This window comes from Haemaphysalis longicornis, unplaced genomic scaffold (genome assembly GCF_048455015.1).
Source record: "Haemaphysalis longicornis isolate Haplotype H1 unplaced genomic scaffold, Haemaphysalis longicornis Haplotype H1 scaffold_10, whole genome shotgun sequence".
NCBI lineage: Eukaryota > Metazoa > Arthropoda > Arachnida > Ixodida > Ixodidae > Haemaphysalis > Haemaphysalis longicornis.
In genome coordinates this window covers 53,445,000-53,506,009 of record NW_027526204.1, presented here as the reverse complement: position 1 = coordinate 53,506,009, position 61,010 = coordinate 53,445,000, and the positions used below count along the sequence as shown (strand labels likewise).

General features: G+C 46.1%; 2 protein-coding genes across 2 annotated transcripts in view; one reads left to right on the top strand and one right to left on the bottom strand.

Moving 5' to 3' along the window:
* Nucleotides 1–9,302: 9,302 nt before the first annotated feature.
* LOC144159835 (BEN domain-containing protein 5-like) lies at nucleotides 9,303–16,037 on the top strand. Its single transcript, XM_077691505.1, has 4 exons — nucleotides 9,303–9,378; nucleotides 11,326–11,399; nucleotides 14,421–14,646; nucleotides 15,826–16,037. Exons 1-4 carry the CDS (start codon nucleotides 9,303–9,305, stop codon nucleotides 16,035–16,037), a joined length of 588 nt encoding a protein of 195 aa, XP_077547631.1.
* A 28,816-nt stretch (nucleotides 16,038–44,853) lies between these two features.
* Nucleotides 44,854–61,010, bottom strand: part of LOC144159834 (protein Skeletor, isoforms B/C-like) — a 72,785-nt gene continuing 56,628 nt past the window's right edge. Inside the window, exon 7 of the mRNA XM_077691504.1 lies at nucleotides 44,854–44,948. Coding sequence (XP_077547630.1) covers nucleotides 44,854–44,948 — 95 coding nt within the window. The remainder of the gene's footprint in view (nucleotides 44,949–61,010) is intronic.

Here is a 61,010-nt window from a genome sequence, read left to right as displayed (position 1 = left end):
TCGGCCTCGTCCGTTACTGCTGCCGCGTCTGTGGTTTGTCGATGTTCGTTTACCGCATAAAGCATTCCCTATCGAAAAATACACCAGACCGGGTCTGATGTGTTCTGGCGTATCCTGGTGTAAACATCAGGTTGCTTTGGTGTGTCGTGGCGTACACGCCAGACTGGTCTAATGGGTTCTGATGTGTACGCCAGGATTGCCTGGCGTACACATCAGGCCGGTCTGGTGGGTTCTTGGTGCACGTCAGGACGGTCTAACGGGTTCTGATGTGTACACCAGGATGGCCTGGCGTTCACATCAGGCCGGTCTGGTGGGTTCTTAGTGCACGTCAGGGCGGTCTGGTGGGTTGTGGTGGTCACACCAGACCGGTCTAGTGGGTTCGGGCGGGCACATCAGGAAAGCACGGTGTGTTTTGGTGTGTACATCAGGCCAGTCTGGTGGGTTCATTGTGCACGTCGGGCCAGCTAGGTGTGTTCTGGTGGGAACATCAGGCATGGTTATGTGGTCTGAACTTGCACCAATCAGGTCAGCATTGTTTGCCTTGACGAGGTAATGACGGGATTTATAGCCTCTTTGCCATGCACAACAGTGTATACTTTGCATTTCTTCGAATGGATATTTATACCCACTTTCAAGACAAATTTTAAGCTTTCTCATTTTTGGTATTCTATTTAGCGAAGGTGCATCTACAGTTGTGTGGCTTTCAATTCAATAAAACCTACCGAAACACCAGCATTACATTTGAATCTAAGCATTTATTTAGAACCATATCATAAACATGCTTATTCACATCATAAGGCAGATGCGTGCAGAAAGATACATTTATATACATATGATAGATCATAACGTGCACTTTCGGGAACACTACTAAGCTTAAATTGAACTAAATACACTGTTCACTGAGGTGTTAAGGAAAGAACCTGGTTTTAAGTACGTATACCCAAACAAGACAAAGGCAGGAACAAAGAAACCATCAGAGTGCAAGTATGTATCAGACTTAATGCATAATGTAGCAGCAATATGTGCAATCAGAATGACTATGGTAAACACAGTAAGATACACAATAGAATTCATAAAATGTGGATGATCAGTGAAAATTGATAACAGAATGACCTCACCATCACTAGTCACACAGGTTTTGTACTTCTGAAGGAGATGCAATACAAAGATCCCCATCAATAATAGAAGATCTTAAAAAGCCACATGTGGTGTTAACTAATTTGTGACCCGTTACTACAGTAGTTCTCATGCCTCAATATTATTTTAGAACAAGCGACTTCAACTGAAACATAAAAAAATGGCTATATCTCACTCACAACCACTTCCATTCAAGCAACTTCCACGTAAGGCTCTTATTCCAATAACGACATATTGTATATACACCGTATTTATTCGAATCTAAACCGATAGTTTTTTGAAATACTCATATATCAAACTCCAGGGTGGGCTTGGATTCGAGGATTTTGAAACACGCCCCAATTTCCAAGTGAAATTAAGGGAAGTGGCGCGCAGCTAGCGCCACCCAGAAAAGAATGTAGCCATTACTAGACGAGCCAGTAGCCACTTAAGGGGCCATAGCGATGCCGCCATTTTGAACTGTGCGGATAGTGGCCTGCGTGCGGTGTGGCATTTGGTTTTGACCAACGTTACTCTAGTAACGTTCTTTTTGACAGCGCAATGGCACCAAACAAGCGGTGCCATTATATTGCCGCTTTTACAAGAAAAGTTGTTTTGGCCGCGGAGTTGTCGTCGAACGTTCAAGCCGGGCGGGACTTCGGCATGGATGAAAAAAAAAATGACCGCCATTGGAGGACGCAACGGGATAGGATAGCTGCGTGCACCGCAACAAGGATGGCCTTCACCGGACCACGAGAAGGCCGTCACCACGAAATGGAGATGGCATTGGCTGACTTCGTTCGGATGCGAGCAGCTGCCCTTCCAGTAACGACAGAAGTGCTCCAGGCAAAAGCAAGGGAGCTTTCAAGAGAACGAGGCTTATCGCGGGCACACTTCAAAGCCAGTCGGGGCTGGCTCAAGAAATTCACGAAGCACTTCGGCTTTAGCCTCAGTCGTCGAACCTCAATCGCCGAGAAGTTGCCCGGTGATTTTAAAGAGAAACTGATTGAGTTCCAGCACCGCATCTTCATGTTCAATAAATGTGTTTTCTTTTTGTGAACGCTTACCTCGCTTTTTTGTTCAGCCTACATTCGAGGTAAGTTTTTTTTTCGTGGCTTCGGACTTTTGGGGGTCGGCTTAGAATCGGGGTCGGCCTAGATTCGAATAAATACGGTAGGTTTACACTGCATAAATTGCTTCCTCAACCTGACATGAAAGGAACTGACAAAATTGTGAGCCATTCATGTGAATGTGAATCACCAGTGAAGCTGAGAAGGAATAAAGGTTTCAACTCTTGACAGAAGTTGCGCTCCAACTTGCCGTTCCTCAGGATTATTCAATCTCAGTAGATGGCCTAGTATCGGGGAATACACTTATCCATTAATGGTGGAAGATTGGGGCACGGCACCTTTAGGCAGAGTCTTCGCAAGTCCCATGCACTTTTTTGCAACAAAAGCGGTTAAATTAAGTGCAGAGCCAAATAAAAACACGCAAGCATGTAAACCAACAAACAGACAAGCAAACAAAACAGATAAACAAATGTACATCCACTACAAAGTGCTAAGGATCACCTCATACTTTCGCACAAAATTTCAGTGCAAGAATTTGTGCCACCACAGATTTACTGACAGACATGGAAAATTCATGAAACACTAGATGTAAACAGCTTCACTGCAAAGCATCCAGCATAAAAGCCCACATAATGTTATCTTATATCGGCACCGTGCCTGTCAACAACACTCCCATCTGCTCAAGTCAGTCACCCGATCTAATAGAACTTTTGTAAAAAGGCAAAATTCCCACGCTTCACAAAAACAGCCCTTCAAGAGACCTAGAACCTTTCAATTATTTTAACTGTTTTTGCCACGCAAGCTTGCTTCGCAGCGGATGTGCTAGTGAGCAGTACAGACTTTATGCTAGCCTCATGAACAAAGTTCAGCACTGTATGGTTTATCTTGAGGTCACATCGCGCGCTATCTGCAAAATTATTTCTTCTGATGGTGGCACGACAACTTAAAACATCTAGTTCCATGAGTATCAAACATTTCTTTAGACACACCAAATGGGAGCTTGGCTGTTGTTTATGGCACACTCTTATTGCTTCTCTTTTTAATGTTGTGGTGGACTCCCGAACTCCAGCACTCCTTTCGAAGCATTGACACAGCACAAAACACCAAAGAATACCATAAATTGCAGTTAAACAAGGAACGAAAAATGGAGGTGAAGATAATCCAGTCAGCATACAGGTGTGGCCAGTAACAAGAGCAATAGTAACACGCTAGCCCTCTCATGATTGAGCGGCAAACTGACATTCTGACAGTGACCTACTGGGGTGGCTCAGTGGCTAAGGCGTTGTGCTGCTGAGCACGAGGTCGCGGGTTCAATTCCCGGCCGCGGCGGACGCTTTTCTGATGGAGGCGGAAAGCAAAAACGCCCGTGTGTATACGAGATTTCAGCGCACATTAAAAATCCCCAGGTGGTCGAAATTTATCCGGAGCCCTCCACTACAGCGCGCCGCATCGCCTGCGTTGCGTTGGCACGTTAAACCTTACCATCAAACAAATATTCCGACCATGACTGCTATATAAGAAAAAAAGAAACTGTTTTTCGCATTTTTAGAGCTAAAAATTTACCTAGTTTAGGCTTACACAGCGATTACTCAGCCGCGGCTAATCCCGCTCATAAAGATTTGGTATTCTGGCCAGAAATGCTTTGCTCTTTACATCTATGTACACACACGGTGAGAGAAAGTTTTCTTGCAAGAGCACACAAAGACCTACATTCCTAGGTGGGTGTTCTACTTGAAAAATAAAAGGTGTGAAGCTCCGTTCTGAAATAAGCTCTTGGCAAAGAAGCAACACTTCACCATTGACTCTGAAAATTCCTAAAACTCTACACAGTTTCCCATCAGTTGACTCAAAATACTCTGAACAAGTGCGCTCCGGCCTTTCATATTTGGCACTGTGCATGACGACTCCATTTATGCGGACCCTCAAGAACTCGCAAACTGCTGTGACAAGACCAACCACTGCAGTTATAAGCTGCTCAACACGGTCTTCTAAAGGAAATGGTGGCAAGGGTGCACCCAGCACACCGGACTGCTCTTGCCCAGTTTTTTTCCCTGCAATCGCTCGTTGCCGGCCTCTTAAAAATGGTGAAAGGGGCACCAGTCGTTTTAGCGATTGCAGTGACTCTCTCATAACACAGCGTTCAGCTATCTGCTGAGGCACTCCCTTAGCTGCTGACACCAGCTTTCAGAGATCACCATTACCCCCTTCAAAAGGAAACGTGGATGTCACCCACATCGGTCCAGTCATCCTCACAGACTTGGCAAGGTGAACCAACTGGTGCACATTAAATGTGAGTGCAGCATCATTGTACAAAGTAGGCACACCTTCAACAAACTTCTTGAGCATTTCACCCGCAAGAAAAACTTCAGACTCTTCAATTTTACTCTTCAACAACATAAATACACTTTGCGAAAGAAGGGAGAAATGCTCAACGTATTTTGATGGTAAAATACTTTCAAGACAAGGCATACCATAATATAGAAGCCAAAATTTCCACTCAGTGGCTTTCCAGAATGTTTTCTCAGAAAGTGATCTAGGCAACCTTGTAAAAAATATTGGGGGGGCGAATGTTCACCAGACGGTCGTCAATTTCATCAACTTTGCGCTTATTTCATTGGTTAATTCCTCTAAAGACAGCCAAAGGTCCATAAGTTGTGACACAACTCCCTCAAGAACACAATGTAAATAGTCAGGGGGCAAGCCCCATACCAGGTCAAGTGCGGGTAGTCCAACAATTGCTGATGGGCCTTTGACACCATCCACGAAACAGCCTCGTTGAACAGCAAGCTTCATTGCAGTGACGACCATTTCATGGGACCGCTCCAACATCTCATCCCCTTCGAAAATGTACTTCACTGTTCCTGAAAAGAAAAAAACGGACAATCGTTAGAAATAATGCCTAATTTTTATTTTATCAAAGACCTTTCAACTATATTTGGTCAGGAAAAGACACAATTTAAACATGCCATCTGTGCAAGTAGTACTGCAAGTGTTCCACAGATTTTTAGTAGCAGCTTAATTTTTTGGTTATTAACCCGCTGACGTAGGCTGAAATGCAGTAATTCGTGCCTACAAAAAAGAACGATTTTTAGCTCTGGCCAAAAAATTGCTGACAAACTTTGAAAAAGTAGTCGGCCATTTCGCAATTTCATCATTCCACATCGTGTGAAACACTGCAGACCCAAGGTAAAATTTAGAAGCACCTAATGACATGGGGCCTGAAATCTTGTGAGAAAATGCTATCACTTCGATATTTGTTACTCCAAGTGGCTTGAATGATCGCAATGGCTCAATATTTTTAATCAAAATATAAATGCATTGCACAAATATCAAGATTAAGGAAAACAGAAAGCTGTGTCTTGGAAGCAAAATTTACCAAAGTGAGCATGGCAAGCCTACATACGTAAACTGTTGGTTCATGCACTTTGCAGGTATTTTGTCTCCTTTTCAGTAGCTGCAACTTCTACAATATGTTTTGTTCGTTCTGGGGCCATTCTACTCTCCATGCTTGGTTTGTTGAAATGAATGGAATTATGAGCCTTTAAAACGTAATAAAAACAAAAATTGCATGAGTGCTATAAGGTTTCAAAAGAGCCTCACTCTCAACAGGCTTTCCTTGCTGGTAGCACCAAGAGCACCCATAATATCCGTTGTACTGCTTCGCATTCAATAGAGCAGTTCGTGCCGGTGAGTCGACATAACAGCACACAACGTTGACTGCAGATCGCACTGTTTGTTCAGAAAAAGACCACGTAAGTGTGCCAATCTTCCGGAATCGGTCAACAAAGGTTTTCAAGAAGAGATGAGGAGGTGGATGTTCTTTTTGGAACCAGATTGCTCCAACAATGAGGTTTCTCCAGCAATGTGGTGGGGGAAGTTCATTCAGGGAAACTTGAATAGGCCAAAGTGAGTGTTTGCTTGACTTGAACACCGGTGACCCATCACTATTGATTGTGACAGTCAAATCACTCCACCTCATCTTCTGCTCAGTGCGAGCTTTTCTATAGACCAAACCATCTGTTACATCAGCATAAAAGCCACCCCAAGGTGAAGCAGCAAGCTCTTTTAAATTCTTGCCAACTAGCTCCTTAGTTCTGTTTAGCAAGCAAAGCAGCTTGTGCTTCACATCCATCGTTAAAAAAAAGCTTCCTTGTTTCAAAAGCCACGCAAGGGTTTTTGTTTTTCCACAAATGTCGCAACGTTGATTTTTACCACAGCTTGTAGTCAAGAAGTGGCAAGTTGAGCAGTAAGGGAGAACTTCCACAGTTTTCGAGCGTTGGAGGTCACATAATTTCCTGAAGCCATATTTTGACGGTGGAAAAACTTGCTTCCCCATCAGCGTATTAAGCAGCTTGAGCAAGGAATCGACCTGTGTCCAGTTAAGGCTAGCTGCTACAACAAATGTAAGAATTAGCAGCATGGCCTGTAGACGGGTGGTGGTTTGGTGCGGAAGTTTGATCTTAGAATTAATCCTGACGTACTCCAAGAAGTCATCGTCGGGATTGTCAGCTTCACTGTCAGCTTCATCAAACTCTTCGCATGTCTCGCTGCCCGCAGTCGTACAGCCGACAAAGTCAGCATCAGGGTTGTCGGCCTCCAAAGAATGGTCAGTCGCTTCCACTTCATTGCAGTCCATGTGCGTCCCGCTGCCAGCGGTGGTACTGTTAGCATGCTGACTTGCGTCGGCTTCAGAAGCACCACTGTCACCAAGAACGTCGTCCTCAGGCTCACCCACAGCACTCGGCTGAAAAGACAAAAAAAAGAGAGAAAGAGAGAGACTCGCTTAAACACAGGTTTGTGCTCAAGGCAATTGACTACCATGCATGCAGACAATGCTTATACAATATTTCAACCCTAAAATTACTCTTATTTTTAATGAAACAATCTGAAAAATACAATTACAGCGATATCTGCAAGTGGTTCAAATTGTTTCTACATCTGAGCAGACACGGTTAAGTGAGAAGGTGGAATGATTACCTTGTGTTTCCAGCACATGTGTTTACATCCGCTTCTTGGTTAAACCAATTACCCTGACATCAGATTAATTTTCTTCAATGAGCCTTAGTAAAATGGCATATTTTTAAATGTTTCACTGCATCAAGTGAAATGAAATAATTTTTGCTGTCCTACAGTTTGACTTCTCTGATGTAAAACAAAAAAACCTTACAGCCAGAAATAAATTCCACAGTTGGCTAGAACACCCTTTTATAGTACTGCATTCAGATACCGGCTTCTCCATGTAAGAATCAATAAAACACAGAAAAAGGGAAGGGACTGCTCTTTAAGTCCATTGCATGTTCCATTTTTACTTGAAATACGACAGTAAAAAATTTTTATTTAGACCAGAAAATGAAACAAGCTTCAAACAAAAATTCTGTGTGCATGCGTGCTCGTGTGACTCAACCAAATTAATTCTCGCGTGAGCTACTAGGCTGTTTCTTTTTACCGGCGTACCCCCTCCCCTTCCCCTGCCCGCCACCTTACCATTCAGTCCAGACCAAAAAAAAAATACTCGCATAGTGCCCGCGCCATTAAGCTGCCATTTAAGCAGTGTTATTTTGAACAGCACGTTTTATTTTTTTTTCGCAATGTTTTTAAAACACAAGCACTGGCAGCTAAAAGATATTTTCCCCCTTTCTGGGAGAACGCGGGCTTTCTCATTGTTATGCGGATTAGAGCACTGCGCATATTAAAATAAAATTTAAAATAATTTTTTTTTAAATAAAAATTAAGTCGCTGTAAAGACACTTTTTGCTCTGGATTACTGTGCGGATAAAGTGTGTGGGGAGGTTGTAGTGACGCAAAGGAACAGCCTAGCAGACGATATATGCTCCTGACAATGGCGCATCGCCGCGCCGTGGGCGCGCTTGCGTTTCTCTCAACCACAAATTCGCTAATTCATGTCGCGCCGGTGTACGTAAAAGCTGCCAGAGTAACATAAAAGCTGTCTCAGCCAGATTAATCGGTTCCATATTAAAAGCGAACACCACATATAATGGTGTTCGTTTTGGAATAGAAAAGTACTTACAGATTCATCAGTTGCAGCCGATTTCCTCTGTCGTCGACTCCATATGGTTTGTCGCGGCACTTTCGCTGAAGACGATCCAGGCTCAAAATAAGAGCGGTAGCGTCGTTTAGGTGGGATCCCCACTTCGCACAGAGAAGCAGAGAATGCTGTGAGCTCAGCCGTGACATATTGGAGAAGTCGTCACTCGCCGACTGACCGCAACGGGATCATCTTAATAATAAAAAAAAGCTAATAAATAATTCCCTATTACGTCCGCTGAGGTAAACGCGATCAAAAATCAATAATAGAATGCAAGAAAAGCTAGAAACAGAAACGCGGGAAACAGCGATGCACGGGCGCGAGCAAAACGAGCGGGAGCGGCGTAAAGGAATTTTCGGCACAACAATAGCCCCTGCGATGCGATACGATGAGGCTTTGAGGGGGGGGGGGGAGGTAGGAGGAAAAGGCCCGAAACTGTCTGGCGAAGGGTGCCGATGCCCTTGGGCCACTTGGGCTGCTTGGGCCTCGGGCGCGGCCTCTCATCCTCTCAGGCTCGTCAATGATTTCCACTTTTGGGATTTGGCAGCAGAATAATAGCAAGATAAAGTGTCCAATTAGTAATTACTAACAAGATATAAGCATTAAAAACACAAAAGATGTTTATTAGTAACATTTCAAACAAGTTTCGTTTGTTACTGATAGGGACTCCCGGGACGCTGGAGGGTCAGCCTCAGGCGTGTTAAATGAGTGTGTACTAATTAACACTGGCATAAGCCTCTTGCTCAATTGGGTGGGATAACTAAGAGTAATGCAAAGGGTCTAGAAAGCAAAGACACATGATTTCCAAGAAAAACACTTGCTCTAAAGGTATCTCAAGTAGCGCCAACTATTTACCCGTTATTTTAGGGGTTTTCGAGCTAGCCTCCTTGTTCTGTGGCTAGACTCGATCGGTATTTGTCAATCATCCATCGCTTGTCCTGCTTAATTTTTCTGATATGCCTTACTTTGTTTACGTTCGATTTTTGTTCGACAATGTTCGGAAGGTAACACTGTCAACAAACATCAAAGCGTTCCGCCCAGACAGTGTGCTGGACTTCACGGCGGGTGACATGCATAGTGTGTACTGGGAGGGGAATGCGACAACAAAGGGCGGCTACTACGAGGCCGAGCTGCTGCACATGACAGGTAAGAACGCCCAGGCCGAAGCTTTCAGCCTTTCATTGATGAAGTGCGCAGACGTGACAGAAAAAAAAGCGTCCTCTGCGAGGGATCGAACCTCGGTCGCTCGCGTTACGAAGCCGCTGCTGCCTGACGTTTATCCGATTGAGCCAGTTCAACACTTTTTTTTTAAATTTATTGCAATATTTCAGCACAAAAAAAGCACCATCAAAACAAAAAACTGCAACGATAAAACTGCTAGTCATCACCTTGCCAGCAGAAAAACGAATAAAATTGTTTGAGGTTCGTCAGTGTTTCCATCACAGGCAACCACTCTGGAGGCTCAGGCTGAGCCCTCAACACTTCAATAATCAAGCGCATTGAATCAACGAAATATTCCCTTTGAGCCAGTTCAACACCGTCGGTACGGGTGTGATTTGGAGAGCTAGAAATGAGTGGACGTTCAAAAATAACTAAAGGAATAAACAAACAAATAAATACTGCCGACCAAACTAACATTAGCCCGAACATTACGTGCTGTCAAAGAAGGAAAAAAATCATGCACACTTCCGTCTCGACGACGATGGTTGAAAGTTAAACCAGCGAATCCCTCGTGCGAAATATAGTGGCGAAGGGTGAAAGCAGCTGCGATCAGAAGTCTAAACTTGCGTGCGAGTTAAAGTCAATGCTAAACCAGTCAAAGTCTAACGTCCAAACTGTCCTCGAGTGAAAGCGCTGACTCGGGCGACAACTAAAGAATTTTTTGCGAGAAAGCTTCGCGTTCATTTACCGCTATCGCCGTCCTTGGACGGAGGAGTGGTTGATTTTTTTATTAATTGGTGTTGCAGAACCCTCGAATCAAAGTGTGTACGTGACGAGCGGGAGAGAGAGGTTCCTTGGTTATTTGCCATTGTGCACCGCTATGCCCAGAAAAAAAAAGTGGAAGCTCGACCGCACATGTTGTGTATTCGTTGCGAGAACGAAATCGGCAATAAAGAAAAAAAGTGAGAACGAAACTTGTTGGCTTCATGATGTCGCAGTACCGCCATCGCGTTGCTGCCCGTAGTTCTGTTCTGTGCGCTTTATCAAAGGAAGTGTCTAGCGTTCCGTCTAGACGGAACGCTAAAAACTGCTAAAGTTCTGTCCAGACTGAACGCCAAATCAAAACCAGCCGATTAGCCGTCGTTTCTCATCCTTGGATTTGGTGTAGCGGTTCCGCCGCTGTCTACGGACGCTGTAGTCCCTGGTTCGATTCTTGCAACTTCTTTTTTTTTCTGTCGTGTTTAACGTTTTGTAATAGATGTACTTCACGCCCGCTTTGCCATTCACGTGATGAGAGCAGTCGGTCTTGGTTTTTTACTCAAGCGGCCGAACCACTCCCGCTCACTGGAGCCAAGGCCGACGTCATCACCAGTTACGCCCGATCTCCTGTAATTATTACCAGTGATTAATAATTAGCAGTGACTCCGGCTAGTCAGTGAGCGGAAGCGGTGTGGCCGGTTGGGTAAAAATCAAGACCGACTGCTCTCGCTTAATTATTGTGAAGCGGGCGTCGGGTGGCGGCTTTGAGATCCGTCCGGATCTGTATCATCTGTACTTATTAATAATGATTAATAATTATCAGTGATTCTGGCTAGTCAGTGAGCGGAAGCGGTTTGGCCGGTTAGGTAAAAATCAAAAAAGACTCGCTTGATTGAAATTTTGATTGAAACTAATCGCTTGATTGAAACTAATTATGAAGGGTCCACTGCATTACCAACTTTTTAATGCCGGTGATAGATCACTGCCCCATAATAGTGGTATAAACAGTTACTGGCCACAAATGGGTAAGGGAGCTGAGGGATGATCTTCTGCGTTTGTCATAGTGATTAATTAACGATGCTTAGCAATTGATCAAGAAATCCGAACTTTCTCTCAAGCACATCCACATGTGAACATTCTGGCCATTCAAGTGCTTTTTGTCCTTTCTTACAGAGTCTAAGGTGGAAATGGACGAGTACACTTCTTTGAAGCGGGTCACAACAACAAAAAGGAAGCAGCCTGCCACAGTAAGTTGCAATATTTCCAATGCAGTGGTAATAAATGTAGCAGAAAATTTTACTCAATGGTGCCAGAGCTTTGACTCATACACTTTGGCAGATGATGCGCGATGCATAGCCAGCCAGTACTGTGTTCTGGCTGCAGAGCGAGCATTTGATGCAGGCTACTTACCAAAAATTCGGAATTTTGAAATGTAGTATCCATAAAAAAAAGGAATCTGTGGACACTACAGAAAATAATGTGTATATCCTTCTTATGCAACCTCCCTATGCAATGCTTTACTGCGCTTGGCCATTTTCGGCCACCTACTCAAACCCCAAACAACCCGCTGATTACAGCTGGCACTACAAATTCTGGTCTAAGAGATGTGTTAAACGCTTAAGAGATGTGTTAAACCAAGGTGAAGACGCCCGTTCCGTAATTGTAATTGTGGGTATAAACCTATTGATCAAATCATGGATTTTGCACTTGAACAAAGACCAGTTAGTTTCAAGGGGGCGTTGGAAGAAGTCGTTTAAATACCAGTCGCAAAATATAGATAGTTCATTGTTAAAGGCGGCATAGTTACCCTTATCGTAGAGCGTGAGGGTTTCCATGGAATGTTTTGGGCCTGGTAGTTGATTAGAAAACGAAGCGTGAAGTACAGCGTGATCACTTATCTCGGGGAGAGGAACTAACGATACAAGATTGCCGGGGTGTGACGTGAGAATGAGGTCAAGAATATTTGAAGAGTGCTCAGTAACTCGCGTTGGGAAGGAAACAAGTTGAGATAAACCAAATGTTAAGCACGTGTTAACAAAGTCGCTTTCCATAGTGTGTTTAGATACCGTGAGCGCGAGGATAGACCAGTTTATTCCTGGAAAGTTAAAGTCACCCATTAAAATAACCGGTGTGTTAGGATGAGAGGCATTCAGGAAGTTAAGAGCACTGTGGAAATTGGCGATAAATAAAGCATCTGAGTCTGGGGGGCGGTAACAGACTCCAATGATAACCGGAGGATATGAATTTCTGCAGCAGACAAACAATAATTCGAGGCTGGAAGGGATGACCACTGGGGAGCAATTTAATCGACTTTGAGCAGCTATAAGAATGCCACCACCCCGCTTACCATCACGATCTCGCCGAAAAATTGTAAAGCCAGGAAAGCATGGTGTCAATTCGGAATCGCTTATTGAAGGGTTTCGCCACGTTTCAGTTAAAAGAACAAAGTTGCATTCTGTCGTGCTGATAAGATTAAAAAGCGAGTCGCGTTTCGGCAAGAGGCTTCTAATATTAGTGTGTACAATTGACAAAAGTTCAGGGTTTAATTTAGGATTCGCTGGGGTGGGAGGTGGTAGCTACGGGCGGAGGGGGATTACTTTTTCAGAACAACGACCGAAAACGTAAGTAGTGTCGTCAATGGTTAGCTTGTTGTACCGAAGTTTATACGTCTTGCGAGATGCTTTACCAAATTCAATGAGGTGCTTACGGGCCTTGCGCGTGTTGGGGGAAAGATCTTCACTAATGCTGCAGTTGTGTCTTTTAGTTTTTTGGCGTTAGACAGCACTAGTTCTCGGTCCTTGAAATGGCAGAACCGGACAATGATGGGCCTATTTTTACTTGTTTGAAAACGCCCTATGCGGTGAGCGCGTGCACTGTCTCTAGATTGAACTGAGACTTCAAGATTGGCAAGACATAGATCGATGACGCGCTTCTCAGACTCGACGAAGAAGCCAGAGGTAATCATGTGTGCCTAAATTGATGCGAAATCCCGTGAGGGCCAGGTGGAACCATCCTGTGTGTTCCAGGTGGTGTTGAAGCCTGTTGTTTATGAGACGTTCTGTCAACTTGCAAATAACAGGAGTTAATGTGATGGGTCGGAGATTCTGGAGTTTTCGGGAATCTTTGCCAGGTTTTGGGATGGGGTGGATGGTTGTCATTTTCAAGTGGTCAGGAACTTGCCCAGTATCCCAGGATCGATTGATGAGAGTTAAGAGGGCCGCTTGACCCGATGTGGGAAGATTTCGAAGGTCTTGCCATTTTATTTCGTCGTGACCCGGTGTAGATTTGGGCTTTCCTTGGGAGATGGCTATATGCAGCTCGCTTTCTATGAGCGGAGAGTCGAGCTCAGCGAGCGATGCACGTATATCGATTTCAGGCAGAGGTGAGAGGGTCGAAATGTCAGCCGTGGCGCGCAGGAAGAGAGTCTTCACAAGAGTATCTTCCACTTGAGAGTAGTTAGTATGGAGGCACATTTCTTCTAGAATGGGCTGTTTTATTTTCGCCCGTCCACTCAGACCCCGAAAGAGGCTCCACATATGTGAGAGACCGTGCTCTTGCCCAAGTCGTTCTCAGATTGGAGGACTTTTTGATATTCGTTTATCGCTTTACTTTGTAATGGCATTTTAGTTTCATAAGGTCATGGTGACATTTACCGCGTTCTCTATACCTTTTGGTGAGGCGTTCAGCGGTACAAAGCAGTTTGTGCATGTGGGCGTCCGAATTATTGACCTCAGCTGTGCTTGTTACAGCTGAAGTGAATAATCCGGACGCCCACATAATAAAAGTAAAAACAATAAAAACATAACATAATAAAAATGATTATACAATGAAGTGTATTTTGTGAACATGTACCAACTCAACGAGTTGATGGAACTGCTTTTGCCACGGAAAATTTGGGATAACAATATCTGAGAACATTATATTGGGACTTTGCTGCACTAGTTGACAATGGCATCTATTGTAGACCTCCCACTGTTGCTCACTGAAAGATTTCTCTTAATTTAAAAATGGGAAAACTTGCATAATTGCCCTGAAAATGTTTATCACGAAACTGGCTGTAATTGCTTAAAAGAAACGAGGAGTTTGCTTGGTGAAGATGGGCTGGATGAGAAGGATGAGGGGTTATGTGTGGAATCAAGGGCAACCACAAGCCTCACCACAAGCTGAAGAACTTTTATGCAGCACACGAACGCCCTTTGTCAGCTTTTTGTGATTATGAACATTTTATGACCGTTCTTCTAAAAATGTGATATTTCTCCTGCATGCAGGTGCACCTGGCCAATGGTGTGCTGATAAAAGCAGATGTGTACGACCACCTGATGGCAGTGCCAAAAGATTCACACTTCGTGAAGAGGTCTGCATCAGCCATTTGGTCGACCGAAGTGCTGGCGCGACGGTCCGTCACCGGGACACTGTCCAACAGGACGTTGGCGGAAATGAAAAGGATGACACCCCAACGGCAGCTCACCCCTCATAAAGTTGAGGCTCTCAAGAGTGAGTGCAGTGCTTTTTTAAGCAGCATATATTAAAAGTCCTGTTTTTAAGATCAGTAAAATTGAAATCTATATGTGCTGTATACATGTCAGCACTATTTTGATTGTACAAATCGAAATTAAAATAAAAAAATGGTCCGAAGTATTTCCAACAGTTGACTACTTGCTGCGTCAATTATCCTCATGGCCCTAAGCAACGCCGCCTGTATAATTGTTGCCTAATGCGTGAGCGAAAACTGGCCAAACAGCCACTCTCCTGTTGCTCTCTCCACCCTTCCCACTCTGTAGCCTTCGTACGTGCTTTCATGTTTGCCAGCCAGCGCTGCTTCTCGGAAACTATGCAAAATAGTTGACAGTTTCTCTACCGTTCCCCAAGTGGCTCTCTGACGCCTTCGAGGCAAGCTGACAGACACGCGCTGTAGAAGTGGGGGGTGCAGTGTTCGCGACTCGCGAGCAGTGACATAAGGCGGGACGTCTGATGGCGTGCGCCACATACCGGATGAGTGCCTGAACTAAGCGTCCCTGTCGCTCCCATTGGAAAGCGGGCGATGCGTTAGGCAATGTTTATACAGGTGGCGGTGCCCTAAGGCTGTAGTCCAATCTGATACTTTGCCATATTGGGCTTCGATTTGAGGATGTAGATTTAAAAGCGATGAGTACTCTTCGAACCCAAAGAGTATCCTGAAACTGGCTGAAGTGGGAAAATAAAACAAATCAAACATGAAAACTAACATGCAGTTGCACTGTCTGGCGACTCTGGTATAGACTACCACTACCTTCTTAACAGGACGTCACTTCACAACCTCAGGAGGAAAGCCTTGGTGAAATTCCAACTGTATATCTGTACCCATTTCAAAATATTGTGCAACAAAACAGATATGCGTAGTTTGTAGAGCAATGTTGCGTATTTATAAATACCCACACAACACAGTTTTTTCAAAATCTCTTCACGACCTATTGAAGTTTTAAAATCGAAGCTGGAGTTGAAAGGCCATAAATTCAATGTTTCAGTTTGTGAGTAGTTTTATTTCCCTGCCAAAGGAACTCGGGGAATCTACAACTTAAGTTTTTTTTCAAGCAGTTGTTAGCAATGCAAGAGTAAGCAGCTCCATTATTCTGTGAAAACAATTGGTCAGTGGTTCAAATTTTTGTATATGGCTTATGAGTGCATTCTTCTCAGTATTTTTCAGGCACTATGCAGAGGCCCGAGGATCTGACGAGGAGGAGATTAAGAAGGCGACGAAAAACATCAGAATGTGGCTGTCTCAGAAGACATCGGAGTTGCGGCGCAGGAGGCCACAGCAGCAAGACAAAGAAGAAGCACCACCCAAGACAAGCACCGACCAAGAAGAAGAGGCAGTGGACGAAGCCCAGGAGGCAACAGAGAAATAAAAAGTAGGCGTAACTTGAAGGCTGCAGTTTTGAATGAAGGTATACATACATATTTCTTCAAACTTTTGGTGTTTAATGGTTTCAACTTACACCTGGGCTATACATTATACTTGGGCATGTCAGACCCGGACCCGTCAGACTCGGACATTTTAGACCCAGACACATTAGAACCCGACACACCAGACCCGGTCACACCAGACCCGTACACGCCAGACCCGGACACGCCAGACCCGGACAGGCCAGACCCGGGCACGCCAGACCCGGACACACCAGACCCGGGTCTGAATTTCCGCTCTGATGTTACCGTTTCGAACACATCAGACCCGGTCTGGTGTATTTTTCGATAGGGCTTGCTGGTGCATATCATCTGAGGGAAAATTAGCCGTGAAATTATTCTCCAATACGCTGCATTGAAACAATGAACCCTCTTTTAGATCGTACATTTACCTTTTTTGGAACAATTCCACCTACAACGGAAGGTACAATAGAGGGCGAGGTTTTGCAGCTCTGAACTATTTAAAAGCCCCGCCACCGGTGCGCCCACCTCTATTCGCAATGACGGCGGACCATAAACAAAGCGGCGCTTTTTTATTGGTTATCGGCCCGGGGATTTCGCATACATACTTTTGAAGCATACGACAGCCCTATCAGACCAACACACCATTGTCCCTGATTTCGGGGAACCTCTATATTCAGAAAAGCCAGTTGATTACACATTGTCATCTACTCAGAAAGAGAATATTTTGGCGTATAGAAAGGGAAAAAAGTACGTTGAAATTGCGCAGACGTACTTCAGGCGAAACATTATAAAGGGTGTTCTAGATATCATGCACCAGGAATTAGAAAAAAAGAGAAACGGCGTTACTCGGAGAAAACCTAGTGCATAACTTTTGCGGTACTCTGGAGAAGCGTACAGTAAGTTTTTCATCAGGAACACCTAACTAATTTATTGTAATTAATTATTCGATTCGAGAATTACTGTCCTAATCGCAGAAGTGTCAATGAGTAACTTGTAGGTACCCACGAGGCGCATCTAACTACGGTATTTTTCCGATGAACTAATTGTGTACTCATTTATTCTGACTGATAAAGAAACCCGCGAAATATGAAAATTACCCCGTGACGGTGCTTCCGCGCGCATTGTAAGGCAGCGTCCCCAAATAAGCTGATTGAAAGCAATTGCTTCACCTGTCACCCGCCCGAAGACACAGCGCATCACCTTGATAATGGCATGCATGTAAGGATCAGCAACAGCAAGATTCGCGGGGCGTGTGTGCAGATAAGGCAAAAACTCGGTCGCGATTTCTTCTATCTTTATTTTCTTTATTTCATTCTGGCTACCTCAGAGGCAGCCTCTTTGAGGGCATTGCTTTACGATGCGCTTTGTGGTGCGGTCACGTGGTATTTTTCGTCTTTCGCGGGTTTTCTTTATCTCTCAAGGTAAATGCGTACGCAAGTAGTTCGTCGCTGAAAATACCGCAGTTAGATGCCCCTCGTGGGTTCCTACAAGTGCATCATTGACACTTTACTGATTATGATGGTACTTCTCGAGTTAGATAATTAATTACCATTAATAATTGGGTCTCATTACAGAAAAAATGCTGCCCGCTTCTCCACAGTAGTGCAAACAATGTATACACTAGGTTTCCTTCGAGTAACGCCATTACTCTTTTTTTTTATCTTGGTGCATGATAGCTGGACACCCTGTATACACTCGGGCGTGTACCTTACAGCCGGTGTCAATTGATGAATGTGTTACATGACTGTGCCGGCCAGAACTACCGCTATAACGTATTTGGTTGTGTTTTTAAAGAACTAATGCTGCCTGTAAAGAGTTGTCGTGCTTTCGGTAGCTTGACCACCGGCAATTGGAATATTTTAGTGCGAGATCTTGACTAGTGTAGTCACTCCATTCCGGGAGAAGCATATCACTCGGTGAGGCCATATTCATAACTGGTCATTTATGATGAATTTTGACTTTTCCACGTTATGACTCCCTTCAAGAAAGGATAGCGCGTAGGTGACCCTGGTTTGCTACTGCCAGACGGTGGTTTTTACTTCAAGCTCTGCGGTCTAACACTCGTACCGGTACCGGCTGCTCGGCATAGAATAAATAAGTGTGCCTGGAGACGTCCTAAGGCTGGGATTTTGTGTTACTTATCTTTGCATGTACCCGGAAGGTATGGGCCTAACGTCACGCTTTGAAGACTAACGAGACCTACCCGTACCAAAGGAAGAAAATGACAGTTCATTTGGTAGCGGTAACCAAAATAGCACCTAAAGTTTGTATACTACTTCTATTTATTTATTTTATTACCTTCTGCACCAATCATATATTAGGGCGCAAGCCCCTAGCACCCCATCTACGAAAAAGCACCACCGCTGTTACTGCCGTAGTTGTAGTGGTTCGGTGACGGAAATTTGCGCCGAAGTATAGAGCATATATCTGAATGACACGTGTGTGATGAGACGTGAGTTGAACATTGACCTGCATTGAACCAGCCTAATGTGCGCATTTAGAATCCGTGATTGTGTTGCTCAGGACGGATGGCGTCATCTATTTACACTTTTGAGCACTACGCGCATGTTACTTATGCCCTGATTAAAAGAATATAAACACTAGGTTCGTATTCCAGAGAAGCCAGTTCCTTTCATTATATCTGTTTGCTTTAATCCCAGTTCTTATTCTCACCCGTATTACTACTTGTGCGTATTTTTGAATTGTGAACTAAATTGTGTGTGATTTTGTTCACTTGAGGTTATTTCCAGTCGTTTCTTTGTAGATTGCAATCGTTTTGCGGATTCGGCTGCTTTCCTATATTTGCAAATTAGTGTTATTTTATCCGTACTTAGATTGGATCTGGTTAAGAATATTTGATATTCTGGGTGGATTTGTCCTCTTTATTTCGGTCTTATCTCTCCCGTAGCTATTTTGAGCTAAGACAAGCTGCATTTATAAACGCAGGGTTTCTAAATTTGGCAGTAAGGGGCGCTCGCCTTTTATTTTACATAGGATTTTTTAAACTAAGAATGCCAAGAAAAGGGGTCTACTTTACTGTGCAAATTTTTCTATCACTTATTGACAACATGCTTTTGTTCCATGTTTGATTACCCCTTACTAAGCCCAGCCTGCTCCCTGGGTTCTTGGGAATTCGGCTAACTTTAACTTTGGGAAAGAGCTTGTAAACAGCTGATAGTTAGCCGATTTGTCTGTAATTTGTGACGTCACGGGGATCTCTGTCCTGATGAATTGGAATAATTCCGGCGTTTTTCCTATTCTTTCACACGCGACGCGCCCGAGCCTCGCGTGTGAAAGGATAGATGCCCGACGCTCGGTCAGCGGCACTACGCTGTGGCCGTCGTCAATTCACTGCGGCGCTATCGGGAGACGGCTTGTCTGGATGGAGGATTGCCGCAGGAACAACGACCTTAAGAATGCAGACTACTCTGCCTAGTTTCGATGATTGTGCGCCTAGCTGCCAACGAAGGGGTAATTGTCCTGGTCTGACCGCACGGCAGCGGCGCCTTTATTGCGAGTTTCTTTGTCGCGTGCCCCCGAAGGAACGGCTGCCTTTCGGTAGCAACCGCTTTTCGCCCCCACCCTTCGGAGTCGTGTGTACTTGCCACCGCGTGCTTGCTCGCCTGCGCACAGGCTTTTGAACCGAACGTGGTGGCGCCAAATCAAATATTCGGAAGATGGTTAAGTGCCAGCTGTGTACATGAATTTGGGCCCGATCTTTAGCGTGTACGAACGCTAGAGGGGCATTTCCGAGAGAGAGAACTACCGAGGTGTTATAAGGCTGAACTTTGCCTTTAAAGAGCGTTCTTGTCTGTGCTCTCAGCAAGGCAGTTCCGGACGTTACAAGGAGTCTTGACCACTAAAGATGGGTTAGGATTTGTGAGCCCCCTAAGTGACAGGTAGACTGAATCGAGTCTGGAGTTTCAAGGCAACAGTGTCGTTTGTCGGGCAACAGTGTCCCAGCGGTTATATTTACTCACTCTTTCATAATGAGCTAACCACTCATCCACGTCTTCTCCGGCCTTCCCTGAAATAACACTGCGAGCTAAAAAAACTTGTTGGACGTAAACATTTATGGTGTCGATGTGAGTGCATTCATTTGCACGGGAGCGGATGTATCGGTCATGAGTGGGAAGCTTCGGTATCATCTGGGGAAAGTTTTGACGCCCGCTACGTCGTGTCTTCCGGTGGCTGACAAAGAAATTCCAGCGGTTGCTTATTTGTGCACCGCGAGTGTAACCATCGCTAGTGATGATACAACCGTTGGGTTGGCTGTTTCAGACCACGGCGCCCATGACTTTACTCCGGGTCAATATTTTTGTCGGATAATTCTGCTCTCATCAATTGCTGTCTCGGCCTCGTTCATTACTGCTGCCGCGTCTGCGGTTTGTCGTTGTTCGTTTACCGCATAAAGTATTCAGTTACGTACCGCTGTGCATCTCTCCCTCCGTAGCGGAGTTATATTACATCGTCTCCCAAACCGCTACCGTTGTACTGGAGTGCGATGGGAAACTACCACACACAGTCCGCTCGATCTGGCCAAGCAGCCCATCTCACCAGTTTCTAATTTTCGCTTTTCTGCCCAATCTCTTCCCGAAGGCATCGCTCTTGGTGTGCTGGCACGTTTAGAAGAGTACGATCTTTCTCTTTTAACAGCCGTACCCCATTATTTTCGACCTTAACGATCGCCCTTTAGGTAAACCTACGTTAGTTACGTATCGAATTCCCACAGAAAGCAGAAGCCTCATTCACAAACGCGAAGGACGTTCATCCGCTGCCGTAGATAGACGACGCGCTGATAGCGCTTGCGAAGTCAAGTATTTTTCATCCATCGCCCTTTTGTCAGTGTTTTGGCAAATTGCCGTGGACGACATTTACCATGAGAAAAACACCTTCATAACACCCTTGATGGTCTTTCGAGCAATTGTCCGACGTGCGGGTTTCCAGCGGAATGCCTCCAGATATCATTTCGGCCGTACACAAATCACTATCCTAAGTCACCTCGTGGACACCAAGAGACATGAACCCGGCCAGAATAAAGGGTGCGCAGTCCAGAACATCCCGGAGCCCCGCTCACCAAAGAGGTTAGAAGCTATCTGGGACTGTGTTCCCACATTCACCACTTTATCAGATTTTCCGCCCATTGCCTGACCCCTTAGCGGCCGGCTGAATATAAAAGTTGTGTTTTCCTTACGCTCCAACTCAGTGCCGGTTTAACACCCTAATTTGTGTGGTAGCTAATGCCCAACGTTTCGCCCAGTTTGATCCTCATGCCCTCATAGAAGTGCGCACGAATGTCAGTGGTACAGTATCGGGGCTGTGTTTGCGCAACGACAAAGGAAACTGGAGCGTGCTATCGCCTATACCATCCGCCTTCTTTCCACCCCAGAGCGCAAATTCTCAATCAAGAAAAGAGATTATCTGACTTTTTTTGGTCGGCGACCAAGTTTCGTCCTCACCTGTATGGCCGTCCATTTACATCAGGCGCTGTCTACTCTTTCTTCTCAAAAGGACGTCGTATGACCGCTAGGTCAGTGGGCATTGCGCTTCCAGAAGTGTACGTTTCATGTCAAATACAAATCTCGGCGTTCGCATCAAGACGCCGACTGCTTGTACCACCAACCTATAGACTCACCCTACAAAAGTGACAATGACTTTGCAGATTTTCTATACACTATATCTCAACTTCTTAATATTAAGGTACAGCGGCGTCGTGACACGGTACCTAATTATATAATACAGAACCTTAGCTCGTCCTTGACACTTGAAAGGTGATGTTTCTGCTCCATGACAGAATCCTGTACAGTCACAATTTCAGTCCTGACGGTCCTTTGTGGTTGCTCGTTGTTCCCCAGCACCTGCGCACCTGGTGCTCCAGCAGCTTCATGGCATGCGAACTGCTGGGCATCTAGACATCTCCTGCACTTATGATGAAGCACGCTCCCAATCCTGTTCGCCTGGTCTAAACTGTTCCGGCCGCCAGTACATCAGGGCCGGCAAACCGTGCCAACACGGAAAGTCAGCAACCTCGCTTTCAGCGGGCCATGCTCCAGCATCTTGACATTATGGGAGAGCGTTGTTTTGTGTCGTTCTGGATCTGCTTAGCACCTTTCCCTTGTAGAATTCGGAAGCAAGTGGACTGCTGACGCGACTGATTGCGCCATGCACTAACAAATCAAGCGTCCTTTGCCGACCATCAATGCTATCGATATGGCAAATTTTCGGTTTCGACACATATTTCTCAAGTACAGGGCGCATCGGCAGTCGTTTACTGATCGCAGACGTTACATCCTGTCTAAATTCATTAAAGGTATTAGTAAAGATTACAGTATTCTTTCCCCAATGTCCAGCGTCGATTAGGAACCCAATCGCCCAGGCTCCGGTTGACTTGGCAGGAGCCTCGATGGGCGATGGCGTTGAAGTTCTCGGAGATGGTGACTGAAATGACAAAGTGGGGCGTTTGTATCTGATGAAAGGAAACGAAGAGTTTATATACAACTATTTTTATTGGGATAACTGAGCACACATGGATAAAAAGAAAAGTCTTCAAGCTGCAGTCAGACACTAGTAGCTCAAAGTGCGTGCGAGTCACTCGAGCTTCTCAACTCCGTTGAACTCTCCTATGATCGGAACGTACACAAACCGCTTGAGAAACAACGGCCGGCACTCTGTCCCCGCCTTATGAGCCATCTAGCTGGCGAGAAGCGCCATGATGAAGGCTGACGTCTTGGGGAAGAAAATCGGCAGCGTCAGAGGCACAGCTGTTGGGGAGAGCGCGTGTATTTGCGTGACGTGTGGCGTAACCAGTGGCGACTGCGATCCACTTGTTGCCTGAACCGGATACCGGGAAGGGACCGAGGAGATGGTTCGGTCCCTTCCCGGTTCGGTGGTTCGGTGGTTTGGTGGGTATGTTCACTGGCTGGAGAAGGCCTGCTGGGGATGTCGTAGCCTTTTTCGGCGTTGGCAGAGGTCGCAAGGTGCCACTTAACGCCATAAAGAGCGATAAAGGCCTGGCCAGACGTAGCGACGACGCATATGATCGTAGTTGTGGGAAACGCCGAAATGGCCTGCAGTGGGTACGTCATAGAGTTGCTGGAGAACGTCCGAGCGCAGATGTTCAGGAAAGTCCGGAAGCAACTTTTGATCATGGAGGCGGATGTTGAAGCGATAGAGGATCCTATTGCGAAACCAAAATAGGCGCAGTGAAGAGTCACGGGAGCCAGAGTTCAGACGGTTCATAATTGCGCTCGGAGATGGATCGCGGCGCTGCTCGTCCCCAAGCCATAACAAATCCGTTACTTCGAGCACACCACTTGAGTTTCTCGAAACAGCAAGGTCGGGTTGTAAACCGGGTAACGGGACAGGCAATCGGCGTCTTGATGCAAGCGGCCGGACTTATAAACTATAGTGTATCAATGATCCTGCAGACGCAGAGCCTAGCGACCTAGGCGTCCTAAAGGATCTTTCAAAGAAGAAAGCCAACAGAGCGCGTGGTTGTCGGTTATCACCGAAAAGTGGCGTCCATATAGATGCGGGCGAAATTCTTCTACAGCCCACACCAGTGCCAAGCACGCCCTCTCCGTGATTGAGTTGTTCTGTTCAGCGGACGTCAGCAGGAGGCTGGCGTATGCAATAACATGGTCTTGACCGTTTTATCGCTGACCGAGGATAGCGCCAATGTCATGTCCGCTAGCGTCAGTACGTACTTCGGTGGCGGCAGTGGGATCAAAGTGGGTCAAGATAGGTAAAGTGGTGAGACCGGATATTAATTTAGCAAACGCTACTGCTTGAGATGCACCCCAATTGAACTCAGCGTCCTTTTTAAGAATGTCTGTCAGAGGGCTCGCAATGTTAGCAAACCTGCATGGAAAACTCAGGAAATAAGAGCATAGGCCAATAAACTGCGGACGTGCTTGGATGAGTGAGGCTCAGGAAAATGCTTGACTGCGCGTACTTTGTCAGGGTAGGGTTGAAGAACGGCATTGCCAACAAGATGGCCAAGGTGGTTATCTGGCGGCGGCAAAAGCGACATTTTTTTAGTTCAGATGGAGGCCCGCACGTCGAAATGTTATGAGGATGTCTGAAAGGTGCTGAAGATGCGTTTCAAAAGAGGGTGAAAACACTATTATATCGTCCAGGTAGCATAGGCATGTTCACCATTTGAAACCGCGCAGAAGAGAGTCCATAATTCGCTCGAACGTTGCCGGAGCATTGCAAAGTCCGAACGACAATACTTTGAACTGGTAAATGCCGCCTGGTTTGACGAAAGCGGTCTTGTCTCGGTCCATCGCATCAACAGCTATCTGCCAGTAGCCAGATCGAAGGTCAATAGAAGAGAAATATTTAGCACCGTGTAAAGAGTTCAGAGCATCGTCAATCCTGGGTAGGAGGTAGACGTATTTGTTGTAGTATGATTAAGATGCCGGTAATCAACGCAGAATCGCGAAGTGCCGTCTCTCTTTTCGACCAGCACCACTGGTAAGGCCCAAGGCCTGCACGAATGCTCGATAATATTCATGGAGAGCATTTTGTGAACTTCGGCTTGGATGACGTCCTATTGAGCGCGAGATACTCGATGCGGGTGCCTCTGGATGGGGATGGCGGCACCTGGGTCGATTCGATGAGTCACGAGGCTAGTTCGACCCAACACTGGATTTTCCAAGTCGAAGATGTCACCGTACAAAGCCATGAGCTCGCGCAGAAGGTGTACCTGATCTGAGGAAAGGTCAGGGCTAATCCTAGCGTAGAATTTAGTGCTGGGCAGAGGTGTAGCGGGCGAAACAGGTGAATGGGATATGGGGCTACCTTAAAAGCAGAAATATGAAAATTAGAGACCAGACAAAGAGTAGCGACAGTCATTCCTTGAGGAAGAACGTGGGTGTAACTTGTGAAGTTCATGAAAGGTAAGGAGACGTATTTATGCTGTATGGAGACAATTTTATGGAGACAATAGTCTCCGTCGGCGACGGTAATGCTTGAAGATAGAGGGACATAAGTATCGACACGAGGCGAACGTGCTCATCAGAGCATAAGTGGAGAGAACGAGGGGCGTGGTCATCGGAGGAAAGCTGGGGCTGAAGGCGAAGCAGACCCGTCGAACAGTCGAATAATGCGGAATGGTCTGACCGAAAATCAATGCTGAGAATGACGCCATGAGGGCATTTGTCCAGAACAAAGAAAAAAACAGTGACGGGGTGGTCAGCGATGCTCACTCGGGCAGTTCACATACCCGCGACAGCCGAACTTTCCCCGTCAGCAACGCGAACGTGCGAAAGGGCAGGTGTGAGAACCTTGCGGAGACGAGACCGCAGCTGTGCACTCATGTCGGAGATGTGGGCACCAGTATCAATTAGGGCATTAACAGGTACGCCCTCAATTTCAACTGCTAGCAAATTGTCTTTAGTAGGCAACGTCAAGATAGGGTTTGCGTGGTCAGTCGTTGATGCAGCCTCACCTCCGGTAGCTGCTTCCTGCATCAGCTAGTTTCCCGGAGATGAACGGCGAGAGTGGTGCGGCGAAAGTGGACGAGGTTCCGGTGAGCGAGACGGGCGACGGTGTTGGGAGGTTGTACTTTCCGGTGGAGCATCTGCCGGTAATTGCGTCTCAGGTTAGGGCTGCGAGCGATAGTAGGTTGGGCGGTGTCCATGGTTGCGGCGGGAGTCGTCTCAAAAGGTACTCTGGGAAGACCAGCGGTTCCGACAGTAGCGAGCGACGTGCCCAACACGCCTGCACGGGAAACAAATCGGCCTGTCATCCGGCGTTCTCCATTCAGCGGGGTTTTGATAGCACGTAGGGCCCTACACAAAGCGTGATCCGGGTGGGGCGTAACTGCGGCGGAGAGCAGGAGTTACGGCGCATACTGGCTGGAAGCGCATGTTGGTAATTTTGTCACGAACGACAGCTTGAATGGTTGAAATGGTTGGAACGTGGCTGTGGACGGCATGGGGCATAGTTTCGGCAGGAGCAGTCGCTTCAAGTTCTCGGCGTACTCTCTTCTGGATGGTGGGCTCAAGGGTGGCGGGGTAAGGAAGCGAGGGCGAAAACGACTGAGGGGCTGGTGCGTCACAAGAAGAAGTAGCAGCGGTGTTGGAGAGCCGTTGGAACTGTTGCGTGATGTGCCGCCTCTTCGCTTGCTGGAAGCGCCGGAATTCTTTCAGGATAGCATCGACTGTCGTACAGTCCTTGCATACGAACAAGAGAATGCAGTCGTCTGCTATTTCTTTGAGCACATGCCCGACCTTGTCCTGCTCGTTCATGCTGGCATCGACCTTACGGCAGAGGGCCAGAACATCATGGATGTAGGCGACGTATGGCTCGGTCGACCTTTGGCCACGGGAGTCAAGTTCACTTTTTGCACGTGGCTGACGGGCGACAAGGTTGCCGAACTCTTTCAAAAACTTGGCTTTACAATCGTCCCAGCTGGTGAGCGTGGCTCCATTCATCTAATTCCAAGTGAGGGCCGTTCCCCTGAAGCAGTAAGGGAGGTTTGTGAGCATGGTAGTGGGGTCCCAACGGTTGTGGGTGCTGATCCGCTCGTAGTGCTTAATCCAATCTTCGACGTCGGAGTTGTCACTGCCGGTGAAGAAACCAGGCTCGTGGGACTGAGTAACGACGACCAGCGGAGTCGTCTACTCGCTGGGCGGAGCCGTGGTGGCAGGGTGAATATGACGCCCGCTGCGGAGTAACGTGAGAAAGACTCACGAAGCCTCGAGGATTTGAGAGCCAAGACCATAGGAAAGGGATTTCGGGCGGCGTCAAGCAAGATGTTACGGAGAGGAATACGTGAAAATGAAGGCGTATGTCACCCACGTATGCACAAGGAAGCGAGCGGCGCGTTGAACCTAGGACGAACCTCTTATTCTTCCCAGCTGAGTCCTAGCACATGTCCGCAATGCTTGGGGCTATGAACTAACATTTACCTCTTTGGCTGCTGAAACACTGTAACCTATCACAAAAAGGACGTCTATCCCCTAAAATCATATGTATTCCTCTTCATCATTATAATTATCATCGTCATCGCTTTCATCTGGCGTAGCAAGCCAGGCATCTTAGCCGGGCTGACATCGCCAGTTTTCATTAAAGACTGTTCTCTCTCTCTACCCAAGGTTGACGATGCTCTGGAATCTTTACACGGTGCTAATTACATCTATCTACTGACCTTCGTTCTGGCTACTGGCAGATAGCTGTTGATGAGATGGATCGAGCGACTAACGCTTTCGTCACACCAGACGGCATTTACCAGTTCAAAGTAAAGCCTTTCGTAATATGAAATGCTATGGCAACATTCGAATGAACGATGGACTCTCTTCTGTGCGGTTTCAAATGGTCATCATGCTTATGCTACTTTGACGATGTAATAGCAATTTCACCCTCCTTTGAAACGCATCTTCAGTACCTTTCAGGCATGCTCATAATATTTCCAGAATCCAAAGAAATGTCGCGTCTGCCGCCGTCAGATAACCATCCTTGGCCATCTTGTTGGCAATGATGGGGTTTAACCCGACACTGACTTAGTGTGCGCAGTCAAGCACTTCCCTGAGCCTCGCTCATTCAAGGACGTCCGAAGTTTTCTGGTCCTAGGGTCTTACTTCCGGCGTTTTATACTGACATTTCACGCCCTCTGACAGACCTTCTTAAAAAGGATGCAGAGTTCAATTGGGGCAGATCTCAAGCAGACGCATTTGCTTAATCGATATCCGCTCTCACCCCTTCACCTTTCTCGGCCCACTTTGATCCCACTGCCGAAGTACGGACTGACATTGGTGGAAATGACATTGGTGCTGTCCTCGCTCAGTGACAGGATGGTGGAGGCCGTGTTATTGCATACCCCAGCCGCCTCTTGACAGCCGTTGAACAGAACTACTCACTAACGAAGAGGGAGTGCCTGTCGCTGGTGCGGGAAGTAGCAACTTTTCGACCGTATCTGTAGGAACGTCCTTTTCCGGTGGTTAGCGACCACCACATGCTCTGTCGGCTTTCTTCTCTGAAAGATCCAACAGGACCACTAGGTCGCTGGGCTCTGCGTCTGTGGGATTATTCAAGAAGTATAGTTTTTATGTTCGGCCGCTTGCATCAAGACGCCGATTGCCTGTCTCGTTACCAGACTGATAACCCCGACCCTGGTGTTTCTAGAAACTCAAGTAGTGTGCCCGCAATAACGGATTTGTTGCGCCTTAGGGACGAGCAGCGCCCAATCTATTTATTGGCGCAATTATCAAGTCTGAATTATGCATCGGATGACCCTTGACTGCGCCTGTTCAAGTTATGTAAAGGGGTCCTCTATAGCTACAACATGCACCCCTAGGGTCCGGATTTGCTTCGGGTCCTCGCTAAGCACCTGCGCTTGTACTTCTCCACCTCGGAGGGCCCCGCGCCTACGACCGTGTGCGTCGTCGCTACTTCTGGCCAGGTCTAAATCGGTCTCTACGGTGTCAGGTGGCGTATTGCGACTTCTGCCAACGCCGTAAAAAGCCTACGACATCTTTATCAGGCATGCTCCGTCCATTCACCATACCCCCCGAACAATTTTTTTTATGTAGGCGTAGATCTTGCTCCTTTTTCAGTATCCGCTTCGGGTATCAAGGGGACCGCGGTCACCGCAGATTACGCCGCACGTTACGCCATCACAAGGGCTCTCTCCACCAGTGTTGCGGAATGGGCATCCCCATTCCATTCCGATTCCATTCTGAGGAATTTGAACTTGTCATGATTTCATTCCTTTCAATTCCTCGGAATGACAGAAGTTAGCCCATTCCCACTCGTGGAATGGATGGGACGTTTGATTCCATTCCTGTAATTCCTCAACGGAAAAACTGCCTCAGGCGTTTTGTCGAGTTACCGAGTAACGCAACATGAATCTGAAGTTATCATACGCGTTGAAAACTGCAAAAGTATGCAGAATGTGTCGCTTGTCACAGAAGTTGGGAGGTGGTAGTAGGTTGGTTACATATCTCGTGAGAACACCTACGTAATGCAAAAAATTACCGTGCCTTCTTAACGAAAGTACAGAGAAACGCGAAAACTAAAAGCGCATCCCACTTTCACTGATTGTGCGTCTTACCCGATCTTCAAACATTCCAATACCCAAACCACAAGCAAAGACCGTACCCATTAGACGATTTTTCCCACACTAAGTAAACGCCGACATCCGACAACGTGAGCACAACAGCTCTTTGAAGGGCAGACCCTACACTCATTTAGCAGTGAATTGTAAGAAGTGCGAAAAGGTAGGGTGCAATCATCTCTTTGATAAGACGACGGTCATGTACAAACACTAGGGAAGAACCCAGAGAGCTAATCGAAGCGTACCGCATCAGCCGGGAGGGCTTCGTGTGCGTTAGTCAGCCTTCACTGAGACTGCGAAATGCGGAATTGGAATTTGTGGGATCGCACGTGAAGTGACCATGTCGCTTACCGCGTTCTGTTTTTAATTCTTTGCAGTGTTTTACTGTTTTTCTTTGTATTTTGTTTCTGTGTACTCGTGCGAGAACATTGATGAGTTTGCGTTTTTCACATTATAAATGTCTGTCCTTTCCAAAAAAAGAACAGTTGCTCGTAGCGCGCTGTCCTGTGTACTTTACTACGTGTAGTCGTGTTTCGTGATTTTTCTCGAAATGTATCACCAATGCGCCCAACTTTCAATTGTGTTAAGTAAACGCAACTACGGATGACCAAATGTACGCCGTTGCGTGGTTTGTGAGATAACGGAATACTATTGCACTAGTTCATGATCGACGTATGTGTAATCTTATTTAGAACTGTTCGTTTTTTGCGACTTTCAAGTAAACGTTTTTGCGCAATGAAAGCCGAGTTTCAGAGAGAGAGAAAGACAGATTTATTTTGCGGTCCCCAGTTTAACGCATGGGCCTTGTGTGCAGAGACCTTATGGGAACTTTTCGGTCGAGCAACCGGTAGAACGGAGTATGTATTAGTTTTTTGACAGAACGCAATAAGTAACACTGAAAAAAATTTCGCTTCAAAAAGGGGCAGTGTCACAATGCATAAGAAGTAGCTGGATCCCACACTTATTAAAGCATTTGCATTTTAGCATTTTAATAGTTTCTTTCTTGCGCGACGCGAGATGAACCAGCTAATAGATTGATGTCTTCTTTTTCAGTTTTGTTGCTCAGTTTGTGGTGTGCTATCTTGCTATCTGCTTAGCGCACCATCATACCAGAGTAATTAGTATACCGTGGATAACTCACAGGCATGTCGCGTGGAGCTGGCTCTCTTGTACACGCATTCGAAATGCTTATTTGAATGTTTTCAAATGAATGGACAGCATCGAGCACTAATGCTACAATACCAACGTGACAGATTGGAGGGCAGCGTCAGGGAAAAGCTTCAACAGCTTTTGCATTCACCGTAGAGAAGTAAGCCGCCGCCACCACCACGTTGACCTCCCTTTCGCTTGTGTATTGTCCTGGCCATACCACAGCACAATCTGTTCAATACATGACAATATTTATGACCGCCTCATGCAAAGTGACAGAACCATGTTGTGACGGGAGCCATGTCAAAATTAGGAAGTATGGACAGGCAGTTTGTTTCCATGAACGGGCAACCAATATGCACGATGACCTGATCGAAATTGTGAAATGAGACCTTCCTACCTGTGTAGTGCGATGCTCCAACTTTAAAGTTCAGGACTAAAGCTTCAGTAATCAGGTACGTTTGTATCCAGGAGCAAAGGCCGCATGCCTAGAAGCAAAGCTACCAAACAACGAACTAGTTTGGCGCAACTGGAGATGAGAGCTCTAGAGGGCCGCACATTCTGATCGAAGCAAACCATGTTGTCGCACGGCTGAGAGCTGTCAAAGCACTCGCAAAAAAGGGCGCTATTAGAGACGAAACAGTTAGAAACAAACGCCTTTCGGCAGCTGTGTGTTCTGCATTGTCCTACATAATAACTACGGTAAGCGTATATCCCAGCTGCCCACTACCGTATAGCGTCTGTAGCAGAGCGTGCAAGTAGAAATCTAAGTAACATATACGAAGCTCGCTTCTTACGCTTATGGCGGGTGCCGTTCACACAGGGCCCTCACCCGGTATTTCCACTTTGTGCGCCTTGGATTTAATTTATTGGAGCCCCGGAGCCCTGCTGAAACACACGGACAGACGGTCGACAGGTTGGCGGTGTATTCCCGCGAGATGCCTACCAGGTCGGCTTACAAGCACGGCGGGTAAGGAGGGTGGTAGGAGAACGCCAAGCAGACTCGTTGGTTCATGTTTCATGGGCAAACGCTTTATATTGTTCGCTTCAAGATTTCGCAGCACCCGCTTGCGGTGAGAAACACCGTGGCTTCGGATGCGTGCCATTCGTATCCCGCCCTCCCTGCTTGTCGATGCTATTCACCGCCTGCTGGCCTGGTCACACAGCGCCTGCCACTGAGAGAGACGCCGGCCTGCCATCGGCGCCGCGGACAGTTGTACAGAGAAAGCATTGCCTGAAAAGCCTCCTGAAGGAAGGTGAGTCGACCTAACGGCACCACCGGCCAGTTGCAGTTTCGCCCCTCTAAGTCCACTGGGCGTATTGAGTTGCTCAATCTGTTGGGCACGCGTTCTCGTTTTTGTTCCCGGTGATTTCTCCGAGATATACCAAAGCAGTCGTTGCCACAGACTAATTGAGTAGGCGAAAGGCGCCAGCAGTGGTGACGCCGTAGTCTAAAAATCCCCAATTCATTCCCATTCCTTTCCGGGCAAAATGTACTTATTTCCATTACCATTCCATTCCTCCAAGCGCTGTCCTCATTCCATTCACATTCCATTCCGGCATCTCGAAAAGGTGGAATGAATCAGGAATCCTTCCAATTCCGGAGTGGTAACTCCGCAACACTGCTCCCCTCCAGCTGTGCCTTTGACGTTGCCGATTTCCTTCTCCAAGACGTCATCCATCCTGGCGCTCCTCACCAGCTCCTTACTGATAGGGCCCGCCATCTCTTGTGTTGCATTGTCGCCGGTATTCTTCTAGCTTCTTCAACGCAACACAAACCGCGGCTTCTTACCACCCTCATACGAATCGTCTCACTGAAAACGCAACACAAGATTGCGGTTTCTCACCACACTCAGACGAATGGTCTCACCGAGAGACTCAACAGAACACCTATCGACATGATATCAATGCATGTCTCTGGAGACCATCGTGACTGAAACGCGGCGGTACCGTACGTCACAGTTGCGTACCATTATTCCCGTTGGGACGCCGCGGGATATTCTCACTTTTACGAACTCTACGGTCGCGACCCTGCTTCCCCAATAGACGCACTCTGGTCAAACTTCCGAATATGCCTGAGCCACAGTTGGCCGTGCTGCCATGCTCCACAAGGTTGCCCGCTGTCCCCTCTGCTCATCGCAGTTCTCCCAAAAGGCGTTTTGATTTCCGCACCGAGATCTAGTAGTAGCAGTAGAAAACATTTATTGAGCTCAAAGAAAATGACGGCGTCTCCTCAGGCGTAAGGCGGGGTGGTCCCCTGGTTTTGGGACCCATATACGGCCAGCATCTCCTGGCTCCTGGCCACCAGCGCGAGCTGGATTGGCCGGGGGGCTGGACCGTAAAGTCTCCCATCGCTCATGGGGTAGGATAATAGAGGGGGACGGGTATAGAAGATTTGAGTGAAGTGCACTCCGTCAGGATGTGTGCGAGAGTGCCTGTGTTATTGGCACAAAATGGACAACTGTCTTCTTTGGTTTCGGGGTAGAATTTATTCATCAGGACAGGGTGTGTAACTGAACCCGCCAGAATGCGCCTAATGATTGTTTGTTTTTCTGTACTGAGGTTGCGGTGCGGCTCGCGGAAGGTTCGCCGACCCTCCTTATACTCGGAGGTAATCTGTCTGTACGTGAGCACCGGGTAGGTGGTGCGGGTGTTCTGCCCTGCACGGAGGGTTATCGCTCGGGAATAATAATAGGCTATGACGTTGTCTGCTACCTCTGTGTGGGGAGGCTCCAATACGAGCTCTACGGATCACTGCGGAGCCCTGTTCTTTGTTAATATCGCGGGAGCCTCTGAGGAGATCACCCCGTTCCTGTGCCGCCGTAAGCTCTTTGGGAGTCGGTGACCACCAGCCTGGCGCCCGGTTGGACGAGCGCCAGGGCTATGGTCACTTCCTCTGCTGTCGCTGACTCTCTGGTGTCGAATGCATTTCTGTTTATCAGCCGCTCCCCGTCGGTGACCACAGCTGCTGCTTTGCTGCTTCCATTGACGAGGAACGCATCCACGTAAAGGACTCCCTCCATCTGCTGCATTTTGGAATTAATCGCCTGACCTCTGGCTTCTCTCCTGCCATCAATTTTACCCGGCGTCATGTTCCGGGGTAAGGGCTTGGTGGTGATTGTCATCATCCATTCAGTTGGAACGGACCTCTTGATTGTTGCTCTGTACTTGCGCCACCCTATATTATCCAGCAACGTGCAGCCATTATTTGTCTGGCTCAGGCGGAGTCGCTGGTTAGACAGGTGGGCTTCTATGAGTTCGTCGACTGTGTTCTGTGCCCCACTGGCTTGAAGGCGCTGTGGAGACGAATAGATGAGTAGGCCGAGGGCTTGCTTGGTGGCCTTTATGACGATAGTATCGAGTGTAATATTTTGCGTCTTGTTTGGATTGAGATACGGAGCCGAATATGTTATCCTAGATGTAATGAATGTCTGCACAGGTCCTAGGGCATCGTCTTCCTCCATCCTTTGTTTCTAGTTGAAACCCTTCTCAGCATGGCTAGGATCTCCGCGCTGGTCTTGATCTTGTCGATGGCGGCGTGTGCTTTGACATTGTCTTGTATTAAGAGACCAAGGATTGTACATGTGTCCGTCGGCTTGACTTTGATGCCGTCAATTTGGATGCGGTGTTTGGTAGTGGCTGCTTGCCATAATGCCAGATTGAACAGGAGTGGTGATAACACTGCTGCCTGTGGAGTGCCCCCTCCCCCAATTCAATGGGCTCCGATCGCTCTTCACCCACGGAGATTTGTGCCTTGCGGAAGGACACAGTCTTTGACATATCCCAAATTGCGCTTCCTGCAACTCGTCTCATTGGGGTTAGTGAGTATATTGCATGAGTAACATTGTCGAATGCCCCTTTGAGGTCTAGGGCGATGATTGCCCCGGGGCTGTTTCGCGTAGCTCTTTTGGTTACCAGCTCTTGAAGGTGAGCCATGATGCCCTGTGTTGATAGATGCTTGCGGAACCCAAACATCGTCTTCGGAAGTTGGTCGGTGACCTCAAGTGGCTCCTGAAGGTGACTAACCATACGCTCCATCACCTTGCCAACACAGGAGATCAGCGATATTGGCGTCATGTTCTCGATCGCGGGAGCCTTGCCCGGTTTGGAAATAATTTACACCTGAGCATCTTTCCACTCTGGCAGTAGTTGTGAGGTTTCCCGAGCCTTATTTATAGGTTCCAACACGGACTGTGCCGTCCTACCGGTCATGTTGGCAAGCAACATTTAGGTGATGGCGTCTCTCCCCGGAGTGCTTTTCTTGTTGTTCTCGTCAATTGTTGTCCATAACTCAGACATCCTAAATTGCCTGTCCAGGTCTTCATGGCTGGGTCCTGTGTATACCCGTGGGGTCGGGTGTTTCCCTCGCCCCGTTCGAAGATTTTGCTCTTCTAGGGCCTTCATAAGCCGATTGCCGTCTCCGCTGTCTGTGTTAGGACCTTCGTCACCAACCGGATGTTTACTGTCTTGCTGCCTGTGGGGTCTATGAGGTGCCTGTTTCTGTGTCTTGCCCCCAGGCAACTGCCCCTAAAGGTCATCGCATACCTGCAGGCAGTTCTCTTTGCTGAGCTGGGCCAAGTATTCCGATATTTTGTTGTTAAGGTCGGCTATGCGACGCGTGAGCTTTCTGTTGCGCCTTTGCCTCTTCCAGCACTTCGTGAGCGAATTCCGAGCCACCCACAAGTGAGCGAGTCTGCTTTCGACGAAAGTTACCTTTGTTGTAATTGCAATTTATTTGCTGAATTTATCGAGTATCTTCGTCTGCTCCATAGAGTTTCTTAGTAAGTATACTAGAGAGGAAACTGCGCCTCGTAAGCCATGTCGTCATGGGGGTTCATGGGAAGACCCCCTTTTTGACTTGGGCTTGGCATGACAATTGGACTCTTAAGCGGTTTTGGGTATTTGCTTTCTTCACTATGCATTAACACGTTTACGAGCTACAAGGAAGCCCAAATCCTCCCGTTTCTATGGTAGCCGTGTTTGCCGAGTTCAGTGAAACAGCAGGCAATGCCTGATCGCACCTTACGTTGCTCATGCCGCAGTCGAAGGACCTAGGACTGGTATTACTGTGCGGGTAATATGCCGCCTCAAAATTTGTAACCGCCCAAAAGAAGAACCAAAACGTACTTCGACGAAGACAAGATACGGCAGATACGGGCGCTTGTAAGCGTCCTATCTCTTCATCGTCCACGACTGCTTTTTTTCTTGTTAAACTAGCTGGCGGTCGGTGCACCGGTTCAACACGAAGGCAACGTTTTCATAGGTACGCTTAAAAAACTTTCGAAACTCTTCAAACAACTTATTATTTGAAATAATGGTTAACCTAATAAAGTCACAGTCTCTAATGAGTTACCCCCCCAAATATTAACATTGTTCGTAACTACAACCTTGGCCTGCGGAATAGGAGGCACAACCGTTCCGGCAAAAATACGCTTTACTTCTTTTTTGCTTAGTTTTAAAACAGCCTGTTTTTATTTGCCACTTACATAATTGCACACCATTCGCATTTTTGTGGGACTTTGTTTAAATTTGCGGTCACTAAAACGTTTCAATCCAAGCCAATGATGAAACTAAGGCGAGCGCGATGTATAATAGCGGTCCATGACGACACAGACGACCTTGATGTGAGCCGCATGGACGCTAGCGCCAGATTCCTCTCTGGTGTATACTGTAGGAAACTCTATTTTCTGCTCCTCTGCCATTGTCTTGTACAAGATATCTTGCGGTTCCTCTTCCACCGCGGCTTCGCCATCTTGAATGTATGCAAGCATGTTATCGTAGTCTGTTATGCGAGCTGCTCCCAGCTTGGCCTGGAAGTCTGGGCCCCATATGGTGAGTGTGATGATGGTGTGGTGAGAACCCCATTCCTCGTCCTCACACTTTCACGAGATATACAGCATTCTGCTGAGCCAGGGCAGATCTGGTGTTGTATCTCTGGACACACGCTTGCCTGTTATTGTGGGTACTCCGGGTTCGTTGTTAGAGAAACGTCCTGGTCTTCCATGGTCTTGGCCGATGCCTTTCCCCTCTTGGATTGAAATTTGTATCCCCTTAGGGTGTGCAGCGCGTTAAAATCTCCCAAAAGCAGGAGTGGCCTGTTCCCGGCCAATTTATTCGCGTCTATCAGAACTCGATCGAAGTCATAGTGTCTTTGAAATGGTCTGCAGTTGATGCTCATTACGAAAATATTGCTTTTCCTACCAATTTCCTTTCCGTTTATTTCCACCAGCGCGTACTCACACCCTGCTTTTGGGGTAAGGTGTTGAGTAGCTTGTATCTGATTATCCACTACGATCGCCATACTCATTTTGGTTGGGTCGGTGAATGTAACGCATCTCGGAATTTTTGGGACTCTCCTTGTCTTTTGTCAAGCAAGAATGGCCGGCCTAGTTTCAACCGGATTCATGTGAAGTGCCGATTCCATGTCTTTGTATTTAAATCGTCTGCAGTTCTATTGAAAAATAGTCGTGAGCTGTTTGCGGCCCATTTTTGTTGTCCTTCTATTGTTACTTGGGGTCATTGTCCTCGTTGGCTGATGTCTCTAGCCGTCCCCCTTCTCTTTGAGATGGCCTCCTTGATCCTACTCATTCGTTCCTTCTTTGACGATGTGGATTTCATTGTGATCTCGGTGGCCGTCACTCGTGCTGCATTCTCCTCGTGTTAAGACTCGAGCGTGTAAGTCAGTCTCCCATGCGTTTAGCCTCCGCTAGAATGATTGTTTCGCCATACGTTAGTTGAGTCCGTTCCTCAACGGGTGGCTCCGTAGCTGTTTCGCTAGTCAGGTTATTTTCAGCCTCCATGACTTCATGCTTCTGCGGTGCCTGTGTTTTACTAGGAGTCGGAGGGGGTGACCTCCTATGCGGCAGTTTCAGCGTGGCCTCCGCCGCGGGGTTTGTTTCAGCCAGGTCGTTTACCGTCCCTTGGCCTGCTTTTGCAACTATTTGATCTATTTGCTTATGAGCCCTTTGTTTGGGCGTTCTGTTCTAATATGTGCGCGTTCTGCTTTGCAAGTACCTGCTTAAGATCTGTAAATTGTGCACTTTCCTGAGTTGCAGTCATTGTCCAACATTGTACACATTTCCCGCCTCAAGCCATGCCATCGCCCTCGCACATCATCGCCGTAGGAAGTACCAAGACAGCGCTTTTTGCCGCGCGTACAGTGTATCAGCAGCCGAAGAACGGAATTTCGTGCATAGCACCAAGCATTGAGGACATGTGCTAGGGCTCAGATGATTAGAAGAAGAGGTTCGTCCTAGGTTCGACACGGTGCTCACTTCCTTTACATCGGTGTGTGAAATCCGCTTCATATTCACGCATTCCTAGCAATATTCCTCATCTCTTGCAGCTCTCTCGTTCTCCAAGTTCTCACAAAAATGTGTAGCAATGGCATCGTCGAGTGGAAATCAGCCTTGTCTCTCAATCATTACCGATTCTCAGCAAGCCTGCAGCCTTTACTAGGCCGGTGTCGCCCCGCAGCAAGCCTTCCCAATTCTACGCTGCCTGACTACGGACTGGGAATTACCATTGTCTGGACTCTGGCCATGGCGGCCTGGTTAGGAACGAAGCGGCTCATTCCACAACCCGCGATCTGCAGGGCACTCCCAACCTAAAAGAGCGACTCCGGGTGCTACCCTCCCACCAGTGAAGACGCACTTCCTCCCCTTGATTGAACCATCTGTTCCGTATTGTCCCACTACAGACACACACGAAGAATGTCCCTGGCCCCACCCATCCCTCCCAACACACGCCGCCGGCCTTTACCGAGGCCTGCAAACTGAAATCTTTTACAATTACCCCATCCTACACCACATCCCGCCGTCCCTTTTTCCCTATGACTGCACGCACTATCACATACCACTCACCACTTACCAACTACTTTTATCTTGTCCTCAGGCCCGTAACCTAATCCCACCTCCCAATTCTGCGCAGTGGGAGGCCGAGCTGACCACCTCAGCACCAGAACGACAGAAAGCTCTGGTGCAACGAGATCTGAACACAGCTCGGACTCGTGGCCTCCGGGAAATAGGAGGCTAAATAATAATAGTGGGAATAAACAATAAAAGTTTATTCCCACTCTCCTCTTCGCCATTATGTGTGCCTATGTTCGGTCCTCTGTTCACGCGATCTTCTTTTATTCTTTGCCTACAACTACTATAACCCGTGCAGCTGAACCATAGGCTCTTGACTAGGGTCCTTCTGTCAAAGTGTTGAATATGCAATTTATTTTGGATGATCAACCTGTTGTAGCAAATAAATAAATTGCCTAGGGGTTCTTACCTTTCTCGAAATGTTCCTATGGAGTCTGATTAGAAATCTCGCCCTTAGTCTCACTTCTACCTTTTCATCACTTCATTCCGCCCAGTACCACAGCTATTAGCAGGGCCAGCAAATCATAGGAGTTGGTTTTCTTGTGTTCGTGAAAACATTTGTACGAATCACTGAGAAGCATTACTAGTAGGACGACTGAGCGGGATTTTATTTTCTGGCATTCAATTATTATTGTTGAACACTGACGGATGCCAGCTCTTAGATGCACCAAAAACAAATATTCAGTCATTTTAGTCTCATTGCATATGAACAACGACAGTTTTTATCTGATTATAGAGCGGTGACACCGAGGTTTGTGTAGGGTGTGGCAACATTTTGTGTATCTTGACCTTTTGGTTTTCGCCATCCTTGTAAAATGTCACGTACATTGACGTAAACACTTTTACTTAACTATGCTTATCTTAAGAATCATGTCTATATTGATAAATAATGCAGCTCTAATTCCTATACAAGAGAAAAAACCTGTAAGCTCAAATTTTGTCTTGTTTTGATGATGTAAATAGTTCCTATCACCTTTCTACTCATAATGCGTATAAGAGAACTCCCCTTCAGACGAACGCGATTATAAAATTTCTTGCTTATGCACAACAATGGGGGAATGTTTGTTGGGTTTTCTATAGACCCAATGCAAGCGAAATCAGCATAAGACTATCAGCCTTGTACGTACTCTTTGGTTAGGACAAACAACGTTTGCTGTGACCACCATACCTCGGCAAAGTTGGCGCGGGTCAATCAAACTCACTCACAATTTTTTTTTCCAATCACCACTCACTCAACTCAGACTCAATACTGAGCAGCACATCTGCGCTCTCTCAAACTCAAACTCACATTGAGTGCAAAACTCAGAACTCACTCGGACTCAGAACTCAAAATGTACTCAAACTCAAAATGTACTCAAACTTATTAAGGACTCAAAACTCAAAATGTACTCAAAACTCAAAATGTAGTCAAACTCAAAGTGTACTCAAACTCAAAATGGACTCAAAACTCAAAATGTACTCAAAATCAAAATGGACTCAAAACTCAAAATATACTCAAAACTCAAAGTGTACTCAAAACTCAAAATGTACTCAAACTCCAAGTGTACTCAAACTCAAAATGGACTCAAAACTCACAATGTACTAAAGCTCAAAATGGACTCAAAACTCAAAATGGACTCAAAACTCAAGATATACTCAAAACTCAAAGTATACTCAAACTCAAAATGGACTCAAAAATCAAAATGTATTTAAAACTCAAAATGAACTCAGAACTCAAAATTGGCTGAGAACTCAAAATGAATTCAGAACTCAAATGGCCTCACAGAGATTGAGGCAGTGAGAGAGTGAGAGTGAGAGTGTGAGAGTTAGAGTGTGAGAGTGAGAGTGTGACAGTGTGAGTGTGAGAGTGAGAGTGTGAGTGAGAGTGTTAGTGAGAGTGAGAGTGTGAGTGAGGGTGAGTGTGAGTGTGAGTGTGAGTGAGATTGAGAGTGTGAGTGAGTGAGAGTGAGTGTGAGAGTGTGAGTGGGAGTGGGAGTGTGAGTGAGAGTGTGACTGTGAGTGTGATTGTGAGTGAGAGTGTGAGTGTGAGTGAGGGGGAGAGTGTGAGTGTGAGTGTGGGTGAGTGAGTGAGTGTGAGTGACTGAGTGTGACTGAGTGAGTGAGCGTGTGAGTGTGAGTGTGTTCATTTTGCAATATACCTTTTGCTATATCCTCATAATTACAACCAGAAAGCATTTTTATATTTGTCCCACGTGATCCCCCTCGACGAGACCTTAATTTGATACCCCACACACCCTAGCAAGGTCATATGAAATTTATACCAGTCAAAATAACCATGACTCTCATGACTGTAACCAAGACGCATTATTTAGATGTCCGACGTGATTCCTCTAACTGGAACCTTCAATTTGACGCCCCACATGCGTCAGCGGCCTCACCTTGAATTTAACCCAATCTATGACTCATAATGAGTATCTCCTGATTCGAACTACGAAGCCTTTTTTAAATGCAGAGCCTTTCAGTAACTCATGATTTCACCCGCGTTGACGTCCGTTGTCCGCACCGCACGCCTCCCTACTATATAAAAAAATACTATCCGGCGCCCGGTTTCGATCCCTCGACCCTGCGGGCGGAACGCGATATACATGGGGCTCTACCCACTGCGTCACAAAGCCGACACAGAATGGGACGCTACGAACGCGCCTTATATCGTTGACTCATTCAAATTACTGCTGACGAGCGCTCTCTCGTCAGCAGTTGCCACAAGTGCAACAAGATTAACGTAACGCAAACTACTTAACGTCGTGCGCCCCCGGAAATGCTCTGCATTTTGATCGTGCCCCTCGCGGGGGGGATGTTTCACTGCGTTTTCTCTCGGTCGCTGGACCCGTGGCGCCATCTGGCGGAGGCGCGGCACAACTCGTAGCACTATCTTTGAAAAAGCGCCTCGAACACGCGGCAAATATGAAATAGGGGTGACGCGCTTTCGAGGCAATCCGCCGACGCGGCTGCTTTGTGTACAGACTCGGCGGCGAGCGTCCCGGGATTCTGGTGCCGACCGAACTCCATTTCTCTCTGCAATTTCGAGGTCTAAATCTGGAGTCTCACCCTTCTTTTTTTTGTACCACGTGATTCCCCTCGTCAAGACCGTAAATTTGATACCCTACACGCCCTATTGGGGTCACTTCGAATTTTACATCAATATAACACTCGCCATGACAATGTAATGGTTATAACCAGGAAGCATTTTCGTATTTCTCCCACGTGATTACGCTCATCAAGACCATTTATTTTATACCCATCACATCCTAGCGGAATCAATTTGAAATTAAACCAATCAATGAGTAACCATGAGGATCTCATGATATAGCCCTACCACATTTTTGTCCCACGTGATTTCCCTCATTGGAACCTTCAGTTTGATGCCCCGGACACCCAGTGGCATCATTGTGAATTTTAACCTATTTTATGACCCATTTTGACTATGTCATGATAATAATCAGGAAGCACGTGATTACCCTCATCGAGACCTTTAATTTGATATACCACACGCCCTAGGGTCATGAACTTGAATTTTAACCGAATCTATGACTTACTATAACTACGTCATAATATATCCATAACTCATTTTCGTTTCTAATGATTCCCCACATCGAGACCTTGAATTTGATTCCCCACATGCCCTCGAAGCGTCATTTTGAATTTTAACCCAATCTATGACTCATTATGACTGCCTGATGAGTACAATCAGAAAGCATTTTTTTGTTTACCCCGCTTGATTCCGTTGATCCGGAGCTTTGATTTGATACCTTACACGCCTTAGACCCATCAGTTTTACTTTCCACCCAATCTAATGTGGTGATTATTCTGTCTTAAGGGGCGCTGCCCAGTCAATTCAGCTAATTCATTTGAAACAGCAGAAAGGACAGCCCCCGCCCCCATTTCCCCGGCTCTCACCTCTTCCTTTGTGACCCCTAGTATATCAAGCCGTTAACAGTAGCAGGCGAACAACCAGCACGCCAGCGCCGCCGTGTGCTTTCCCACCACCCTTTCCCATGCTCTTAGTGGATCCGTCACGAGGAAAAGTTAACACAACCCTTTTTTATGACCTCACCAGTCAATTATCACTCACGCGCCCAGCCGCGAAAATTAGGTATACAGCAAGTGCTTATGGCCATAAAAAATCATCAAGAAAATAAAAAAAATCAGACACCCCCTCCCTCCCAACCGATCATGCAGATCGCGATTGGAGCCGTACCCGCAGGTAACCTGCATTCCGAGCCCACAGTGACGCATGAAACTTAACAGCCAACCATAGCTGCCTGCTAGGCTACTCATATGTACTCGAACTCAAAATGGACTCAAAACTCCTATGTACTCAGAACTCAAAATGCACTCAAAACTCAATATGTAATCAATCTCAAAATGTAATCAAACTCAAAACTTACTCGCAACTCAAAATGTACTCAAACTCAAAATGTACTCAGAACTCAAAATGTACTCAGAACTCAAAATGGACTCAAACTCAAAATGGACTCAAACTCAAAATGTACTCAAACTCAAATTGTACTCAGAACTCAAATTGTACTCAGAACTCAAAATGCACTAAAACTCAAAATGCACTCAGAACTCAAAATGGACTCAAACTCAAAATGCACTCAAACTCAAAATCCACTCAGAACTCAAAATGGACTCAAACTCAAAATGTACTCAGAACTCAAAATGGACACAAACTCAAAATGTACTCAGAACTCAAAATGGACTCAAACTCAAAATGCACTCAGAAGTCAAAATGGACTCAGAATTCACTAGGTCTCAGGCGTACTCAAACTCTATCGGACTCAAACTCAGTCGGGATCACTCGGCTCAAACTCACTGAAGCTCAACCTCACCATGCCACACTAGCCTCGTGCTCACTCAAACTCAAACTCCTGCGTGAGTTTGAGTCCAAATGAGTCTGAGTGAGTGGACTCATGAGTGAGTTCGCCGGCGTCTGGTGACCACAACTGAGACCTTGGGTAAGACAAATTGTTGCTTATGCCGAACAACGTGTGAACGTTTTCTTTGTTTTCCCTATACCCGATTAAAAAAATCCGAAATAAGATGAAGAGCCTTGCCCGTACTCTTTCGTTAACAGCACTTTGGATAAGACGAACAACTTTTGAGTTGACCACCACAGCTGGCGATTTCGGAAACGAACACGGCAGTCTTGGGGCGAAGAAAAGTAAAAAAACCCTGTCCTTACCGAATTTGCGCCACGGAGGAAGGCAGACAGCGAGTAGAAATACACGTCGATAAATCTACCAGTGCTCCACCCTACCACCCGCGGAACCAGCGGCAAAGCAAAGAAAAAAAAGCGAGGGCGAATTTCGTGGCCGCTCTGCTCTAGAGGAGACAAGTTCTAAATGAGCAGGATAATAAAAGTAAAAGAAGTGACAACGGAAACGCTATTCGCGATCGATGCAGCTCTCCTGACCGCTCAGCTCTTTTTATCTGTTCTAGTTTTTCCCGTACTACTAGCGTATTTTAAACCACCTGTATGAAGGAAACTTGCCCAACGTGCATTTTTTGATAAGATATTTTTTCATAACCAATAAATGAGGCAAGACCTCATTTCACAACCATCTTACCACCCATTACGAATTCATCATCAGCATAAGGTTGCCATTCCGTTTTGCCGCACGAAATTTTCAGCAGGCGTCTAACCGAAAACATGTGCCATTTCTAACCGCCTTCCCTCCTGCGGTTTAACAACAACAGACGCTTTGTTGTTAAAGTCGGCAATGGCTCGGCAATTTTTGTAACTATAGGCAGTTTCTGTTATCTATGCCTGTTTATATTTGCTTGTTTGCTCACTACATGTCCAGTCTTTTTTAAGTTGACCTTCGTTGCTTTCGTTCTTTGTGCTTCTGACACGTGTTTCTTTCCTTTATTTTTTCCTTGTATTTATTCCTTTCTGTTCTATGAAATATTGTACCCACCCCCTCTTCAACGCTCTACAGGCACTGAGGTTACTGTAATAAATAAATAAATAAATAAATAAATAAGTAAATAAATAAATAAATAAATAAATAAATAAATAAATAAATAAATAAATAAATAAAAAATAAATAAATAAATAAAATGTGGCACTTTGGCACTTTGAGAACCCAACAAAGCCCGTTGCTTGTTGGAATGATACTGCTTGACGTAGCGTGCGAGAGCTGTTCGACAGCAGAATTATCTTGCGGGATGGAAACGACAAACGACGGTTCCTTGTATTTTCGGACTATTTTCCGCATGTTTTACGGACCCCGTCCGCAGCATTGTGCAACGACTCTCGGAGAGCGACGCTTCGGCTGGCAGCCAATGGGGCCTCTATTAGGCGATTTGAGCGCGCCCTAGGTTTCCACATCTTAAGAGTTTGTGGGCTGCAAGTGCATGTAGGTAAGTAAAGTTTTGCGGCGGAGCTGAGAAAAGCGGATGTGAAGATGTCATGCACTCGCATTAGTTTGCCCTGAGATTGGATGTTACTATACGCTTGTGAGAAATAGCGTTCATGCAAATAATTTGGGGATTATTGAGAGCCAGGAAATCCTTCAGAAATAAGCATGGACGTATTCACTAACTTCTAGCACGGAGACACCCATGCCATTAGGTTCTCTTTGTTGCCTACAAAACACAGGTTTGTTTGTTGTGGGAAGAGCGTCTTTTTTGTGCGACACTTTATTCAGTTATTCCGTTGTCAGTTCCTTGAGTTTTAGCGCCACGACCGTACGTGATTGTGGCGGATTCTTCTCAGCCGGCAGTGCTCGTGGCCGTTCCAGTGGCCGCGGCAGTTGCTGCACCTTCCGGCGGTCCACCGACACCGGACGGTTCAACCTTTTCGGAAGCTGAAAGTTGAAGCAAAAATAGTTGCTCAATTTTTCGTAACTACATCACTTGTCGGAACTACGTCTTTAATGGGGCGCAAGCATTACAGAATTTTGAAATTATTTGTCATGGTCGCATTGCCGCCATTGTCTACAAAATTAGATTTCTGAAATTTGAGTGTACATCTAAAATTATAAATTTGGTACCTTCGATAATTACCAATAAATCCTGATAAAATATGCATCACGCTCTTCATTTAGTAATTGTTGTTCGCGAAACCCCCAAAGCGTAATTTAAATCGAATTTGAAAATAAACGTATGAGTAAAAAATATTCCAGGCAAACAAAAATTTGCCGAGAAAACTTGCCAGTCTTTAAGCAAAAACCTTGAAGGCAGTAGCAAAACAAACAAAAAATCCTGGTAGGCGCCCCTGACTTTTCATTCAAATACGTCCAGTAGTCTTGATAAAGTCAGCTTACTAAGGTGGCTAAAGTGCCCCCACGTAGTGTTTTGAAGGATCTATGAGCCCGGCAACCACAAAACCTTTCGGTGGCCATGCCGTGGTAACTTATGCCTTTAATTTCCGCGTTTTTGTTTTTCAGTGCTTCACACGCGTTTCCATGGTTTTTTTGCGTCTTACTTCCGTGGAACGTTTTCGCTATTAAATCACTATAACGCATTTTACGACATAAAAAGTTTTATTTCTGAAGATTCCTGAAGAACATGAATCGAAAACACGCTCTTGAGGCTTGAATTCTTTCTCCTTTCGCAAAAGTTCTATTCGTCGCGTTTCCTATACCTTGTGAATTCTGGTGATGCAGGGGCTCTTTTTTTATTAAGTCTTTGAGCGGAGCAGTTTCATCATTGCAACTTTTGTTAGAGAGGGAATTCATTAAAGTTATGGAATTTTTTCATCCATAACACAGTGTCCCGCCGTTGCAGCGCTGCCGAGACGAAGGCGAAGCGACGCCAATTGAGGAACACGTGGTCCATTCGTAGTCTAAAATATCACGTACAAATATTGTGCATTTGTCTCAACTCTCCTTAGATGGGGTGACACCCTCGCTATACTTTTTTTTGCTTGGCGTGTTCGAAAGTCGTAGGGAGTAAGCTAAAAATGGAACTCCAGTAAACTCGTGAGTAACAGCAGTGTGCATGTGTGCCCGCCTGAGTTTTCTCGGGAGTGGCCATGCAAGGGTTTAGTGCAGCGACAAAAACTTCAGCTGAAATCTCTGTAAAGGCCAACTTGTTGTGTTTTGATGCAAGGTGAGAGGGAGAAAGCATCGCCCTTCTTTTAGTGCGGTTAGAGATATGCACCTATACAACGCAGCTGAGGTGGTTCGAAAGACTACACCATTCTGAGGTGCTCATTTTTTATTGCTAGCTGTTCATCATTTTATACCCGACATTCGTTTTGTGAAGGCACCAGTTGGGCTATGGATTCCATTGGAAACAGACGAGGGTACCGCTTTCCAACCTCTCTAGAGAATATTCTCCGCGGCTGTGCAGTGTTTATTCTGAATACGCGCAGAATTTCTAAGTACGTAAAAATATTTTCTGCTAAAAGAATGTAACAAATACGCTACTGTGCTAGAAATACAGAAAACGAAAACCGCTGCCGTTATAGCTTTCATCCAGGCAGTTGGACAAAACATGAAAAAAAACTGCATTCAGCAGTTCGTTCTGCCGTGCACAAAATTTTGCCCAAGTCATTCACTAACTCCATTGTGTTCTAATGCTACGCGCCGCTTCTATTATATACTGCTACTTTGTAACAATAATCACCGTTGGTTGGGAAAAGTTGTGACGCAACTGTTGGCGAGCAGGTGTGAGCACCAAGTTCATCGCTGCCAAAATACGCACATGAAATGTTTGCGTAACCGGCGAAGAGATACAAATTAGTGCTTGAATGTTCCGAAACACGTTAGGCTGCAATCATACCAGTTATAGTCGCCTTTTATTATTGGCAGATGACCTTATAGTGCTGTGGGCGCAATGTTTCTCAGTTACTTGGTGAATATCTTTTACCTACAAAATTTAAAGATGCAAAACACCTGCTTGGATTCGTAAGAAACGCGCACCACTTCTCAACAGTCCAACAAATACTCAAATTTATAAACCGTTTTTTTTATTTTTATTTCTGCAGTGTTTTCAGGCGGGTATGTTTACAACAGTTTGCGCGGTTTTATCATGCACCCGACTCCCGTCTGTGCCTTGTCGCAACGACAATCTTTGTTCTGTTGACGCCAGGACTTTTTCCTCGGCTTACGAATTTTCCGCCAATTGGTGTAAAGATACAATCAACGATGATGATGATGATGATTACGATGATGGCTATGCGGATGAAGACCCCCAGGCATAATATGGGGAGAACCCGTTTTCGACCGTGGCCTATATGACTGCCCACAGACAATAGACCTACAAACTGAGTGTTCTGTAAATTGTGCCTTTTAAAGACGATTGTCTTTCTTGGGCTACTTAAACCCAGAAATTTGGGTCTGTCTGTCTGTCTGTCTTTTTGTCTGTCCGTCTCTCTGTCTCTGAATCGATTCAGCCGCTCCGCCAAAGTAAAATACATACTGCGCGATAGTCTCATATACTCACAGCCAAATGTGAGCGTTTAAGCCCGGTTTATATGTTCATACTTTTCAAAATTGCTGAACTTGAACAAGACATTACGCCAATATAGGACTGAAAATTAATACACAAGGGATATTTGCAGTGTTTCTTTATTTGAAAAAATTCATGGATGCATGGTTTTGCGATAGCAAATGATAATCTACAGCTCCTGCAGAAAACCGCCACCTGCTGTTGCCCGCGCCTCCTCCTGGCGGCAAATGAGAAATCACGCGGAAACAGCAACGAAAGGTTCCACTAGCTCGGTTACACATTCTGCTTGGAAAGCACGTGGAGCACGGCAACGCGGTTCTATAAACCTTAAAGTCGGCCGCCGCGATTCACGGGCGTCTCTGCCGCACTGCAGCGCTGGCATCGAGGAACCCCGCATGTAGCAGTGGAACGCGGTAAACTCAAATCGCCTTGAGCAAACCTTTAGTGTGTTTACCTTGGGATGAGCGCGACAGAACAGAAACAGCATGAGATGTGAGCGGGAAACCAAAGCGGGGAATTTTCATGGCAAATGTCTACAAAGACTATCGTCTCTTGACGGCATTTGCAACGAAAGGAGCAGATACGCGACCAATTTTTTAATACGTTTTGCTCGGGAACAATGACAGGTAGTTTTGTATTTTTTCTCAGCCTAATCATGCGCCTGACGATTTATATCTTGAAAATACTTTCCACATTAAACCTCTCGCTCAATCTAGACATAAAACAAGGGGAATGTTCCTCTAGAGCAACATTTGGGGAAAGGTGGGCAAAGGAAGACGTCGGCTGATAACCAAAGTATATTGAACTTATGTAGCCAAGACAAATAGCGTTTAAACTCGCCATTTTGGCGTCTAGGCGTGCAAAGCTAACCGACGTGAAGAGAAATAAAAAAAACTTACAGCGATACCAGAACAACAAGGCTGAGGTTGCAATGCAAGCCACGATGCCGACACCCACCAGAACCGCAATCATGGTTGGGAAACCACCGCTTTCTGAAAAGGAATATGTGGATATTTGAAAGAAGGGCAATGCTAAGAGCAGAAACTTATTGTTTCGGTGGAGCAGAAAATGTCACTCATTTATGGTGTTTTGTAAAAATCTGCGGAGGTGCGTGAGGGCAATGATATTATTGAGGCATGTTTGGAGGCACCAAGAACTTAACTCTATAAGTACAAGATATTCTGAAGGTTAATTTGTGTAGAGAGTAAGGAAAATTATTTCAGTGATAACAAAAAGAATGTACACATAAGAAGAAAGGCTGAGCTCCAAAAGAATAATCAAATTTTGTAAATTGAAGCCCGCCGCACTGAGCGGTGCTTGCTTATTCTTCTAAAGAGCATAAATTCTTCAATAATCCACTGAGGTTAAGAAATTAGCCACTATAGGCATAAAATTTAGGGTAGGTAATAAGTTGGCTGTTTTTTTCGAATAAACAAGATAGCAGTAGTAGATCAAAAACAAGCTAAACGGAGCAACCACGTCAATTCTACAGGGAACACAAGAGGGGTTATAAATCTGTTATTCCTTTATACTCCTGTACCGCATGTCCTACCCATTCGCGTATGTTTTTATGTGATAGATTATATACAGAGTACGACTGACGTCAAACTATTCGCCTACGTTTACGAGTTCTATTTGATTGAAAACGCAGGAACTGTTCGAGTTGAAGGCGTATGAAGTATCTGCTTATATAGAGTCATATGTCCAGATCTACAGATGATATCAAACGTGACAAGGAAAAAAAAAGGCGGTTTGCAGTCACACACGAATAAGACGTAAGATACAAAAATCAAAGATATTCCAATTAGGAGACACTAAAATTCTGTGAAATTCTCTAAAACCTATCTTCTGTAAAACCTAGCTTCTCTAAAGCCTATCGTCATTAAAAGGACAAAGACTTCGCCATCCACTACATCGTCAGAGCTCTACAGATGTGGGGCCGATTGCCGCTTTCCGCACTAGCAATGTGATTAAAACATGTGGCCGATAATTAGGGCGGGGACACGGATACCAAATCGCTTCGGCTGTGCAATAATTTGGGCATAATTAATTAAATTACATTAAAGTGCTTTCAAGGAAGACTAGTGCAAAAAACGTTACAAAACAAAGTGGTCTTTTGTGAAGCCCTCTCGCACAATCTTTGCGCACGGCGTATCAGATGGCAAAAGCCCAGTTTTTTAAGGAGCTACGAAATGACGTTGACCACGCTACGTCGCAATGGGCGCAATTATGTTTCGCGCCACGTCACTTTCGCTAGTGTGAGATGGGCAACTTAGTGCCAAAAATAATAATATACCTACCTAAAGCAGACCAGCCGTGTTTCTTAGTTAATATTTTGATCAGCGCACATTAATGGCCCAAGATAGTTATACAAATCCTTTTGTAGAATTCGATACCCTTCCTAAAGCCTAATTCTCTGCGTGTTTACAAAGACTACTTTTGGTTTCTTCCCGCTCAATTTACACCCGCAACTGAGCTTTCTAGATGAAGTTCTGAAAGCGTATGCCGAGGTTTTCCGTGGGGCAGCCCATCACACAATATCATCCGAAAATGTCAAGTAGTTTGATTGATCCCTGACATCAGCAACCCCGAATTCCCCAGTGCAGCTTGCGACGAAGACCTTTTTGCAAATTGTAAATAATTTTTTTTGTTTTCTTCGGCATCGTTTATGTCCACGATATAGAAAAAAATACTAGTTCTTGTAGGAAGAAAATCAGTTGCCAGGATACCCCAAATGTGTGAGTTCCAAAAATAAACCATACCGGCCCTGCCCTGTTCACCAAGTCATCATAAACTATAAATCACACAGATGACTCAATTCAACAAATATATATTGTTCAACAATATAAATGAACAAGACAGGTCAAGTTTCGAAAATAACCGCTGGAAAACTATTTTAAGCATGTGCAAACGTCCTCTACAGCGCAGTTATGCTATCTTTGAAGTGTTAATTGGAACAGTCTTAGTCTGTGCACGTAACGTAGCCGCGCCCTACATTGTGCTAAAAAAACAATGATCCTCCATAAGGCAAACTGTTTTTTTAAAAAATACCTTTACCAACATGAGAAAGATACTTATGCACATTTATTATCGCAATTCTATATCCTGTAATAGAGGCGACAAATGGTGCCTATTTCAACGGTTACTTGCCTTCGCTCTTATCACTGTCCGGCGATGAAGGTCTCGATGCAGGTGGTGACGGAGGATTAGGTGAACGCTTCGGGCGAGTTGGAGCTTGCGTCGCTTTAGTAGCAGTGGTAGCAGAAGTAGTACGTTTACCGGGCTCCCAGTCGTACCAAGGTAGACTTTCCGCAATGCTTTTTGAGATCTCCACATCCCCGAGATTCCTCTTATCCGCAAAACTGTACACTGTGAACCACTTGTAGTCGTTCCAGTGTTTCATTTGCGGAAGCCGAAGTGTCACAGTCTTGCCGGTATACTCGGCCAGTTGTTCAAGGCTACACACCAAAAACAAAACCATTTATAAATGGCATTCCCTGATCATCTACCGCAATTTCGGTAAGGAGTAGGTGTCATGCTCTGGTGTTACGGATACCATAGCAAAGACCTATACACAATATCAAATATTTCGTCAAAAACCTTAACTAATACGCATGGTGACGACGAAGCCTGTTGATTCAATCCCCCACCAATACACACTTCCTCAGACAAGATCACGTCCAACCCACATCACGGATACCGTACTGCATTCCCTCGATGGTGCCAGTTTGCCATTTCCAATGCAATATTCAGTAGATCGCAAAGGTGAGTACAACTAGACGCTAGTCCCCACTTAAGAGCTATTTGCACTAGAGGGGGTTTTGTGGCATAGCCGACACGCTTTCCATATATTTGATTGTGCGATAGCTCCCAGACGCTCCGCTAGCGTCTTTCTGGTGTATTGTTTGAACGCAGGACGGCGTTTACCGTTTAATGAAATGCTGACAGCATTTACAGTATCCACGCCCCTGAAAAACGTGGACGACACACACCACACCCGACAGGAGGCAGGCTCCTCCAAAGGTTGTCCTCTTAATCTTTTCTGTCAGACATATCCAGCAGCGCGGAGGCACCGACTCGGCTTTGAGTGTTAACGAGAACGAATGTGACCCGTTGAGCACCTTGAGACGAACTCTTCTAGCTTTGCCTGTGTCGGTGAAATCCATCCAAGAGTTCCAAAACGGATGGGTTGAGCGTACATCATTACACGACAAGCAACTCCCGCCCTTATCCAAGCTCCTGGAGGTGCCCAGGAAGAAAACCTTAATCCAGGTTCTCTCTGTCCACACGTGAAAGCTTGGTTTCCCGGAGTATTTTTTGAGCAGATAAGGGCAGCAAAAGCCGTGATTGTACTTTGTATGAGAGGAAAACGCAAAATAGATACTGACGAAATTAAGCAGCTGCGCGGGCAAGGGGGAGACACGATTTAGGTCACAGAATAGTCGAGTTTTGCTGTGGAAAGAGCGCGGCCGCAATCAGTGTAACCCGTTGTCGCCCTCCTTGACGCTGTTCTAACAAAGCTTTGAGCCAGTACTTAGTGGCATGAGTGCGCAGGTTTGTATGAGGCACAGGCTCAAACCGGTGTAGGTGGTTTCATGAGAACCAGATATCTGTCAAGAATGCGCGACAGTTTTTGCAAAAAATTCTTGCACCATCTTTTTGAAGAGGTCGTTGAGAAAGGGCTCCATAATACTATGAAACGTATAAAGTCGGAAAACGTTATAGTGACCGAAAAGCGGTGCTTGTGTGCGTGATAAGTAGTGCGTAGAAAGTAGCAACGCTTTCCAAGTATAATACGCCAAGGCTGAATCAAAATATTAACATGGGAGCAAACAGTGGATTCAAACGCATCGTGTTCATCGCCCAAAAGTCACTCTTGCAAATTCATACTAAACTACCAATTTTTGGACATCGTTTCAAAGTACAGGTTATTCAGCCAAAGGCCGGTTAACACGCTGATAAATGAATAGTGACGTCTTCTTAAAAGCAGTTAAAAATATTAATGGCTGAAAGATACGATCTTTTGTTGTGGCATAACGATGGAGAGGAATGATTAATTCATTGCTTGATTCATTGATTAAGTGATTGGTTGTGTGGTTCAATGGGCCGTAACTACACAGGTTGAGGCAGGCTATAGTCGAGGATTCCCGAATAATTTTGACCATGTGGTAATATTTACCGCACGCCCAAATCTGGAACAAAGGAACGTTCTTGCCTTTCGTCTCTATAAAAAAATTCGCGCCAATCAACCCGGCGAATGTGGTTGGAAAGCAAAGCTTCAAACAGCGCCCACAACGTTTACCCATTCGAGAGTCACTTGAATAAACTCACGTGGCCTAACACATAGGGAATATAGAGAGAAGTTACATGCACTTAACCACACTCTTTATTAATTCATAGAGATTTTCTTTGCTATGGGTAACTGAATGTATTATGCATGAACGGTGATTCTATTGGTGTAGCACATGAATGGAAACTTTTTTTTTATAAAATATAGGTAGCTCAAACCGGTATTACACGATCTAATTTCTCCGTCTGTGCCGCCGTCGACGCAGGCGACGAGATCGGCGCAGACACGGAGGACAAAGAGGCGGAGATGGTGGAGAGGAAATACCTTTATTGAGATTTCTCAATGGCCTCTTAAGTAGGCGGCGCTGTGGAGTGGTTCCTTCACTGAAGCGCAGTGCAGTCCACGCCGCCTCTGCTCTGTCCAACAGCTGACGCTGGGTACGCAGAGAGGGGTTAAACAGCAGTATTTCCCATTGCTCTTGTTGGGAAGATGACGGAAAGAGAGGAGGATGCTCAGGGCTAACGTCGCACACCTCAATTATGCAGGGGAGTGTTCCTACTTCTGAGAAAAATTACACTCAGCATTGTAGAGATTCGGGTGCATTAAGTGAAGACGCGTTGGGTGTGGGAAGGAGCCGCATTGTATGAGCAGTAGGGTAATTTGTTCTCCAGAAAGGTCAGGTTAGGCAACGGTAGAGTCTGTCTCTATAGATGATAATGCTGGGTTAGGTCCCTGATCCTGACAAGCCGTTGACTGTCTTCGTGCAGCTCCAACCACAGGTAAAAACGCTGGCTCGTTGGTGGGTGTATTCGTTGCCCTCCATGGAAGCGCGAGCGGGCGTCCATATGAGCTGAATGGAACCGGTTGGGGAAAGGTTTTTTGCACACGCAGTGGCGCTCGGGGACCCCCACCTGGACTGGCAATTCCGGTAGGCTTGTTGGGAATTTATATCTACCTTCCGAACCCCTGGTTAAGTGAGAGCCTAGGCTATAGCTACCCCTCCTGCTGCCGTCATGTCTTGGGTCTTATGTGAGGCGCACGCAAGGAGGTTGGTTCTGGAGGTAGCCACTATGATGGCGAATTGCTTCCCTCGACGTTCGGAGGCCTCTGGGTAGATAACTGCGTGACCACTTCAGTCGGTATTGTTAGCGACCGTCGTCATGTGAAGGGTTCATATTTTTCAGCAGAGGGAGCCCCTTCAGTTCTTGTCGCCAAGAATCCGGGAGTACATCACACGGAGTGACGTTCTGTGCTGCCCAGTCACTCTAGTTATGGATGCGGCGCACCACTATAGTGCTGCTCAATCAGAGTTTCTGGTTAGCAAGATGGCCTTCTATCAGCTCATCCAGTGTGTTGTGGAGCCCGATCCTAAGTAGTCTCTCTGTGGACGCACACGCAGGAATACCTAAGGCCTGCTCAACCACCTTTCTACATATATCAAACATCTTTATGTCCTTCCCATGCAGAAGACAGGGCGGCTACGTAAGTTACTCTCGAGAGGACAAAAGCTTGAATTGATCGAAACTAATCTGTTTCCTTGAGGTCTCGCTTGGTGGCAACTCTCCTGATCATGTGCATGATTTGATTGATGCTTTGTTTGAGGCACAAAAAAGATACTTCACTCCTGGTGTTTGCCCGGAGATGTAGGCCGATGATCTTGATCCGGGGCCATGGAATATTGGCCTGGGGCCATCGAGGAGTATTTGAATGCCTTACTTGATGTGTCATTTGGCGTGACGGCGGAAGACAAGGATGTCTGATTTTTGAGGTGCACACTGGAGCTCACAGGCTTTAGTACGCTCGCGTACTAGATGGGAGATTCCATGCGTTCGTGTGAGCTTCCTTCATTTTTGAATCTCCTATTGCAACTTGCATGTGCAAGTTGCGAACACGGCCGCTAAACATGCCGTGGGCCGAGAGCACAGCGATGTGACTGGTCGCCTGATGCTATCACATGGTATTCAGCTAGAATGGTGGGGGTAAAGCAGCAGATGTGCTTGGTGAGTTCAGCACTTCTCTTCCTGTCTCCGCGTGGCCTCGTAGCTTAATCGGTAAGGCAACGGGCTCTCACTGTGTTCCTCAATTATTTCCAGAATCGATTCCTGGCGGTGCCAGTAATTTGTTTTTACTTGTTCGCGCGAGTTTTCTTTTGACCCCAACGGTCGCGAAAGAACCCTTGGGGGCTAGAGTTAAAAAGCTTTGCTTTAAAAAGCGGCAGCCGCGGCCGGGAATCCTGCCTGCGTCCTTGACCTCAGCATTCTAGGAAGACGTAAAGCAATCAAAGTACTCAAGTACTATCGTTATTTTTCAGCAAGACGACTAGTTATGCCCACGCGCTTCAAAGGGCTTAAAAATTCCTTGCTAGAGCATCAATGGGCCTTCAGTGCGTGTCGCTTTGTACCCAGCAGGCGAGGCAATGTTCGGGCAGCGGTGTATAGGTGCGGCACCTCAAACGACGATTCGGTGATTTACCAATGACGTGCAGTCCATGCCGCGTTGACCAAAGTCTTAAACATCTCACTACCGCAGCAAGTGGTAGAGGAGGTCTGGTATTTTATGCGGCGTGATATCTTCCACAACCATGTCTTCACATTGGCTCTCAAGTGGTGAAGTGCCCACTTTACCTTCCACCAAAAGCTGCGAGTATAAGCCGTAGTTTGATACCAAAAATTCAGACACCAAAAGTGCAGACTTGTAGAAGACGAATGCCAGGCCGATGCTTTTTGGTGTTATTTGATGGGATAAACTAAAGTTTAGGAGCGGGAGTTCAACCTGGCTTTTTTTACTTCACAGTGGTAGAACAAGCAGGGCGCAATATCCAGAGGGCACAGGTGTACAAGAAGACAGTTGAGAGCATGTGGCCGGCTTAGGCAATTAGCGCCAGACCGCCATTCGTCTTTTACGGAAATAAACACGCTTACGTACAACAGCAGACAAAGGAATAATTTCTGTTTCCACACGTCCGGTAGTTCCCCCTGTAAAGGATACATGTTTCGAGAAAATATCCAAATCATAAGCATCGCGCGTGTGCGGCGATAGCGTTCGTTAAACAAACACAATATTTCTGCTCCGCCGTATGCAGGCACGTGGTGCATACTCCACGAATGGTGGACTTTCCACCGCCAGCTACTCGTAGCAGAGGAGATAGGCAGAATTTGGGCATTTCTTGAGTTCACAGCTTCGCAGCTTATATACGGACCTGTGCGGTCTAGAATAAACAAAACCGGAAACAAATAAGCCATTAAATTCTCAGCAATACTCTTCCATCTTGCATATTGCAAATGTGGAGAATACCTGTTATTGTCTTTTATGCGACACAGTTTTCTGAACAAAAGCATTGCTCGGGATTTAGAAGCAATGTGGCGAATCTCGCCAGAGCGCGCCTAACGCCACTAGGGGAAGGCGATCAGCTATGTACGATACCTTCAATGGCGGCGAGTGTGTTCCTGAGAACTTTGGGACAAGAAGGAGGTCAGGAACTAGTATGCCATCGGCTCTCATTAAAGATGCCATTTTTTATTGGAAGAGACCAATGGCGCCCACATTATAGGGAGACGTGGCGGCTCACACAGCCACTTTAAAAGCAGGTTAGGCATTAGTACAGCGTTCTTTATTCGCCTCGATCGCAGTAGCAGAGACGCGTTCATTGGTTAAAATAGCCATAGTACTCGACAGGTCCGCATGGGGGATACATGCAGCGGCGGCAAATTTGTATAAATTGTAAAACTGTTTGAGGAAAAAAACTCTGACCGATGCTTTAGGGTGGCCCTAACAGTCGCGTGCTAGGCTGTAGTAAGGGTCAGATTATATAGCCTCGACTGTGCGGCGGCTAATAACATTCATAAAGGTAGTGGGATCTGCCCTTTATACAAATTGGGAATTTGGAAGTCAACAGACGTGAAGGTTAAACCGCGATAACAAGCCGCGCTATGTCCTTCGCCATAGGCAGGATTTCAGCTTGCTGGGAACGATCCCGATCAGTGAATATTTTGTGCATCGATATTCAGTGTTAAAAATAGAGTGAATTGATGGTGAGTGCCTCCAGACTGTGTTTCGTTGCGATGACAGTGGACATAATGAGGTCAATCTTCGAGCTCATATCAAGTTCGTCTGTTATGAATGGCACATACTCTTCGAAGCGAGTTTATGTATAAGACAGTGAGAGGGGGACAGCAAGAAAGGAATAATGTTTTATTGTAATTCAGAAAGGGTAAAAAAGTAGCATGGAGCATCCCGAGATTTGGCGGCATCCATCGATGCTTCTGCTTACGGCTTCGTGAAAGAAGTCACTCAGTAATGTTGCTGCTCGTCTATTGTAGATACTTAGGTGCACTGGGGCGTTTCCAAAGAATGCGGTTTTGGTCATTGTTAAGTTTTCATTAAAAACCTGGTGGTATGTTTACCATAACTGCATAAGCGTAGCCTGCCTTGCATTTTGATAGTTCTGGCTTCTCCTGTCGATAGAAGGTTTGCTGCTGTCTGGTTGAGGTTCTGGCAATAAACGCTATTCTATAGGGCGAAGTTGTGAGTGAATTGCTTCGTCGGATGAAGGATTTTGGCAGTTGTTGCTGGGAGACCAGGTTTATGTGTCGCGGACGAGGTGATTAGCCTTTCCGTTGACCACTACTTCGCCATAGACAAGAATCCAGGAAAGCTTCACTGTTCGTTGAATATCTTCATAGGCGTGCCGCCGAGAAGGGTGTATAACAGGACTCCGACAGACGACATTGCCACCTGCATTCGATAAGACAAGGAGGGGGGCTGCCTGGGAGAGGTGAAACACCGCTTTGTCAATAGCGTATATTTCCGCTTGTGCTGAGCTGTACTTTGTGGCCTTGAAAAATAAACAAAATCTGTTTAGTGCGCTGAAAACGTTTTCCGAGGGGCCCGTGTATACACGCATTTCAAAAAGTCCTCTTTGTGATTGTCTGTGTAAGTATTTATCCTTCATTCCTCCTCGTTCGGCCTACCTAGTGGGATCCACATTACTGGGAATGGGTGCCATCTGTAATTGTTGCCTGTCCGTTGGCTCAAACTTGCAGTACGTGTCCCCGGTTGCTTGCGAATAATACGCGGCCGATCGCAAGTGTTGGAACCCGCCTTTCTTTGCCACAGTCTCCTAATTTGGTATTATGTGTGGACTGATACGATTTCCTCTACTGCACCTCTGATGCCCATAACCGTTATCGTTTTTTAGTGGCGAGTATAGGTAGCCATAAGGGCAACTTTACTGCTTTTCTCATTATGGTATCCAATTTGCGCCGTTGGGTTTTGTTAACCTTTTTATAAAAATGTCGCATCTTAAGCCAGATAGGATGAACGCTTTTTTGAGTCGCAGTAAGCCGCTTTCCTTAGGGTGCCTCTGCCTGAGTTGCGTTGGAGCCTCGTCTCAGGAGCTCGAGTAACTGTTCTCCCTGTTTGAGAATCCAGTTGAATGTGCTCTTGGTCCCACGACTCTTCTGGAATTGTCTGGCGAATTATCTTAAGTCTGCTGGGTGGGGATGATCGTGCCCTGAGGCATAAAATGAAGGGTAGCTCCCAACTTATGCCGGTAGTCCCGAGTATTTCGTATTTTCCTTGGAGTATGTCATGCCTATTGTTTTGGGTGCTTCTTTGGTTTTATTGAGTGCCTCTTGAAGTTGTGCTTGAATATATCCGGGGAAATTTGTGTTGATTCACATACTGATGTTAAATGCGTAGAAAAGGTGACTTACGTCTTACACCTGTTCCAGCGCCCTTTCAATCCTAAGAACTACACGTTGAACACAATGGGAGATAGTACGGCGCCCTTTGGTATTCCTGGTTACGGGTGGGGGTACGGTGGTGTCGAATGTTCACCACTGGAAACCACTAAGGAACGTCCTCGTAATACCTGATGAGTCGCACATGCTGGATCCACAATCGGTTGCAGTTACTCCTCTAATATGGCGTCGTGGTTCACGCAATAGAATGTCCTCTTGAGGTGGTCTGCGAGTGAAGCGTTGAGTTGCGCCATGCTGTTTCCGCCGAAATTTATTCATTGAATACTTGGCCGTGCACCAGACGCATGTTCTTGCTTCAGGGCAATACTTTAGTTAACATGCTTTCCAGACAACGTATTTGATTTTTGTTTGCCACTTTTCAGCTTCCCAGATATTACTCGCGAGGTTTAAACCACACCTGCGTCGTTGTATTGTATTAAATGTTTTTTTTGTGGCTACCCACACACTCGTTCAGACTAAGCAAGTGCTTTATCTCAACGTCATCCACGCCGAAGATACAACCGGGATCCTAGGGTGGGGCAGCACAAAAGGCTGTCGTGAGAAAGAAATGTAGGGGAAAGCTGTTGCCTACCGTCATTCCGGGCTGAAGGCGAAAGAAAGCACCCACTGCGAAGCTGTTTGTGGATGCTGATCTCGGCACCCGCAGGTAAAACTATAGCATAGCGGGAACAAGCTATTATTAAATTTATTATCTTATTTAAATTATGTAACCTATTAAATTTATTATCTTATTATCTTTATTAAAGTTAAATTATCAACAGTGCCTTATATTATAAAAAGAAATCAAATAGCAGTATACGTAATAAAGACCAAGCTTCTTATCCCTTACTGATTTGTCTTTGTCTGCCCGCATATTTTTGTGACCGTATAACCTCTTTCCAGATCACTTGTTACCGCGCCTTAAATGGATGATCTTTTTTATACATTCCCACTCTTTTACTCTCTTGGGGCCCTCATTGATAGGTTGAGCTCCGCTTGCAATCGTTTTTTGCAAAGTCTAGTAACTACAAGGCTAAATTATAAGTTTAGTGGAACACAAAATCACGCCCATCTTCCCGCCAGAAGAACCCTAATGTGATGCGACGCATCGGGGGGGGGGTGGGGGGTTCAATTGGTGCTTCCATTGGGTTGATTCTCTAAATCGCGTGAAACGTGCTGTGAACTCGTAGGATGCATTCGCTGAAAGGACGGTCGCTTCCATCACGTCTTCATCGGAAGAATGAAGTCAAGCATGGAGTCGTCAAGCAAAGTCACGCGGAGTGGAACGACAGCGAGCGATGACTGAACCGCCGCAGCGCGCTACCCGCTTTATATTTACAGCGCCTGAAGGAGAGAAAACACCGGAGAGAGTCGCGCATGCGCGCACTTGCGCGCCGGAGCAGAAGCGAGCGGAGGGAAGCACGCGTGCGGAGCTGCTGATAATGAGACGGAGTGAGAGTGTTGCGCCAGCGGTCGAAGAGAAGAACGGGGGAGAGTTGCACATGCGCTGGTCGTGTGCGGACGCCGACGTCGCAGAAGGGACATACCCCAGAGCAAGAGATGCATGGCATCTAAAAATGTTGTTGTTCCTGGTGGTCATATTTTCTTGCTTCTTATTGTGACAGTTCAACCCTTGTCCACAACTGCAGCCTAAGTATTTATAACGAGGTATTGAGCAGAGAAATGGTTACAAAGCAGACAAACCGGTCATGTAACAGAGGTATAAGTGTCCTTAGGTTGTCAATAATAGAGCTGAGTAGCTGCCTACTTATGATTTTCTCCTCGAAATGACTCGCATCTGACATCCCTCCTTGCGCCTCTAAACCTCAGCTACGGACCACACATGAGCTATACGTCGTTTTCATCAGGAAAGATGACAAATAACGGGGTCGACATATTTTCAGATGCCGCACTGCGCGGCACTATGCCCGCTATAAAGTGGAGATCCCCGGATGCCCCGGTGAAAATGGTTGCAGTTATAGGATGTAGACGAAGAAGAAATAGGCGGGTGTAGTCGCTCGTGGCTCACAACCTTGATAAATCTCCCGCAGCACAACATTAAAAAGTTCGATTTAACGCGGACTCTAGCATGGCCATTAAGAATATCAAGAATACCTTCAGCATAACTACCCTCAGAGATATGTATCATATCTCAGACAGTAATCTCGATGTCATCCCCATCCACATGGTATGGTACTTTCACACATGCCCCGTGCGCACCGGGGGCGCAACGCTGATAACTCCTTCCCAGACAGGCTAGACAGATCTCCACTAGATGGCAGTGTCTTCCGCCCTCTTGCCGCACCATCCTCAAACTTCTTTTTTTAAAATGGTACTGGCAGAAATGCATGGAACCCTACGGAATGCCCATCTGGTGGCCTTCTAAGAACAACCAAATACAATCACCACGACGGGCGACGTTAAAGATAGTACGACCTGTG

Excerpts from the sequence above, each read along its gene's own strand:
- LOC144159835 (XM_077691505.1), top strand. The coding sequence starts at position 9,303 with ATGCATAGTGTGTACTGGGAGGGGAATGCGACAACAAAGGGCGGCTAC. Across the intron at positions 9,379-11,325 it reads CGAGCTGCTGCACATGACAG|AGTCTAAGGTGGAAATGGAC; the intron begins GTAAGAACGCCC and ends CCTTTCTTACAG. Across the intron at positions 11,400-14,420 it reads AAAGGAAGCAGCCTGCCACA|GTGCACCTGGCCAATGGTGT; the intron begins GTAAGTTGCAAT and ends TCCTGCATGCAG.